This window comes from Sceloporus occidentalis, unplaced genomic scaffold (genome assembly GCF_023333645.1).
Source record: "Sceloporus occidentalis isolate IW3139 unplaced genomic scaffold, rSceOcc1.0.p SCAF_158, whole genome shotgun sequence".
NCBI lineage: Eukaryota > Metazoa > Chordata > Lepidosauria > Squamata > Phrynosomatidae > Sceloporus > Sceloporus occidentalis.
In genome coordinates this window covers 363,243-435,331 of record NW_028317138.1, presented here as the reverse complement: position 1 = coordinate 435,331, position 72,089 = coordinate 363,243, and the positions used below count along the sequence as shown (strand labels likewise).

The following is a 72,089-nucleotide window of genomic DNA, read 5'->3' as shown; positions in this document are numbered from 1 at the left end:
TGCTTTTTTTTTTTTGTAAGATTTTAATTGGCTTGAGCTAATATTCCTTTTGTATAAACTCCTTCCTAAATTGAAATTGACTATCTTGTTTGCTTTTGATATTGCATTTGTGTATAAGGTATTTTATAACCAAAATCTCGGCGCTCGTCTTTTGAATTTTTTTTTATGTAATTTATGCACGGAAGTAAATCAAAATAGGCAAAATCTTAGATCTTCAAAGGCGCTACTAAGTACAAATCAAGGCTAAAAGAGGCATTTGACACCAGGACGTGGGAAAATTCTACCCTAATTGAATTGAGTTGCTGGTACGAGCGTCTGAAATCTGTCTCCGAGTGATCATTTGGAGTGCAGACAGAGCGCTCTGCTGTGGGCTCCGAGCTCCACTCACAGGCTGTGCGATTCTTTTGCATCTGTCAGTTCGAGCGTCTAAAGTTCTAATTTTTGAGAGCCCTGCAGAGAAATGCATTTATATCTTGAAGACGGGATGTTCTGCACCTTAGCAAAGTGCTGAGTACTCCGCAGAACGCTAATTAAAATGATTCATTACCGAAATGTTTTTTAGCATCCAGTGCATTTTTCGTTACCTTGAGTACTTATTATAAGATCAATTAAGCCATAATGAGGGGAGTAACTACATACATATAAAACTTTTAAATATATTATATTGGTGTTTGGCATTTGTCAATTTACATTCCTTAGGCTTTGGTTCTCCATGCTTGTCTCTTATTTTCTTATATTTTTATAACTTTCTTAGTTTGGTTATCTGCATTTTCTTATAGAACCTTCACGGTAGAACTTTGTGGACAGAAGCATATTCCTGGTAACTATTGTGGTTTGGCTGAGTCTCAGCGGTTTTACCCCTTTGTCAGGGTGAATGGGTGAAGTCTAATGGTTTTAACCCCGATGTCAGGGTGTAGATGTGAATTTGTGGATTCTTATGTTCTTCACTCATCTTGGGGAGAATAGGCAGATTCTTATGGCCATACAGTCTGGAACTAACTCCTTTATATAAAATCTGGTCAACCTCATTAAAAAAAAAACTTCACCACCTGACAAGTCGTGCTTTTCATAAGTCCCAAATGCGTGACAAGAGATGAAATGTTACTGCTTAATAGTGACACAGAGCTAAGATCCAAAGCTGGAAAATGTTTAAATGTTAATGAAGACTCTTTCATTCCTCGAGTCACTGAGGTCCATGGGGGGGGGGGGTTATTACTTAGATGGTACATTTTGTAGGATATATATAAGTAAACTAAAACTTTTCCCCAAGTTATAGAGACACAATTGGTTGGTAGTTTGACGAATGGGTGTGTATTAACATTGTAGAAGTAGAAGTAGTGAGAATGAAGACCTTCACAACAGCAACATTGTAACACCAAAGGGCTTCGGCATAATGCCGGAAGTTAAAGGCTAATTTATTCTATAAGACTATTGTTAAAAAAAAAGACAGAGATCCTTACAGGTCCTTCATGGTACCCAAAAATTAAATACCGTATTTGCTCGATTATAAGACGACCCTGATTATAAGACGAACCCCCAAAATCTAAATATTAATTTAGGAAAAAAACAAAAAGCCTGAATATAAGACTACCCTATAGGAAAAAAAGTTTTACTAGTAAATATTAATTCATGTAAACAATTTTTTGATATTTAATAAAAGCTATGATTGAGAAAAATATATATTTTTTTATTTCCTTTTATTTGCCAACCTGCCCCCCCCCTAGTTATGCACATCTGCCCCCAGGGTTGCCACTCTGCCCCCAGAAATGCCTTATACCCCCTATGTATATGTATAGTGGCATATAGGGGGTTAAAAGGCATATCATGGGGCAGAGTGGCATATAGGGGGTTAAAAGGCATTTCTGGAGATATATATATATAACTTCTAACAGCAATCACACTCCTATCAAGCCAAGGCAGCCAGTACATGCTGGAACCTGGGGATGAAAGGAGTGTGAGTACAGCCTCCCTATGCCATGCTACCACCACCACCCCCCTTACACATCCATGCTATCACACACTCATTCACAAACATTTAAATACTCATTCATTCCATGTATCACACATACTTCACACATTAATCACAAAAACCCTCCCCCACCCCCTTACCTGAACTGCAGATCTCTCACTCCAAGACTTCTGCAGAGGCCCGGCTGTGCGAGCAACTTCTCTGGCCCCGCCCCCAGAGGAAGGAGGGGGGAGGCAGAGTTATGTGACGCTCTTCTAGCTTCCTGTTCTCCTGCCGCTGGTAGAAGAGAAGCTGCTCGCGACCAAAGCACCGGTAAGCAGCCTGGCCCCAGCGGAGGTCTGATTAGAAGACGACCTCGATTATAAGACGAGGGGTATTTTTCAGAGCATTTGCTCTGAAAAAAACCTCGTCTTATAATCGAGCAAATACGGTAAGTCAACTGCGCTGAATAACTAATGACAGTATGATAATATGGCACCACTGTCAGGTTAGTGTATGATTTTGCTTGTCATTCCTGGAATTTTAGTTTAAAAAAAAACCCTGTATATATATTTGATCCCCCTCTGAGCCAACTAATGACCTCTTTCGTGAATCTGGCTCCAGTGTCCTATTCAAAATAAATTATTCTGCCTTCCAGACTCCTAGACCTTTATCTTTATATTTCATCAGGATGACATTGGTCAAGGTTCTAGAGAAACAGAACAGTGAATATTCTTTAAAGGGGAGCAATCGCCGTCAGAGTTCTTACCATAACTAAATTCAGATTACAAAACTACCTATAGCTTGTGCCTTTCGTTCGTCGTTGAGTATAATTGTTTTAATTGTTTTGGGGGATTTACCGTTCAAGGAAGCTAGAACAGTTTCCTATTTTGAAGATTGTCCTTTCTCCTCCATTTACCGTCACAAAGGCTGTCTTGAACAAATCACCAGCCATCAGCAACTTAATAATAGGGGAGATATAACTTAACGGGGAAGAATAACGAAGCAGAACCTGAGAATGAGAAGTTACGGGCTCCCACACATAAGACATAATATATTTATTAAGTAGCTTCTCCAAACCTACTTTAGATACACCATGACCAAGTGGACCCATAACGCTTCGGCAACTCAACAGTAACCGGTAAAGAAAAAACTAAAATAAATAATATACGTCTCCAAGGACACATACAGTGGAGAATTTCAAGGTTCTGATTTGGAACATTAAACATTAATACCAAAGCAAAACCTTTACATGTTTAAAGTATGGAAAAATACGCTGGTGCCCCCCTACCCTCCTTCGGAAAAACAATGAATAAAAGTATATAAAAATACTAAATAACAATGAGGTATTGTTCTTGCTGTTGACATCTCAACAGGCAAGGAACTGTTGATAAAGAAACCTGCGTACGGATTTTGTCTGATGAACCACAATTTCATAGGAAAGGTAATTTGGAAGATAAATCTCTCCGCTACTAATACAACTTCCCTGCTAGCTTGCGAGGCTTCCGTAATTCATAGACGCCGCCAGACATTAATATTACATGGCAATTCTTTCAGGAAGAAAAATTGTAAAGAAAGCAAAAAAATGGGGCAAGGCCATCTATCGTGGTAATCGCCATAGTAATGGCATCGGGACAGGGACAGTAAGGGGATGCTGCTAATGACCCTATTCTGGGGAATTAATGATCCCTAAAGCAGTATCATTTGGCTCGATGTCAGTGGACAAAGTGCATAATGTGGCTGTTTTCACATTAGTTATAATGCACTATAATTCAAGAGTCCCAACATGTTGCTTTTGTAAAGGTTATGATAATGTGGGGGGGGGGAAACACCTGAGAATGTTATATATTTTCCTGGTGGGCGTTAGAGAAATAATAAACTCTTCAGTATGAAATAAGTATTTTTAATTAAAATTCTCCACCGGCCAATAAATCACATATTTTTAAAGCTAGCCTGCAAAAATACTCAACACCAGCCATCCTATAACTTTAATGAGAGGTCCCTGGTGTCTTCCTTGCAAATAAATGGGGGGGATGCCGTAGAAAGGGCTTGTATTGTTTTCATCGGGAGCTCTTTCCTGCCGCTGATTGGCTCCTTCAAGCACTAATCTTGCATGTTTTTCGACATGAGCATCAGAAAACCAATACTTATCTATTTATCCGATAAAAAAAAGATAATACTTTATAAAATATATAATTGTAAACAAGTGCGTGACTTAGTTGACCATACGTGGTCAACCAGTCTACTGATTCCATCGCACATTCCAACACTCTGTAACGGAACTTAACTTCTAAGCTCCTTTGCGATGGAACATTTCTATTTTCTCCCAAGAGCAGGTTGACAACTTTTACCCCACGGCCCAAATAACTGCCCCAAAAATATACTGTCCCAAGATCCCTCTTTCACATAGACAATACAATCAAGTTGAAGGCGCATTTACAAGGCAGATCCAACACAGGAGGTGCAGGAAGAGCCTGTAGAAGGAGACGGTAAAAGGTCCACTCACTTGTCCTAATGTCCCCTAACATATGATTTGACTATTTTCATGTAGACGTCCCTGTGGCTACGTGCGGCATTGTAAAACCAAGGAAATTAATATATCTGCTCATGGTATCCCAAAGTGTTCACATCACCCCGACGGGGTAGTCACAAGGCAAAGACCACAAACAAATCGCAGGGCATCAAAGGAGACCTCCTGAGGTTGAATACAATAATGAGATTGTTGCCTTTGTATCAAAAGGAATGTATTTTCATTTCCATTTGCAACATGGATATGGATGAAAGACTCTGACCTTCTGGCTAAATAGTCGTCTCTCCAAATAACAAGACGGCACCAGCTACGTTTTCATAAACTTTAGAAGGTGTTTAACGTTTTAAAAGAAAGAAGCACCTTTAGTTATACAAAATGTTTGCTGCTTGAGCTCCGCGTTAAATATTGATAAAGAGGTGAATTGAAGTATCATTTTTGACACGTCTGTAATGTATATGAAAATGCAAACCCTCTGCTTGTTACTATCTTTTATAACGTTGTCAGTGGTTGCAGAGGTCCCGCGTAGATGTTGGAGGTATCATCACACACCCCCATCATGAATCGTAGAAAACAGCATTTATCTCACTAACGAATTGTGCTTGTAATCTAAGGAACAATTCTTAGCGTTGCCAAAGAAAAACTGTAATAGGTTGAGGAAAAAAAAGGGAAATCATCCATTTATACTAAAAGATGAAGAAAAAAGTATTTTTTGTTACTGTATCGGGGGGGGATCAGATTGGGGTCTACTCAGGTGACGCAGACCCCAGCTTGGGGACAGCAATATAGACCACATTGACTATTCCGCCATGCTGTACTGGAGGGGCCGCGTCCATATTGGAGATGGGACTGTTTTGGCCCTGTTAATGGGAAGAGAAAGGGCAAAGCGTTGGTAGAACTGGCCAAGGAGTTGGTGGTGGTCAACGCCACATCCATACCTCTTCAGCCTTTATACACCAACTATCACGGCCACATCCAGAGGTGTGAATAGTGGCGCATGCATGGGCTCTAACTTCTACCCTTCAGCTCCTCCGGCTTGAGATGAGAGAGGGGGGTTGGGATAGAAGCATTTAAATACTTAAAGGGATTTTACAAACTACAGGAGGGAAGTTTATTTCAAAGAAGGAGAGACGTTAGAACAAGAGACCGTAATCTAGCTCTAGAGGGTAAGCATGGCACGCCGGTCTCGGGTACGGCCACGATGTGTGTCCCGACCTAACAGGAGCTGCTGGATGAAACAGTAATTAGATGGCTTCATTTTAGACTGCGCTGCGTGTGTCTCGCGTGGCATCAAAATCTTGTGTTCCTCTGCAATCACACGCTGCGCTCCAGAGACAGCTGGGGAACCCCGTCTCGTTTCACACGGCATGAGCCAGACACCAGCCTCACGCTAATGAGTCCCAGTAGGATGGAATTTCTGTGGAAACAGGAATTTTTTTGGTCTTGCACATTTTAATTCGATGTGTTAACTAAGAGCTGACAACTTTTTTGTAGTTCTTTAATTAAGTTTTTTTTATATATATATACTTTTACAGGATGAAAGAGCAGTAATTTACCGGTGCGGCAATACGAGAAAGAAAAAGGAAACTAAGGGAAAATGTTTAAAAGTTAGAAAAAAGTATAATATTCATCATCGTAAAGTTACCGTTTGTCCCGAACTGATAACCTTAAAGTGAAGAAATAGATTTAAAAACACATAAAAATAGCGGGAAAATATGGGGGAGGAGCTATTATTCCATATTTTCTCCAATGCCAATTTGCATACCTGGGTACTGTCTGTTTCACCCGGAGACTCTATGTCATCGCAGAGAATCTCCGCCCTTTTCTCCGCCCATTTCCCCTCCAAGTACTGTCGATTTTTCTACATTTGGAGCTAGCAATGATGTAATTGGACAGCCCACTGAGGTCATTGAACAGCCCATCAGCATCAGGGGACCACCCACTGACATCAGTAGACCCGCCCACAACACATGCGTCGCTCGAAGGTATAAAAGGATAATAAGTTAGGGATATGTTTGCTTTTCTGCGCTCCCCTAGGCCTAATCCACTTGGTATGGTCCTCTATAGTGTTAATAGGCCGCCTGGGGAGTGATCTGTCCTTTAACCTCCTCATAGAGCTGCACTACAAGGAGCCTGTTGGGCCCCTGGACCTGCCACCCTAGGTCTAGTTGGACTAGGTCAAAATAGCTTTACAGAGGAGCCGCACAGTCTTAAACAATTTCTAGTCGCTGCCCTAGGCAAGACCTCAAGCTGCTCCCAATCTGGGCACCATCCTCACTATGGAGCGCCTGTCAGCAGATCGAGTGGAGCGTCACTGGCAGCACTGTGCATGCACACAAATTCTGGGACCCCGGAGAATGAAATCGGTCCTGAACTCCGCTGCCCCGCCAAGCTCTACCTGTGTCCCTCATAGCTCGGTGGGGGGGGGTCTCAGCATGTCAAAATCAGGGCTGCACTGGGTAAAGTGGGGCAGTTGGGAGGCATGGAGATGCCATAATTACCTTTTAGGGAAAATGTTCTTATGTTGGCCCAAAAATAACCATTACGCTACAGCAGGGTTGCCCAGGTAACATCACAGAAAGGTGAGATATGGAGCAAAAAAAATAATATATATATATATATAATATTTTTAAATAGATAACTTTAGCACAAACAGCTGTTGGGGTTGGGGGTTGCTATGGCGATTGCCCCACTTTTATCTATATTGCACCAGAATTCCACTTGATATATAAAAATAACTAAAGATAAGTCTATGCTTCTTCCTCAAAACTCATCTCCTTTGTTCCAGATTTCCAGAGCCCTCGGTCACATCTTGCTTACTTATCAGCTCCTTATCCCAAATGACATTCTTACCTGTTTAATTTCCAGCACCCTGTGGACACCGAGCATTTAACAAGAACCCTGAATAGCTCTTCTAGGTTTTAATACAATGTCATAAATTCCTTCTTAATCTTCATTTCCTCGGGGTGAAAAAAAAAGAAGAACTTTGTTTATCAAAGGAAAATGCCTTCTTCCCTCCGACGGGTTGGGTAACCGTTCTTAGGATGTTTTCGGCAACTGCCTGTGTTTATATAATTACCTCCGTCTTATCATCTTCATACAGCAAGAGACACTCGCGCAATAATCCAACTGTACATTTGGATGAGCTTATTACCGCTATCTGCCGGGGGCTATATTTTCATTCACTTCACGATGTTGAGCATCGGAAACACTCGTCTGCTCAAAAAAGTATGACATTCCCAAGGTCATATTTTGCCCATGCGCGTGGTATTTTATTTGCTGCCTTTCTGCATCTTGCGCCCCCCTACGGATTTTGAATAAGGCAGGTAGGATTATTCCATAATTCCACAAAAAAATAAAATTAAAATAGTTCTCGGCGAGCTGTTGAACGAATCTGAATGGGTCATATCAACTGGAGCTTCACCAACGCATCTGGAGGACCAAGGGAGGTCATCGGAATCTTCGATCTTTTATCTTAACTCATTGGAGGCATTGGATACATTATAAATCTCTCCTGTATTAAAAAAGTTAACTTGTTTCCACCCAAACCTGTTAGAGAGAGCCAAAGTTGACTTCTTCATTAGCCATGGAGTGCATTTGAGGCCATGCAAGTTCCACTGATAGAGACACATAGAACTTTGCACTTGCAGTTGAGGTTCCTCATCCTCAGTGGGTATTTTAAGAAGGTCCCAAAGGGTATACTTAACCCAAGTCCACCAATTTACCAGCCCTTCACTTGTTCAAAGGGGTAAGTCCTCCAGGTTTCAGGAAGGTCAGGGTGACAAGAGGAGAAGAGGCTCATAGCCCACTGACAGTTGGGAATTGGTGGAGCGGAGTTCTGGCCTCCTCATTGCTTTACTTTAGTGGTTCTCGTGTCACAAGTAGATGTAAATCACCATAAAATGACATCATACCCCAGCACTCTGAACCCAACTGCACATGGGGGGGAAAAAAAAGAGAGGATGGAGAAAAAAGACCCCCACTTCTTTTACTGGATCACAAGGGATAAGGAATCCTTGAGTGGCAAGAAGGGTAAGTAAACTAGAAGTGGCTCTTGAAATATTGGCGTGGGGTGGTGGTTATTGGGGATATTGATAGACAGAGGAGAGTGATCTGGACGGTTGTGGGGAAAATGTCGATTGCGGAGGACAAGCTCTGGGAGAGGGAGTTAAAGACTCAATGAAAGGGAGAAACGGGGAGAAGGAAGTGGAGGGATATAGAGAAAAAAAGAGAGCCGCCAGGAGAATAAAGGAATATGGAGAAAACTGAGGAAACAATGTATCTATACCACAAGGAACCCAGTAGAACAAAGTGAAAGCATAACCCACCCGGGACCTAATACCTCGAAACCGTACCTGGACCCAAAAGAGGTATGAGACGAAATACGCATTGGCCCAAGACCAGGTAATGTGGAAAACCTGTGGATACAGATAGGTCTATTCACTAATAAGTTTTAAGCTAGACTATTCACTAACAAGTTTGAAGTTCTTTGTGAGAACATTCTGTTCTTTTATTTCCCTCGTAGCAGAAATCTAAATAGCGTGCCTTAATAATTGATAACTTCTGATACCACTTTTTAATGAGAACACGCAGACCTCCTGTATACTTCATTTTCGCGTGTTTTCCCGGTAATTACTATGAGTTGTTGCTACTCATACACGCAATCATTCACAGCAGAACTTTTAACTACCAGTAATTACACATGAGCAAATAAAGGCAGCTTATATAAGGAGGAAGGAATTGATGTCCCAGGAAAACATGTTATTTAGAAAAACATAAATAAGTCTTCGCTAACTAGCCTCTTAACGCGTAAATAGTCAAACTGCTTATTAATATGGAGTATATGGAACCTTCAGTTGATATTCAATGCATGGATTCTTCTGCAAATAGCATGGGATACCGATATACAAATACACTCAGGGCCGGACTAGGGACAACGAGGCGGCCCATGACAGTGGCCACCTGATAGTGTAAGCGTGACTGACTGTATGTGGATGGCCGGGCAAGTTCCTCATGTTTCCAGATAGCTGGTCCTGTTAATGGTAGTGAATTCCCAAACCAAAAATGATAAGAAGCCTTACTTTTATTGGAAGTCCAATAGAACACAGCAAGCGAGTCACAGTGGCGTAATAAGCGGTCCAACGCATTTCGATATCTAGTAGTAATTGTTTAAATGCACGAGTACGTGTAAGGTGCAGCGAAGAACCTTAAAGCCTGAAGCTCTTTTTTTTATGTTTCGCAAGATTAAAAGCTGGTAAATTGTAAAATGCGTAAGGCTTATGATCTTTTTAAGTTAGGAACAGAGGGACAACACAGATTGACTCACTTTGCGAATGAGTGGACCCAGAGACTACTTAAATATCAAGCCTTAAACTATAGCAACATGCTAGTAGTGACAACCAAATGGTCCTTATAGCAGCCAAACTGTGTTCAAGCAGGGATTTCAACTGTAAAAGAAACCATCAGTTGGGATGCTCAGAACTCATTCAAGATAAGCAGAATATGAAGGCATCTGCTCCAGAAGATGTGACCTTGAGAATCTGCCCATTCATCCAGGGTATGCAGATAAGGTTGAGCTGCTGAATGGTGACTGAAATGCGCTTTTATTTTTTGTTTTGTTTTGTTTTGTTTTTGCATTTTATTAATCTTTCAGTAATGTTTCTAATTATGTTGACCGTATGGAATGATTGAAGGAACGCTCTGAAGAATATCCCAGTGATATATTTCCAAGATCGGGAATTAAGTTATAGAAACTTTTAGAACTGTCCAATATTTGAACAGGAGAAGACCATCTGGGAGGTCCACTTAACCTTTAGGTTTAGAAGAACGAGACATTGTGACCTTAGAACCGCTGTACATGAAGGAAACCGTATTATGTCAAAAGATATCTGTTCTTTTTGGAAACATTCCAGTAGACAGCCTCAGGGTTCTGTTTCCATGGTGATGGCTTCAAACATGGTCCCTTCAATTATTTTCATAACCCGGGCTACTTTATTGGATGAACGTAGAATGGAATATTTTAATGGAAAGGTCAAAGGGGAGCTCTGGGAATTGGAATACCTGCCAGTAAACCCAAGTTAGCTAGAATAATCTCCATCATATTGGGACAAAGAGGGTCCACATAGCATATTGTAGAGATCCAACCACTATAAAAATATTATATAGGTTATTATATAGGCACTACAAGGTGGATGATCCTAGAGCACAAACATTAATGCCAAGTACTCCAACCTTCATACGTAATGGTGGTCTGGAAGTCAACCACTGGAATTTGCAGGATGGAACAGGAGGAGGAAACCTACGAGGGTAGACAAATGTATGGTTCCCTAAAGAAATTCAAAAGAGGGGCAACAATCCTTGTGGAGGTCGGCATGCTGGAGGTCCACGTAGTCATGTTTGTTGGATAATCGGCGGGAAATGAGCAGGATCGTGAAGTGTTGGCTTTGAGTTTTTTGCCAAAACAGAGACCAAAAGTCGGTAATCGGCTGGCTAGTTCCGGAAATGCCTGTAGTCACCATGGCTGGATACCCACAGGGAGCTCTTGGCACCCAAATAGAAATGTCCAAGTGTTTATTTGGCCGGGTGCCCCGACAACTGGCCTTGGTCACCATGAAAGCCCTTCCAGGATCAAGACTAAGCAATTGTTTTTTGGGCTTACAGTTGGAGCCCAACACCAAGGTTTTCTGAATAAAAAGTGTATTTTTCAGCTTTTTAAACCCTTCATATTTTGTTAAGGAATCGGCAAGAAGGCCCCCTCCGTACGACTGTTTGAATTCAGTTCCTATCCAGCCGTGATCTGTGGGCCACGGCGTGTTCACCTCGACCTTCACGGTGCTCCGCATAATAATGGCGGAAGAGAGCATTTGTGTTAAATGAAATAAGAGTTCGCAGGAAGCAGAAATGACAGCGGGAAGGGACGGTTCTGAGCTGTACGACAGATCGTGTTTTATATTCAGTTTAGGTCTTGAATCTGTTTAGGTTTATATGTTATTGATGATTGCAAATCCCGAGCGCTGGCCTTTGTTCTGCTGTTGCCTTTTAGTGGCCATTGATGTTTGAGCGGTGGAATCAGGATGAATTATCCAAAGCCACCCTCTAAGCAACTAGAAATCTATCAGTAGGTTTTCAGCTCCAATTTATTGAAAGTGACGGTATAATATTCTCTCTCGGAATGTTTGCGGGTTGTTATCCCACAGCGCCATCTCATGGAGTAGCGAGGAACTGCAACACAGAAGCACAGAATCTGCCGGCAGATCGGCCCCATTCGACCCCTGTCTAGTCTGCCCGTTTCTCCTGCTGTAAACACTCACACCTTAATCAGTCGTCGGTCTTGTCTTAGATGCAGGAGCCGTATGTCTCTCCCATGCATGTTTAAATCCCCCCCTCTGTACTAACGTCTACCACCTCTGCTGGGAGGCTGCTCCACTTATCTACTACCATCACAGTAAAGGAAATACTTTTCTATCCCATATCTTGATACCCTGTATAAATAAAATGTAACATCTAGAATGTAATTATTGTTGGCAGGGAGCCCAAAGATCTTATAAAACTATTACAATGTTTTCTCTTGTTGGAAGTGAACTCTCAGGATGTCAATAGAGGAAGGGGCAAAGACGAGCTCCCTGTGGCCATCACGGCAACGACATGCCATTAGGCCAGTGGTCTTGTCCCATAGGGAACCCGTCGAGCTGTACCGGCCAGACTCCGGCTCAGAGCTGGACTGCTGATCATGAGGTGGCCCCGGCACTTTAAGGCCAGCAGCCTCCTGATGCCGTAATTGAGGCCAATCTGCAGATCACGCTAGTTAACCCTTCACTACTCAATACAGAATATTACATAGTCTGCATATAAAAAGCCAATCAATGATTTGTTTGTAGGTGTCGGAGGAGGACAAATATATTCATTTCTTGTGCAGATGTCACCTACGCCCTTTCTTTTCTGTTTATCGAGACCCCCTCTCGCCCCCGGTTGAGTTTAACCCTCGGTCGCTTTGCATTTTGCTCTCCATAGACTAGTGAACGTGTCACGGAACGTGCCAGACACACTGAAGCGGAGGGGGCAGGCGTGATATTACCCCCCCCGGGGGATCGGGATGCTTTCTTATTGTTATGCCAAAAAATGTCACAGCTTGTCAAGAGAACGGCACAGAATCTCACATCGAGTCAAAGGCGTTACCTAAAATACCCGTGGGAGGAAACGTTAAGCACAAAATTATTATTATTTAATACGCACCCTTCAAAGGTTCAAAGGTTTGGGGTCACCGAGCTGTTTTTATGGAAAATGGAAATTTCTGGCTGTAACATAATTACAAAAGGGTTTCTAACGATCAATTAGCCTTTTAAACTTAAATTTGGAACAGCGAACCCAACGTGCCATTGGAACAATGGGTTCGCTGTTCCAAATGGGTTCGCTGTTCCACAGGAGTGATGGGAGTGATAAAGGGCCATTGGAACACAGGAGTGATGGGAGTGATAAAGGGCCACTGGAACACAGGAGTGATGGGAGTTATAAAGGGCCTCTGTGCCATTAAAAATCAGCCGTTTCCAGCTACAATAGGCATTTACAACATTAACCCGGTCTGTGCTGGATTTCTGATCCATTTCATTTTATTTTAATAGACAAAATGCTTTTCTTTCAAAAACAAGGAAACTTCTAAGTGACCCCAAACTTTTGCATGGTAGTTTAGGCAAATATTTTATATATTTTTTTTCACAATATATTTACGTTTCCCATCTATAGCAAACTTTTACGATACACGTCTATTATGTATAAAAATATAAGGTTCTGCACAACACAGTTTTAGGAAATGTGTTTTATTTTTGACGGCTTAACAATTTTTTTCCCCACTGTGGACTTTTAGTACATGGCCGCAGTTTTGTATAGTTTTATGTACCTTCGTATGTGCCAACCTGTCCATCCTCTGTACCTTATTCAGTTTTCCGCCAGCTCAACACAGCATAGAAAGCTAGTATGTGCTGGCAAATCGGCCCCATTTGACCCATCAAGACTGACATCTTTTTCCTGCTGTAATGACTCAAACCATAATCAGTCATTGGTCTCGTCTCAGATTCAGGAGCCGTATGTCTATCCCATGCGTGTTTAAATACCCTCACTGTATTAGCCTCTACCACTTCTGCTGGGAGGCTGTTCCACTTATCTGCCACCCTCTCAGTAAAGTAAAACTTCCTTATATTAGATGTAAGCCTCTGACCCTCTTTTAGATTAAAGCCTCTTATTCTATCAGCAATCTCTGTATTATGTTGTTTGCTGTCTCAGCATCCCCTGCATTCAGTTGCCCCCACTCTCTGCACTCTGTATTCTGTTCTCTGCGTGTCCACATGGTGCCGCCAGGTGTCGCTGTGGTATTGTAGCTTAGAAGAGCTCTCTCCTGTCTCTCTCCTGCCTTGGTGGTAAATATCCGAAAAACGCCCTCTAGGTGTCGCTGTTCTTCTCCCGCTTAGCTCAGCTCCCTGTTGCCTTTCTTGCCGTTTCTCGGTTGTTTGTCGCTACGCACGCACGGGAGCCCGGGAGAGTCAGAGGCCCGAGCATCAAGGCTAACGGACTAACCAGCGCAGTACACATCGTGGCCGTACCCCAGGCAGCCATGCCTACAGTAGAGGAGCTATACCAGAACTACGGAATCCTGGCCGATGCCAAGGACGACCTGAGCAAGGTACGGAGAGCCGAGTGAGCAGGCCGCGCGCCGGGTTCCCATGGGAACTCGTACGCCTGGACCTTACTACTCACCCTACAGACCCCATGTAGCCCAGCGGTACCCCAGTGTTCCTTCCCATCCCGGGACCCCACGGTTTTCCTTTCCCACGCCTTAACACCCCCCCCCCGTGTTTTTTTTCCCCATCCCCATGATCCTTTCAATGTTCCCTTTCTATCTCCGTAACCCCTCCATGTCCCATCTTCATCCCCGTGACCCCCCTAATGTGCCCTCTCCATCCCCGTGACCCCCCCAATGTATTTTTCATCTCTGCGCCCACCTATCACCCCAATGTTCTCATTCAAATGCTGTGCCTCCCCCGTGTCCCCATCTTACCCCAGGGCCCCTGTTGTTCCCTTCCCACCCCAATTGTTATTTCTATTCCACCCCTACACCCGTCCCAGTACCTCGAAACGACCCCTATGTTATCCTCTACCTGCGCAGGCAGAGTGTCCTTTACCCATCGTATCTGACCCTGCGTGATGCGTAAAATATAATCTGTTATCTGCGCTGGATGAATAGATATTACCCCGGCACCGCGTCCATATACGCAGCCCCCTAATCCACCGGTTACGTGCTTATCGCCTGTTCTGTGAGCCGTTTCATACGCCTGCCGTTCCGTGTGATTAGAATACTTAGATTTCCTTATTTCCTTAAATTCTTTAATATTCTTTGTTCTATCGACCATCGGCATGCATTCCAAAATGTTTCATTTGTATTTCCCGTAAGCTTTATTCTACGTAAATATCCTTCACTGACCGTTTTTTCCTTTATTAGCACAAAAATGCATACCAGGTTATTCTGGACGGCGTGAAGGGAGGAGCCAAGGAGAAAAGACTCGCAGCTCAGTTCATCCCCAAATTCTTCAAGCATTTCCCTGACTTGTCAGATGCCGCTCTCAATGCCCAGCTCGACCTTTGCGAAGATGAAGATGTTTCTGTAAGTAATCCCTGTGTAATTGTTTGGGGCCACTCATGGAAAACAAGGAGATTTCTGGCTGTAACATAATTACAAAAGGGTTTCTAACCATCAAGTAGCCTTTTAAACTTAAACTTGAATCAGCGAACACAACGTGCAATTGGAACACAGGAGTGATGGGAGTGATAAAGGGCCATTGGAACACAGGAGTGATGGGAGTGATAAAGGGCCATTGGAACACAGGAGTGATGGGAGTGATAAAGGGCCATTGGAACACAGGAGTGATGGGAGTGATAAAGGGCCATTGGAACACAGGAGTGATGGGAGTGATAAAGGGCCATTGGAACACAGGAGTGATGGGAGTGATAAAGGGCCATTGGAACGCAGGGGTGATGGGAGAGATAAAGGGCCATTGGAACGCAGGAGTGATGGGAGTGATAAAGGGCCATTGGAACGCAGGAGTGATCGGAGTGATAAAGGGCCATTGGAACGCAGGAGTGATGGGAGTGATAAAGGGCCATTGGAACGCAGGAGTGATGGGAGTGATAAAGGGCCATTGGAACGCAGGAGTGATGGGAGTGATAAAGGGCCATTGGAACGCAGGAGTGATGGGAGTGATAAAGGGCCATTGGAACGCAGGAGTGATGGGAGTGATAAAGGGCCATTGGAACGCAGGAGTGATGGGAGTGATAAAGGGCCATTGGATCACAGGAGTGATGGGAGTGATAAAGGGCCTATGAAGAGATTCCATTAAAAATCATACGTTTCCAGCTACAATAGTCATTTACAACATTAACCCCGTCTGTGCTGTATTTCTGATTGAGTTAATAATTTAATGGCCAAAATTTGCTTTTGTGGCAAAAACAAGGAATTTTTAAGTGACCCCCAACGTTTGAAGGATAGTGTATGTTAATGCGCTAAAAGAAATAGCCCTGTTTCTGCTGTGAGGGCATAAAAACATAGGTCTATAACATGAAGCATTGTGATGATTTCTACTTTAATGCGTTTACAGATTGTGACCCCAGATATTTGTTAGGACTGTGTGTCGCTGTTAAGTTGTTGCGCATGCACGTGTCCTCTGAGGGAGATTTTTTATCCAGCAGCGCTTCAGATTTTTTGCTCCTGTTATTTCTTTTTTCTAATCCCTGTATAGGGCAACCTGATTTTTTATTTGTATTTAGAACCTATATGTTTTACTGCCTAACGCTGATCATTTCCAGCCCTCCGGCGTATATGGAAGCGATGGAGTTGCTCTCAGCTGTTGCTGCAGCTGTTGACCTGCTGTTCCTGTCGGCTACTCAAATTGTAACGCGGTCGTTGGTCTCGTTTTTAGATTCAGGAGCCATATGTCTATCCCATGCATGTTTCAATCCCCTCAATGTATTAGCCTCTACCATTTCTGCTGGGAGGCTGTTCCACTTATCCACCACCCTCTCAGTAAAAAAAAAAAAAAAAAAAACCTTAACATCTCTCCACGTCTGTAAATGTTGAGCTGTGACATTTAATACATAACTGAAAACAATGTGCGTAAGGAGAGCAAGAAAACTTTGCTTTAAAACGTCCGTTTTGTTAAACATTCTTTGAATTCTTTTCTTCGCTAGATCCGTAGGCAAGCGATCAAGGAGCTGTCACAGTTTGCCACGGGGGAGAACCTTCCTCGCGTCGCGGATATTCTGACACAGCTGCTGCAGTCAGGTACGGTATCGATGGGCAATAAAGTGTTCCATTAGGTGCCGGCAGCACTAGCCCTTCGTATCTCGGCGCCCTTTAAGCGCTGAGAATAACGCGGTTCTTTGGTTTTGTTAGTGAATCTTTGACGTTGCCGAGGTCTGTGCTGCTGTTGTCCCACGTGGTACGGCAGTAAAACATTTTATCTTTCTACCCATCTAGATGACTCTGCGGAGTTTAACCTGGTGAACAACGCTTTGTTGAGCATCTTTAAAATGGACGCAAAAGGTAAGAGCCGTTCATCTTCACTTGATTTTGCATTTTCGATTGGCGTGTGCTGCTGGAGTACTAGTGCCCTTTTATACACTAAAGATACCCTGCGGTAACATAATTACAAAACGATTAATTAGCCTTTAAAACTTAAACCTGGATCAACGTGCCATTGGAACCCAGGAGTGATGGGAGTGATAAAGGGCCATTGGAACCCAGGAGTGATGGGAGTGATAAAGGGCCATTGGAACCCAGGAGTGATGGGAGTGATAAAGGGCCATTGGAACCCAGGAGTGATGGGAGTGATAAAGGGCCATTGGAACCCAGGAGTGATGGGAGTGATAAAGGGCCATTGGAACACAGGAGTGACGGGAGTGATAAAGGGCCATTGGAACACAGGAGTGACGGGAGTGATAAAGGGCCAAAATTTGTTTTGCCTTCAAAAATAAGTTTCTAAGTGACCCCAAACTTTTGAACGGTAGTGTACGTGGCAATCGGTTACATATTATTTATCATATAATTTTAATTGGAGAAATAATTGCTTTTTAGAAGAGATTTCAAGATCTGAACTGGGCGTCTCTGACGGCAAAAGCTCTGTCAGTTCCGATAGACTTAAAATAACCTGTTCAAGGAATTAGTATCTTTATCTTTTTGTTAATCACAGCATTCCTCGGGGTTTCAGGTTTTGTTATTCCCAAGTCCTGCAGTCTGTTGTGTAAATATATTTTTTTCTGCATGTGTAAACCATTGTGTTACGTTGTGCAGGCACCTTAGGTGGCTTGTTCAGCCAGATCCTTCAAGGAGAAGATATCGTCCGCGAGAGGGCCATTAAGTTCCTTGCCTCCAAAATGAAACATCTGCCGGAAGAAGTTATGACCAAGGAGGTGGAGGATTTCATATTGTCCGAATCTAAGAAGGTAAGAATACAAATGTATCCACAAGCAGAACACGAAGCAGAGATGGAACCGTTCTACTTCTGAATCCTTCTGTCTGGGAAGATCTTTCATCCGCTTTCTCCTTTCAGGTTCTGTACGATGTCACCGGGGAAGAGTTTGTTTTGTTCATGAAGATCCTCTCGTCCTTGAAGAACTTGCAGACACTCAGCGGCAGACAGCAGCTGGTGGATTTGGTTTCTGAGCAGGCCGGAATGCATCAAACCCTAAACCCAGCAGATCCTGACTCTGTAGACCGACTGCTCCAGTGCATGCGCCAGGCTGTGCCCTTTTTCTCGGTATAACACAGCTACTCAAATGTTTTTTTGTTTTTTTTTATGTATTTAAATAAGAAGATTACACACATGTGCATCAAGTCAACGCAATGTTCTTGTCTTTGTAGAAAAACGTCCACTCTACTAAATTCGTGACCTATTTCTGTGAGAACGTCCTTCCTGTCTTGAGCTCCATGACCAGTCCTGCAGAAGGCATAGACGTCCAGCTTGAGGTGAGCCGGCACTGTGTTCAAGGTCACGGTCTTGGAGAAGTAAAAACTGATTTCCATGGTCCAGGAACACATGAATCCACATTTTAATCTTCTTATTATCTTCCCAGGTTCTTAAATTGTTGGCGGAGATGAGCTCATTCTGCGGAGACATGGATAAACTGGAATCCAACTTGAACAAGCTTTTTGACAAACTGTTGGTAAGACTTACATTAGTATTTTACTTAAATGAAGTTACAAAATACAAATCAGATACAAGTAAAGAAGTAAAGAAACACTTAAATGATGGGGTTTCTGCCTGTAGTCCGGCAGGGCCGAGGCAACATAGGATTGAAAGACTTTCTTTTCCACCGAAATAAAGCTGTCCTACAGAGGCGTCTTAACGTTGATATTTCATCAGTAGCTTCTTGTTATAAAACGAGTTCTTATGGGTGAAGATCCCTAAAACATGCTAATTAGGGAAGACTTTTCACCTTTTCCCTCCTTTGTCGATAGGAGTACATGCCGCTTCCACCCGAAGAAGTAGAAAATGGCGAGAACGCTGCGAGTGAGGAACCCAAGCTGCAGTTCAGCTACGTGGAATGCTTACTCTTTAGTTTCCACCAACTCGGCAGAAAGCTCCCCGACTTCCTTATCGCTAAAGTGAACGCAGAGCAGCTGAAGGATTTCAAAATCAGGTTGGTTGCTCTTTTTGTCACGATGCATTTGCACCTGGAACCTTGGAATTCGCCCCGAAATCTTCCCGGAAAAGGATTTTGGTTTGTCGGGATTAGGGAGCACCGTGACATTTTACATGAACGCCCTCCATCGTTTCAGTGCGTTAAGATTAAACTCTTGGGTCTGTAACCTTTATCCGTTGGCTTTGACGGCCCCGGGAAGACTAACTCTATTCCCTTCTGCAGGTTGCAGTACTTCGCACGGGGGCTTCAGGTCTACATTCGGCAGCTGCGCCTGGCTCTTCAAGGAAAGTCCGGAGAGGCTCTCAAAACCGAAGAGGTACAATTCCAAAGTATTTCTTGTACTTCACTTAGTCTGTTTAAATAATTACATTTGTCTGAAATAAATAAAAGCTCGTCGGCACGAATCTGGCCAGAGGCTTCTGAATTCTTTCTAATTACAAAAAAAATACCGCCTAGTGGATGTTTTTGTAACTTAACCTGGCGTCTGTGTGTCCGGGACTGACCTGCATGCCATTTTCCTTATCGTAGATCCTTTTAGACCGTATCTGTAAATGGTTTTTTTTATTCTGATTTTTGCAGAACAAAATCAAGGTGGTGGCTTTAAAAATAACCAACAATATCAATGTTTTAATTAAGGTAAGTGTTACTATTTATTTTTTTTTGTTTGTTTGTTTTTTTTTTCCTTCTTTGTGATCTTTTAGTAATTTATTTATTCATTTTTTTTATTTTTTTTTTAGGATTTGTTTCACATTCCCCCATCCTACAAAAGCACAGTGACTCTGTCCTGGAAGCCAGTGCAAAAACCAGAGACCCCGTAAGTTTGATGGTATTCTCATTTGTGACACTAAGTAGATAAAGACGTCAGATACAAACTTGCAGTTTTTGGTGCGATAGAACTTCCATTAGGAGGTCCACACACCAAATGATTTACTAGCCATACATCTCTGATCTTAGTTTGTTCCTCTTGCAGACAAAAAAGAACAAGTGAAGAGACTACCTCTAGCTCACCTCCCAAAAAGCCAATACAGGGACCCAAAAGAGATGCCCGGCAGATTTACAACCCACCCAGCGGCAAATACAGCGGGGGGCTTGGAAATTTCCCGTATGGTAAGTCGGTGGCCACGTACCTACAAATTTATGCCCGCTATTAAAGTGATGTGGGATGGGCACTCTACTTGCTATGATTCTGTACTGGCCCCCGAAGCTCACTCTGGGATCACTAAACTGTTCTTTCTTCCTGCAGAACAACGAGGAGGTTTCCGCGGGGGCCGAGGTAGAGGCTGGGGTGGACGTGGCAGCCGCAGCAGAGGAAGAGTCTATTAAAGACGCCATTTAAAACCGGAGCAGAAGACCTGCCTAGATTTCCACTTGAAGGCTGGACTGATGACAATGATCTGGCAGGTTGCCTTTGGCCTACAGACTTTTAACATTAAAAGCATTCTTTCTACCTTTTATGTACGTACTCTTTTTCTATCCAGATATTCCGCGGCCCCATCAATGCTCTGCCGTTTGGATGTTGCACACCCAGGATTCTGAGCCGCTTCCAGATTCTTTATTTTGCCCCGTTGGGCTGTTTGCTGCAATTTCCCGTTAATATTTAAAACACAAGAACTGTGAATGGTACCGTACGATTGGCGACAGAGCCTGTAACATATATAGGGCCGATTTAATGTTTCGTTTTTGTGGCGATCAACTAATTATAAAGCTTTTGGGGACGTGTCTGGCAGACTTGAACGACAACTACGTTTATTTTTTAGTATGTTTTTATTGATAAATTTGATTTCTAGTTTGCTGAGCCTCTTCTGCCGGCGATCCCTTTGTATTTTCTTTGCTGTAATGTGTGTAGACTTAGATATAAGTGGCATGGCAATTTACTCCAAGCTTCTAACTCTTAAATTCAAGCAAACAAAAGTCTGATTTTGCATTTCACGCTCCTCCTTCCTTTTGGCGCCATAGACGGGAGCAATGGCGGCATTCAGACGGGAAATGGTTAAATAACTAGAATTGAGTATCTCCTTCAAACGGTTGCTTTTTGCATTTGCAAATTATTCAAGACTAGCAATTTTCTGTGCAGACTTCTGATTTTTACTACGCTATTCTTAGATTATTTTGACCATTAATAACACTTTTTTTTTTATTTTATTTTTTTTTTTGAAAGAAAACGTCTTAAATGGCAAACTGGACTCCAATTACAATTATTTGGCTATTTTAATGCTAGCGCTGATTGTAGATATTTTTAGAAAAGTATTTGCGTTTTGGGCTAGTTGTCGCCGCACGCGTCTCGCCCGGTCCAGGATGACATTTAGCTGCCAGGTTTCTGTGAACCGATGTTAATTTGAATTTAAAGTATTGCCCAGCCTCTCAGCTTTTTTTTCTTTTTTTTCCGGGAAGTCAGGCCTAGTAAATAGTGCTGGTTTTTAATTGGACCTATCTAGACTTAAGATAAGGGTAACATTTATTTTTCTGGGTTTACCTTTTGGAGTTAAAGTGGGTTGACAGAAATTCTGGCCTCTAGAACTGCAATTTTTATCCCCCATAAGTAAGTAAAAAAAAGACTGAATAATTTTCGCAACAACAAAAAGGCAGGGAGTCAAATGTTAGACATCCAGTTTTTTGATCGGACTGATGTAAAGTGTACTGGAGGGTAAGTCCGAGGTCTTTAGGGATTGTCCTTATTGTAGGGTAAGTAACTTCCCCGCTGTTGGCGACCGTGATGGGAAATGCAGTTCAATTTCAACCAGGAGCCTTGTGAGCTTCCTCGCCCTTAGACATGGCGCAGGTGTGAAGGACGTCCTTTCCAGTGCAGCATTTCCTATAAACTTTTTGTTTTGACTACAAATTGACTGCATTTGTCATTTTTAAAGGTGAGGATTAAAAAGCAGCTCATTAGCTCCTCGACACAGTTTCTGTATTCGTCTCTCGATCTTAAACCTGCAACTATTCCGCGTCTTACTAAAGCAGCATGTCCTGTGTCCTTTAGACTTGTCCGTGATGAGATCTGCCCCGCCATAGCACAGCGTTTGCCACCTTATCGCTGCCGTTAGATATCGAGGTTGGCTGAGAATGATGGGAGCTGTGGTCAGACCAGCAAGCTAATAGTTCTCTGCTGCCACATAATGATGAAACTTCTCTGAAATGTAATAATTACGGAACATCTGCATGTCTTATTTCCTTTAAGTCCATCTAAGTTCTCCCGGAGCCGCCATGCCAGGGATAAGCGCCTATGAAACTCAAGTCTGAATTCCTAAAAGTTGTGTTTTAACCGGGAAAAGCTTAGATTGAAATATCGAATATCAGCTCTGGAAGATTTAGGATAAGTTACCATTTCTTTATCTCCTTGAATAATAGCGTATTTTAGAACGTTCACCAATAAATTCAGGGAACGTTTTGCATTAATTTCTGGATGTCCGCGGTCTCCTCGCGTCCGAACTTGAGTAGTTACTGCGGTTACGGGTCGCTCGGCTATGGCAGGCTAAGTTAACCCTTTAAAGACCACTGCTTGTCTACGTCGCCATTAGTCTTGGGTATTCGTGCGTCGCGTACCCTTAATTTGCGCGTCAAGACTGCATAAATGTCTTCAAGACTCGGATCTATTATGAATGACCGCAAAGGCGATCGTTGGTCCTTGAACCTTTAAAATCTGCCAAACCGTGCGAAATATTAGAAAATGACAAAATACTTTATTCGATAGAAACCGGTAAGTATTAAACATGGGAAGTACAACAACGGCAATATTGGGTGTGCATCTTGAGAGGGTTTGAGATTCTGCTTAGAAATCATATGCAAAATTGTCCATTTTTTTTTTTTATTTTTTTTTTTACAAAAATGAATTTCTGCTTTCTGCTCTCATTGCTTTTTTTCCCCGGTATATTTATTATTTTCGGGGGGGGGGGGGTACATTTCAGTACAATACTTTCATTTTTTTTCTTTTTTGGAAGATGTTTCATGTTTTGGAGTTATTGGGCTCAGCTTAAGATGAGAATTTAGTTTTATTTGATTATATTTTAGTACTTTTCATTTGAAACTGTGCCCAGACGATCGTAGTCTTCTCCTCTGTTAATAGATGTTGAGGCATGGTTATATGGTTATTTTCCCAGAGTTTGAACTGAATTATATGTTTGTAAAAAAAAAAAAAAAATGAAAATCAGTTGTGTTCTAAAATATTTGCAATTTTCTTTCCCAATCTGTCAAATTCTTTGTTGATCTGGAATAAATTTGTTTTGTAACGTGGAGTGATTTGTTTTGCCTTCAAAAAGTCAAGATTTGGTATTTGTGGATTGGATTATTTTACAAAATAGATGCCAAATAAAAAGACCACATTTTTATTTCATATTAAAAATATAGAAAAGGCTTTAAAATATAATTTTTATTTTATTTAGATAATTGTTCCAGCTCTGATCTGGAGTAGTTTTCCTCTAACTACATGAAGGGGCTTCACATTAAAATGGCCATCTCTCCCTGGGTATTTTGTAACCTGGAATAGAAATCACTTTGAGTTGAATTATTTTATTTTTTAATAATTACCCAAAAAACTAGCCTTCAGTGCAGCTACTAACCTTATGTGGATTTGCATTTGTAAACTATTATAATAAATATTGACAATTCTATTCTGGCACGCTATGGATCAAATTTAGCCTTATAATTATAATAATAAGAAGAAAAGATATACTTTCTTGCACTGGGTGCAATACATCAGAAGACTTTGTGGCATTAACATGTTCCTTGATGGCATTCTCTGCGTCGTACCGCTGCCCGGCTGTGTCTGCCTCTACCAAGATGGCGGAATCTCTTCCGCTTCCGGCTGTGTTGGCGGAAGTATCGTCATCGGGAAAGATGGCGGAGAGCAGGAACGGGTCGTATAGCCCCTCAGAGACTGGGTCCCCGGCCGGTTCATTACGGATTATTAGAGCATGGAGCGGCCTGATTGGGGTCCTCTCCCTGCTCAGCAGCGCCCGGCCCTCCGAGGCCACCACACACTGGGTAGTGACGGAGGACGGCAAGATCCAGCAGCAGGTAGGCAAGGGTTAATCCAGGAGGGGAGGCGGAAGAGGACTGGACGGTGTGGAGAGTTAGGAAGGAAATAGAGAGGTGTGGAGGGGGGGAGCAGAGATGTGGGAAAGAGGGGCGCGATAATGGAGAGGTGTGAGGGAAGGGCAGGGTGAAAGGGAGGAGGTAGGAGATGAAGGGTTAAATGGGGGCGGGGGAGAGGTGGGGTAACAGGGAAGTAAGTGGAGGCAGAAATGGACATGGCGAAGAATAAGAATAATATCTGACATGAAATTCTGTTTCTGAGTAATAGGAAGGGGGGAAGAGGGCAGATAAGGAAGGAGAGACGGTGATAGGTGAGGGGGGTAGGAAAAGAGAGCCAGTGTGGGCTGAGAGTGATGAGAGCCGGAGGCATAGGGACAGAGAGACCTCATGCGGGAGGGACTGGAGAGGGTCAGAAAGGGATCAGGCTCCTAGATCCGGTGGGAGTGAGAGCGGTCAGCGTGGGGTCCTTGACCGGTACGGACCACCAGCACTTTACCCCAGATGTTCGCTAACAAACTACCCAGTAGAACATAGAAAGTGACGACTGATAAAAAAACATTTGGCGTCCCGTATGCCCAACCTCTGAATTAATCCCAGCCTTATTTTACATGTAGCTTAGCCTTATGCCTATCCCATGCTTGCTTAAACACCTTCACTCTATTTACATCTACCACTTCTGGAAGGCTATTCCCCACATCCACTACGCTTTCAGTAAAGTAATGTTTCCTGATGTTACTTTTAAACCTTTGCCCCTCTGGCTTCAGACTATTTCTTCTTGTTGTGCTTTTAGTTCTTCTTTTAAATGAACTCTCTTCCTTTGTCGTGTAATCCTTTAGGTATTTAAGTGTTTCTATCATACCCCCCGTCTGTCTCGTCTTTCTTCCAGGCTGTATATATATATATATATATGTATGTATATATGTTACGATCCTTAAACCTTTCCCGGTAAATTCCATCCTGTAATCTGTGATCCTTCTCTGAACTTTCTCCACCGTGTCTATATCCTTCTGGAGATCCGCTCTCCGGTGCTGGACACAACACTCCCAAGTGAGCGCGAGCTCTTCCGTCTATCTACTGCTAATACCTCTCCCTGTACAGCCCGGCGTTCTGCCGGCATCTCCTGGGCTCTGTAAAAATAGTCCCTTTCCTCGCACGTTGAGGTCAGGACAGTATCAGATATTCTATACTTTGGGTTTTTATGCCCCAGATGCATTACTTTGCGTTTATCCACGTTAAACGCCGGTTGCCGCAGCTCTGACCATTTTTCCGGTTTACTTAAATCATTTGCCGTTTGGCTGATCCCTCCAGGAACATCAACCCTTTTGCTGTCATCAGCAAAAAAGACGCGCTTTACCGTCAAGACTTTCTGCGATATCACTAATAAAAATATTAAAGAGAACGGGGAATGCCTTCCCAAATCCGGATTCATTCAGATGGCCGGTTTACTGTAGCGTTCTGGAACGGCTGTGTTGGTTTGCGTTGCCGTTAGATGCGGTGGGAGTCGGTAGAATATTCCGTGGGTGTGAGGAGTTATGACCTGAGTTGCTTGATGTATAACTTTGTCTGTCCTGGTTCCGGGTCCTGAAGCCATACCCTGTGACGTCACACGCTGCCCTGTATTCTCACCAGGAAGCCATTCATCAACAATCACAACTGGTGCAAAGTCCGCGTCGTGCTCTTTTCTGTTGTGCGGTCATAACCCCCGTAAATGTGTTGTGAATTCAACGTGCTTTCATGTTCTGTCTTCTGGAAATGAGAATGTCTGCTCTCAGCCTTCTTCGCCATTCTCATCCCTCTCCTCCCCTCTCCTCCATTCTCATCCCTCTCCTCCATTCTCATCCCTCTCCTCCATTCTCATCCCTCTCCTCAGCCTCTCCACTCCTGACCTACAAAACACTGCTGCATCGGGATGGCCAATGACTGCAAATGCAGCTCTCCTGTGTGAAGTACCAGCAGAGTATGGGTTATAGACCTCGCCTGTCTGACGTACCAGCAGGGTATGGAGCATAGATCCCACCTGTGTGAAGTACCAGCAGGGTATGGAGCATAGACCTCACCTGTCTGATGTACCAGCAGGGTATGGAGCATAGACCTCACCTGTCTGATGTACCAGCAGGGTATGGAGCATAGACCTCACCTGTCTGATGTACCAGCAGGGTATGGAGCATAGACCTCACCTGTCTGATGTACCAGCAGGGTATGGAGCATAGACCTCACCTGTCTGATGTACCAGCAGGGTATGGAGCATAGACCTCACCTGTCTGATGTACCAGCAGGGTATGGAGCATAGACCTCACCTGTCTGATGTACCAGCAGGGTATGGAGCATAGACCTCACCTGTCTGATGTACCAGCAGGGTATGGAGCTTTTTTGTCTAAGATTGACAAAATTGGGAGATAATGCTTTCTGTAGCCCTTTCATTCCACGTTGCTCATTTGCACACAAGACTAATAATGGTGCTCTATCCATCAATGGGCACAATTCCTCTCCGTAACCTTCTGTGCCTTTTCCTTATCGATCCATCTCACAGAGCGAGGTTACCGCTGACCTCGGAGCCGTCTGTAACGGTGCTTCCATGCCGCTCCGCCTGTTAATAATTACTGCCTGATTGCTCAACTCCAGAGAGCGCTTGGCACTTCGTAAATAAATGCTAATTTCCCTGTGCAGCCTCGTCACAACCAAATCATGAGGATCTCAGCCTATTTTTAAGGTCCTCCCAAGCGGGTTATTTTATGCTCCCTGCTTTCGGGGATATGTGTAGCGATTATTGTTGTCACTAATGCAAACCCTGTAGGGTTAAGGAGTGAAGCTAACCTTTTATGTATGCTATAGTGAAATTAAAGGGTCTTAATTTAATTTTTTGGGGGGGGGTCTGCTTTATTATTCCTCTGAGTAAATGACCTCTTCCCTTGTTGTTGACGTCCCGGCTGCCGACAGACTTGATGTCTCCAAAATGATTACCCTGCCACAAAAAAGTCCAAGATGGAGATAGTTTTAATACATGAGTTAGGCTCCAAAGTATAACAGCAACCATTCCTTTAATGCTCGACACAAAATATTTCCACGGGACTTCATAGAGGGAGTCGGGAGCAGAGTTTGTGTACCTGTCTAGCGTTTCGCTCTTCACCCTGAAAAGGGTATCTCTAGAACGCCAGAATTATGATGTGGCTCCTCCAGGCGGAGGTAAATAAACATTTCTACCCCGTGTGACTTTTATTTTGCTCATCAGGTGGACTCTCCGATGAACCTGAAGCACCCTCACGATCTGGTGATCTTGATGAGACAAGAGACTACAGTTGGATACCTCAAAGAATTGGAGGTAACATTTTGAATGCTGCTCTATAACCCTAAATGTCCCAGATACGAAGCAGCCTGTCCGGCTGAGAGTACTGTGTGTTGCAATATCAGGTCTCACTGTTGTGTATTCCTTGGCTGCTGCAGAAACACCTGGTTGCACAGAAGATCCATATTGAGGAGAATGAAGACCGGGACACGGGTCTGGAGCAGAGACACTACAAAGACGATCCAGACTGTATAAAAGCCAAAGTGCCTTTGGGCGATCTGGATTTATACGACGGCACATACATATCCCTAGAAAGCAAGAATATCAGGTACGATATACAGTATCCCGACACCAACTTTCCTTATCACATTGTTACTGGTCGTTCAGGGCAACCAAGATCCTAATCTTTTTTTTTTAAATAAGGCAAAATATTAATGTGATCTTTGTGTGTTTCGTTGCAGCCCTGAAGATTATGTGGATTTACACAGTCCCTTACCTCCCGACTTAATTCAGCCAGACTGCACAAATATCATCGAGCTTCCGTTCAGTATCCATGCCTTTCAGCACCTCCGGGTAACGCACTCCTAGAATGCTTAAAGTGGACCTCAAACTTTCTCTCAGCCAACATTTTACAGTTTTATATAATGTTCCTATATAATGGCTTTTACAGATTACAGTCATATAAATGTGTGTGTGTGTGTGTGTGTGTGTGTGTGTGTATATAATTAGACTTGTGCTTTTGGATTCAAACAAATTTTAACTTTAAAGAAATTTGCTAATTTTGTCAATTCGGACAACGAGGAGGGATCCCTGAGGAAACAAACCAAAATGAAACGGCTCCAAATTTTCGTTTGCGTTTCATTCTTTCATTCTCACTTGTTTTCTTACACTCTGTCTCACACGCTCATTCACTCAGTTCTCCTCCACTTGCTCCTCTTTCTCTGCGAATCCGTCGTCGTTATTCTGGCCTCTCACAGTACTTCTGCAAAATAGCAGAGCCACAGAGATGGCCTCTCCACCATTCCTCCAATGGGAGGATGTGCTCCGGGAGAAGTCGTCTCAAAACCAGAAACGAAACCAAAACTTTGTCCAAATCGTTTTTGGTTCTGGTGCACAAGTCTAATATATATATATATATATATATATATATATATATATATATATATATATATATATATATATATATATATATATATAATATATTAGAAAGGCATGTGTTCACCGCCTCTAAACTTCCTATTCTTAAGATCCATTTAACTTCTGTCCATTAAGTTATCTCTTTGTTAAGTTAAGATTGCCGTTGATTGGTTCAGGCAGCCAATGCTGGTTTGGCCAGATCTTCTCATGTAAATATGTGCATTTCAAATATCTCCAAAAAGCCCAGTTGATTAAGTTATGCTAAAAGTTGTGACCATTTTTAGGGGGGCCCTAGCTCACACCATATGTTATACCAATCTTTCCGGTCTTTTTACTCTTTACTTTCAAACGGTGATGTCAGATTCCTGGCCAAAACCTGGTCAGAATTCAAATCATTCCTTTTGTGTAACCTCCTGCATCTTGGGCTTTGTTTAGGGCATCCAGGAGCGGCTAAACCTCTCAGCTCCTTTATTGCCTAAAGAAGACCCTATCTTCAATTCGCTGCCTCGACAACTAGGAAGGACCGTCGAAGACATAGGCCATAGAATTCAAGATGGCCTTCTTAAGGTAGCCCACAATGCTTTTAGACATACAGAACCTAAAATGTAACTTACTCCATAATGTGATTCGTGTGGCTCATGATTCCTCGTGCCGTGACTGATGTCACATAACTACGAACTATTTACCATACAATACTGTCTGATTATGTCACACAGGCTTTAGTACACAATTATCTCTTTAAACTTGGATCAGCGAACACAATGTGCCGTGGGAGCTACAATAATCATTTACAGCATTAACCCCTTCTGCGCTGGATTTCTGATCCATTTCATGTTATTTCACGGACAAAATTTGCTTTTCTGCCCAAAACAAGGAAATTCCTTAGTGACCCCAAACTTTTAAACAGTTGTGTATACTTTGCATGAATTTGCAGTCTTTTTATGGTCATTTTAATGGACTTAATGCTAAAACAGTTGCCCCAGTTTTCATATTTTTTATAAATGTCTGCAAATATATTTAAAAAATGTATTGTTTTCTCCCCTGTTGTTGCAGAATACCACTTCCTGGGTCCTGTATAACATGGCGTCTTTCTACTGGAGGATAAAGAATGAGCCGTACCATGTGGTGGAATGTGCCATGAGGGCACTTCACTTCTCCACCCGGTAAGAACAGCTTGCTACTTGTCTAGGCAACTTTTTTTTAATGGTTCTTTCGGCCAAAGAACCCATTTTTCACGCAGAGAGGGTGATAGGTAAGCCTTCCAGCAGAAGACGTAGAGGTTAGTCGAGTTGAAGGGCTTTAAGCATGCATGGGGCAGCCAAAAGGTTATCCTGAACATAAGAGAAGACCAAGGACAAGGTGAGGTTTGAAGGGTTACAGCAGCTAGGGAAGACTAGTTTGGCCAAGTGACTTTACCTGTCCTCAAGTTCTAGACAAGATCTGAACGCGTTTCCGCCAGCGGGATTTATGTTGCACGTGAACCTTTCTCATTTTTTTTGCTCCTCGCAGGCAGAACAAAGACATTGCCCTGTTAAACCTGGCCAATGTTTTGCACAGAGCACATTTCTCAGCAGACGCTGCTATTCTGGTCCACGCGGCGCTTGACGTGTCCACTGACTTTCTGACCGGCCACTACACGCTGGGGAACATATACGCCGTGAGTAGATAAAGCGAAGCTCTTACCGGTCAAAATCGTGATATGCCCGTTTGCGGGGGGGGGTATAACTTTCGTACAAACTGTTGTTGTTTTTGTAGATGCTGGGAGAGTACAATCATTCCGTGCTCTGCTACGATCGGGCTTTACAAGCGAAGCCCGGCCTCGAGCAGGCCGTTAAGAGAAAGCACGCCGTGTTATGTCAGCAGAGACTGGAACAGAAACTCGAGGCGCAGCACAGGTAAGAACATAGCCTGCGATGAGAAGGTACTGGGGGTTTAAAGAGGCAGATATTGGCTATATTATACATATTTCTAACCATGTGGCGCCTGCTGGTATACTTTATAATTTAATAGGTATGCAGTGGAAATACATATATGTGTAATATACATTAAAATAATGGAAGCAGTAGGTACGCAAAGATTAGAACAAGAGATCCCTGTCCGGTCGAGCTCTCTATCATGATTTATAATTTATATTTTAATTCCAAAAAAGTAGCGATATCCAATCAGATCTGTTGTGAGCGCCCCTGTGTCCCCACCTTCTGGTACCCTTATATAGAGTCAGGCACCTGGTGCCCTGAATTGAAGCAGGTTGCCAGCTTAGTCTTCCCAGGATGGGCCTAAATACCGAGTCTTTGGATGTTTATCTCCTGTTTGTGTATTCGAAGATCGCTCCAGAGAACTCTGAATGAGCTGAAAGAGTACCAGAAGCAGCATGACCATTACCTCCGACAGCAAGAAGTCCTGGAGAAGCACAAGCTGATCCAGGAAGAGCAAATCCTGCGCAACATCATCCACGAGACACAAATGGCCAAAGAGTCGCAACTGGGTAACACAGATGATAACACAGCTCATACGTCGCGTACAGGTTTACTCTTTGTAACAGGGGCTCTCCTACAGCACATTGTGGGGTATTTATAGTGTTTTGGGGCAACATATACCAAACACACTCAAACACAGCCAAAAAAACTATAATGTGTCATAAAGGGTCATGTTTACGTTACAGGTCCGCTTTCCGTACAGTTCTGTTCTATATCGTTCTAGAATCATTTTACTTTGAGTTTCCGCTCTGTCGCTGGATCACCTGTTGATATTTTTTTGCACGGATAGGAAACCATCAGATATGTCGTATGAGTAACCAGAAGCAGCGCCTGCACTGTCCGTGGGACCTGCCGGTGCGCTATCACAGAGGGGACATCTTCGAGAATGTGGAGCAAGTCTTGGTAAGTGGAACCAAAGCTATATTTAAAGTGAACCCCTTATGGAGGGTAGTGTTTGAATATTTGGTGCACATGGGGGATATTTGTGGTCAGAGTTTGCTTCATCTGAAAGGTTTGAGGTGTATTAGATCTTGCAAAAAAAAAAAATTCTTAATGGCTTTTCAGGATTCTTACGGGAGAAAGGAACGCATTTCCTACGCTTTCTGCCCCATATAGGAAGCCGTTATTCCAGACATATTGCTCAGTAACATTTCCTGAGGAACCCGGCCTGGCCTGCGCTACATTATATATATCTTTGTATATCAGTAGGGATTCACCATGATGCTTTCAGAGGGGAATACAGAGGAAGACCTCTTATGTCCCGACGTTGTCACCGATCATAGAGAGCCTTAAGAGAGCTGTTCTATTGTGGGCCGATCTAAACAGTCGCATTAACCGGTCGCTTACATTAGTCGAATAAGGGAAGAAAAAAATATAAAAAGGGTTCAAAGGCTTATGTTTAGATAATTTTTTAAAAAAACCTGCAATCCTTGTGCTGATCTGATTCTCGGTCTGGATTTTCAGCTTAGTCTCCCTTCTGTCTTTCTAGTTCGGTGAAGACACCTCTTCTGCCCACATGATGTCCGTGAATCTGGAACTGCAGGCCAATCAGAGCAGCCTTCAGCAGCGCACCCCGGTGCCGCGTTCCACGTACAAAGTGTGGGACATGGACCCCAGCGCTGTCTCTGTAAGCAAAACCCTAATGTTCATAGTCTTCGCACAAGCCTGACGTCCATATGTTATATGTTTATAGGCATGATAATATGATTGATTGTTAGACTACGTATCCCGTCATCCACTTGTAATATGGTACGTTCTTAATCATCAGGAAGACCTGAACAAGCTGTGGCCCAAAAAGGAAGACTGTGCCAATACGTTCCCAGCAGTCCCTTCGCCTGAAGATCTTCCAACCTATCACCTACCTCGTGAACAACCCTCCGTGAGGTGAGTCTGCTTGTTACACCATAACTCCAGCCTTTCCCCGCGAAGCCACTCCATCATTTATACCCAACGTGTGTCCCACTTGTGCTCTGCTCTCCGTAGGGGTCGTGTAGTTTTGTAAAGGCAAGATGGATACCTTTTGTTAATCTGCCTTTACTTTGGGCTTCCCAGATAAAATCATGGGATAGTTTCTGCGTAGATAAACACGTTGCGTGCTTCGTTAGTATAACGTTCCTTCCTCCGTCCCGTAGAGTCACGCCACACATCTCGAAGCAGATCGATGCCGCTGGTGACATTCAGAGGCCGGACTGTGCGTCGGCCGGCGATGTGCGCAAAAACGAGACTCCGCACCAGCTTCTGGTGGAGCTGGAGACCCGACTGGAGCTGCAGCAGATCAAGCCGGACAAGTACGCAAAGCAGGTGAATACAGCCGCTTCCCTACCATGCTTATTATGGGTTTATACAATAGCAACGCTCGCTGATGGGACAGTTTTGGAACATCCTAATTTGTGTTTGACTATATATTACTCGTACATATACACATTCTGTTCATATTATTATTTTGTATTGAAGAAATTGTTTTGTTTTGTTTTTTTTACATGTGTTAATTATACCCGTTAAAAGTGCCATCGAAAATGCGTACCAGCTGCAGCTTCCCTTTGGTGTCTCAACCAGCAAATATAAATGCATACAAACAATATTCCAAATACGAATAAAGTTGACACACAAATAAAATATTGTGCCCTATGTTTTTATTAAAAAAAACCCATGAGATTCATATTCTGTACAGAGCACTGAACTCTTTACCCGCATCTATCTGAATATCATTTTTTTTTTTTATAAAAACATACCGCACTTTGTGTTTTTCTGTTTGACTAGATTTAGAATATTTTTTAATACTTAAGATGCCATTTTTCTACTATTTATGTCACACCAAAGTTGTATTAAGCACACAACCCGCTTTGTATGTAGTAATAGATATGCCTTTTTTTTTTCTTACAATGTTGGAAATGGTTTTATTTTCGTCTTAGATTTTGCTGTCCCAGTTCAATAACCTCAGTGTTTCAGAAGACGAAGTTGGAGCCTCTCTCTGTCACTCCCTTACCCAGGTGAGTATTTGTTAGACATTCATTTGTCATAAATATCTAAACTTCTGAAATCTTCTTAAACAGGTTTATTTGGTAGAACAAAGTAGGATACATACAGTAGTGATGGGAGAAAGAGACCTTGCCCTTGTAATCATGAGTTTTTATATCCCTTTACATTCACAGTTAGGGTATAATTCTTACTATATATATATATATATATATATATATATATATATATATATATATATATATATATATATATATATATATATATATATATATATATATATATATATATATATATATATATATATATATATATATATATATATATATATATATATATATATATATATATATATATGGGCAATATGTGAATTTTAGGAATCCTATCGGACCTGTCATAGGGTACGCCGGCATTCCACAGAAGACCCTCTAATAGCTATATCACATGTTCGAGAGCACTTGTTCCTAGCATTAAAGCTGCCTAATTGTGGTCTATGTATAGGAATGAATAAAGGCATGCGGATGATTTCTTGGTGAGAATGTATACAAATGTAAAATTTACACCGAGCCACAGTAAATAAAGTACTGTATAATATTAATAACCAATTGCATAAACTATTCTTTATTTTGCATGCTATGCTGTGTCTGTGCATCCTCTTTATTCACACCTTGTGTTCGTCTATAATGTAGAATTCCAAATTCTTCTTTAAACCTAATCTTATTCCAGCCGTCCGGTCCACTGTGGTCCGTTCTAAACGAAGCTGCTCTGTTCTGGCGCGCAGTGGGAAACTCTACCCAGGCGCTCGTGTGTCTGCGCAGAGCATTGAACCTCTCGCCGCTCCAGAACCAACACATTCCTCTGGTCAACTTGGCCAACTTACTGATGCACCGCGGGCTCCACGCTGAGGCCAGTAAGCTGCTGCTACAGGCAGGGTCTATAGATCAAAAAGAGGTAGGTGTTTCTCTTACCCTTCCGGGCCGGCTTTAACTAACTATCCGTGCGGTTTATTAAGTTCCTTTTATTTACATTGCAGGGGACAGGTCAATAAATTACTTCTTTAGGGGAACACTTTAAAAATATTGTTGTCCTAAGAAATAAAAGGTATAGAGTTCTTATTGGTTTATTCAGAAAGCAATTATGCAACTTAGATGCCCAATTTTTTTCTTGGATTTTTTTTTTTTTTTTCTTACATTTGTAGCATCAGCAGCTTCGGGGATCGCCCATCTCCTTTTGATCTGTATTTTAATTGGTTGCATTTTTTTTTCCGCAGCCGATAACACTACTGAGCCTAGGAAACAGCTACTTATCTCTCAAGAACCTGACGGGGGCTCTTCACGTCTTCCGCGCAGCACTGGACCTCAAAACACCGTGCCCCGAATGCGAGGGCAGTTTACAGATGATCCGCTGCTTGCAGCTGTACCCATTCCTGTACAACGTCAGCTCGGCTACGTGCAGCGGTAAGATTCCGGCATTTCTTTGTCCTCACCGGAACCTCATGGACTCCCTACTGATTATATTATTTTATAGAACTTGTTTATTTCCAATACTTCTCCTTTAGCATATGTACTGTTTGGCCTCTGGTTTCTATGGGTTGATCAAGTCAACCAAATGGATCGCTCCAGATCCTGCGGAAAAATAACGGCTTGATATAGTCTTGATTCATGGCGGTAATGGTTTGATGACTGGTAGCTTTAATCAGGGGTGTCCACACAACACTTTCTAGCACTTCTAGACATCTTAATACTCTCATTGCTCTTACAAATGGTTCTCTTAGCTTCTTTAATGTATCCTCTGAGCATCAAGTTGATTTTTTTTGCTACTATTCGATCCATGTAGAGATGCTGATTTTGGGGTATTAGGGGGTGATGCCAAAAAAGACGCAGTAGTGACCAATAATGGGGTGTAACTCAAAAGCCGAAAACGCTGTGTGCTGCAAGCTATTTTTTTCGGAACTCATATACTTTTTACCATGGATGTGTTTTTTTTTATTATTATTATTATTTATTATTATGGGTAATTAAAAAGTTTTTGTTGAATGTAAAGGTACCATCACCTGGTGGCCTGTATGAAAGGGGGTGTCATGGATATCCAGTGACCCAGTAATGAATAAATTAACATGGATACCCAGACTGGTTTTTGGTCCCAAAGTGACAATTGTAATTATGGGGGGGTATCCCCCCCCCAAAAAAAAAACAAAACATTTTTAAGCCAATATCTCGAGAGAAACCTGATGAGCTCCTAAAATACGGCGCAATATCCCGTATATATCGCCCACCGTGCCCCCACACACACACACACTCTTCTTCGCTCTCTCTGTCTCTCTGTCGCAGTGCTCTCTGCTGGCAACCGAGCTACCCGAGGACGTCATTATTATTCGGGGCACGGCCTGCCTCTCTATATGTAGCAGCGGAGCGTCGTGTGCGCGGCATCTCTAATGAGATTTCCTGGTCTCTCTCGTCTGCGAGCGGGTTGGGAGAGTTAAATTTAGAATCCGTCGTCCGTGTTGGAGCCCAAACAGCGGAGTCGCCGGCGCGCTCTCGCGTCACGAGCTGAGCCGCAGCCAGAGACGGGGAGGGCTGCGAAAGAAATCACCCAGGGGAGAAGCAAAGTCATTTCATATACAATAGGCAGAGCCCCATTAATTATTGAGAAAGCTATTTTTAGACCAGCGCCCCTCTCACTCTCTCTCTCACTCTCACTCTCACTCTCACTCTCACTCTCACTCTCTCTCTCACAAAGCCTTGGCACAGAGCAGAAAAAAATAAAATCGGCGGTTGTAATCGCCAATAAATCTATTAATCGAATTATTATAATGTCACAAAAAAATGCTTACATAGAGGTATCGGCGTCTGATGCGCTAAGAATCGGCAGCCCGGGCATCTTATGTTGTGCCCAGAATTTACTGCCCCCGAATATATCTTACGCGTAAATTTGGTTTTAGAGGAACACGGTATAGAACAAACACTGCAAATACCTACAGAAATCTCCAAAAGATAAGCTAATGCTAACAATAAGGGACATCATCAATGTTGCATTGGTCAGATTATACTGGATATTCACTACCTTTCAAAAGTTTGGGGTCACTGAGCTGTTTTCATGGAAAACAAGGAGATTTCTCGCTGTAACATAATTACAAAAAGGGTTTTCTGTCGATCAATTAGCCTTTTAAACTTCAACTTGGATCAGCGAACACAACGTGCCATTGGAACACAGGAGTGATGGGAGTGATAAAGGGCCATTGGAACACAGGAGTGATGGGAGTGATAAAGGCCCTTTCCAGCTACAATAGTCATTTACAGCATTAACCCCATCTGTGCTGGATTTCTGATCCATTTCATGTTATTTTAAAGGACAAAAAAGTGACCCCAAACTTTTGAATAGGAGTGTATGCATTTATGTGTGTGTGTGTGTGTATATATATTATATTTCAAATATAATATAATAATGAGAGAAATTTTATGTGGGTTCCGGTGAATGATCTCGTAGGGGGGGGGCAGCGTCATGGATTTTAAAGCCATTGTTCCTCCTGTGCTAAACAGTTCTGGGTATTCTGGTGCCTGTCTCCATCTGATCACTCATTTAATGAATCTGCCCCCATCTCCAGTGCTCAGCACCGCTTACACCCGCCGTTCACGTAAGGACCGAGTGATGATCGGCGCGGCCGGCGATGCGTAGCTCAGGCTTGATTGGGACGGCTCCTGCGATAACGCGGGGATGTTGTGATACCGTCGGATCTGTTAGATGATGAAAGAAAGCAGAGTGTGTCAGCAAAGCGCATCACTGCTTTCAGAATTACGCTTGATGGGAAACAACAGACTAATTTTAGCCGGCAAAACACGGGAAGGAATCGCACGTCAGCGGCTCGCGGATTACACGTTGTGGATGCTTTTTTTTTTCTTCTTCTTCTTCTTCTTGGTATTTCAATTTAGCGCAAAACCTATTTCTTTTAAGAATGCGGTGTAGGTGTTTTATAAATTGGGCTTCTCGAGTAAATTAAGATAAAAAAAAAAATAAGGAATGGAGCGTTTCTGTCCTTTTTACATCGGAGATCTGCCATGTGAGAAACTATCGTATTAATAAAAGAAACGCAATTCACGGACTTGGAAATGATTATTATTTATTGTTTTATATAGCGCCATCATATTCCGTAGTGCTGTACAATGGGTGGACAGGACATAACAAGTAGAGTGTAACATAACAATTTGACTTATAGAAACTGCAGGTGAGGCGGGCCCTGGTCGAAGGAGCTTACGATCTAGAAATATTTTCTACTCACAGGAATAGTGAACGCTACGTGAGTCCTGTGAGTTCTATGTGATATATACATTATTGTCTTGTGTTTTCAGGGCACTGCCACGCCGGCGGTAAAGATGGACCCCACGAGGCAGAAAGTTTCCGCAGTTACACGCGGACCTCAAATGACCAAGAGGACAACGGATCGCAGGGAAGCGGAGGGGAGCAGGATTCCTCTGTACAACTCGAAAGTAAGTGTCACTGAGCTTACTGAGCTCTTCTAATAAATACACTCAGACTCGTCTATATATAGGACGCCTTTACAATACCAGGTAGATTCTAGATATGGCAGCGGCCCATTGTAAGGGGGCAGAAGCTGTCTACCCTGTAATGAAGGGTTTCGATTTCACGTAATGCTAAGGGCAGTTGTTTTAACCCCTGGGCTGCCCGCTACTGCGTGGACAGGCAGGGGTTAACAGGTTCGCGGATACAGAGAGGACACTTTCACTCAATGGATGGATTCATGCATATAGTTTATTAACCAAATCAAAATACATCATACGCCTAATAATAAGAAACAAAAGAGCAATTAAATAAATTATGCTTACGTCGGGGCTAATGCCAGGCACCGATCCCCGACCGAGGCTCCTCATCGCTGCAAAAGTCCCAATATTTATATCATTTAGCAATATATATACAATTTATATATATATAAAATACGGTATATATTTATCTGTGTACATAATCAAAAACCTATTAACGAACTAAAATCGGATCCTCTTACTGTTCTCCGTATTCCGTCAACAACTCAGCGTTCTGAGCTCATGGACTGTTAGCTTTGTTTAACGACACTAGAACTTTCTACAATATATCGCTTTTTGGTTAAAGCTCCTCTTATACTTTTATACCGAGAATAACTGAAAACACCATATTAACCCTTTTCTCAACAATTTACCCTTACACCCCCATGCCTTCATTAACCCTTTTGCGTTACAATCCTCTTTCGTGCACTGACAGTCTAGACCCATTTTCCCGACTGCCGTTGACCCTTGGCTGTACCGTCAAAGATGTAAATACATTACGTCTTACGAAGCCATCACTAATAGAAGCTTTTATCGTAATATTGCATGTTTTGGTTAGTAATGATAAGCTTAGATTATTCCATAAATTTTGCTGTTTTTTTCTCTCCTTTTTTATTTTTTATTTGTCCCCGGTGTTTTAGTAAGTAGCTTTCTCTCTATCTCCTTTCCCAGATGTCATCTTGGTGGAAGCAAACACATCAGAGGTGAAGGAGCCGGCAGGGGAAGCTCCGATGTCCGAAGAAATGTTGGCTCTGGTCGACGAGTTTGAGAACTCCTGGCCCCTGGAAGCCTTCGAGGGAGCTCTGGAGCTGAAGGGCCGACGGATGGACCTTCAGGGAATCAGGGTTCTAAAGAAGGGCAACCCAGATGGACAGTCCGGCTCCTGCTTTGGTGATTGTGACGATGATGACGAGGAGGCCGAATGGGTAACATTTTATTCTTTCAACTATGTTTTTATAGACCTATTAGGTTAGATGGTGGAAAGTTGACTATTGTCCAGCTTGTAATTGTGTGGAACTTGGAGCATCCTTCATACCTGGGAAAGTAGCAACAGGCAGTAGAAATCATTGGAGTCTCGTTGAAGACTTGGTAGAGCGGAGTCCATGTTTACAGATCCGTTATCCTTTTACAATCTGTAATGCGTTGGCTGTTTTTATTTGTACCGCAGATCACTTTCCAAGTAAAACGTTTGAAGAAACCAAAAGCTGACGGTTCTCACCCGTCGGACCACACAGACTCGGCTGGAGAGGAATATCTCGACGGAGAAAGCGATGACTTCCAAGCAGGGCTAGAAATTAGTGGCCCAAAAATACCAGCCCCCGACCCTCAAGGTAGACATGCAAACGGGTAGTCTGTCTAATATAAATGTGTTATGTATCTGTTTACAGAATCGAGAGGCTACAGAATTGTCGAAGATTTAACTAACTAGAACTAATATTTTTGGAGCCTTCATTCATCACCAGGCTTCTGAGGCTTGTCCAGCGTTGAGGTTTCTATGGACCCTTCCCTTGTCAGATTCTTGATTTTCCCTTAAACTACACAGTTAAATTACTACATTCCTTCAGCTGCAGAATCATATTTTTAATATAAATATAAAATTAATATAATATTTTTAAAGATACTTTAATGCTAATGCCGCATGATCCTTATTGTTTTACCATTGGCTTGTATTGTTCTCTGTTGGCGTTTTTATTTAATGCATTTTGGGTTATTTTATTTTCCAGGAAGAAGGCCCGATTACCGTAGCCTTGGATGGCCAAGCCCTGAAGAATGTTTGAAGCTCCGTCGAGTGGAGTTGTCCACAGTGGCCAGCACTTGGCTCGCGGTATCTGCTAAAAACATAGAGTGAGTGCAGCGTCAGAACCCTGATTATCTCTCAATTGCAAGTTCCGATGAACGCTTATGTCTTATACGTATAGGGTAACCAAATGCCCTCAAAACAAGAAAGTGCACCATGAGATGCCTCAAATACTCAATATGATACCAAAGTCTATTTCCATTTGTGATTGTGAGTATCCACTTATTAATAGTACTGCGTTCCTGTTTTCAGCATCACAGAACATGTGGATTTCGCCACTCCGCTGCAGGAGCCGGGAGTAGAACCCCTCTGCAATGCCAACTTCCCTGCCAGCATGCACACGATGGACCATCTGCATGGCATTGCCAACCGTGCCGCGATACACTACACCGGAGAGAGCCAACTCAAAGAGGTAGGTGCTCCAGAGCTCGCATACCCACAGGCTGCTGTCCTTTCAACCTGTGCTATGGCACATGGCACGTCTTATTATTATTATCTTTTATTTATATAGCACCAACAATTTATGCCACACTTAATACAATACATATATTCAAGGGGTCTGACAAGAAGAGAATTGACAGACTACGACAGACCGATACATTAGGTGGAGAGAGCCCGGCTCGCAAGAGCTTACAATCTCGAGTGTCTTCTGCTTTTGTAGGTTTTACAGAATCTCGGAAAAGACAAGTACCCCCCGCAGTCACTGGAGCAAGTGGGGACTCGAATAATGAAAGTCCTAGAAAAGGTGAGAACTAATGGTGTCTGATATTAAATATATAAATATATATATATTATATAACATATATATATATATATATATATATATATATATATATATATATAACATCCATATATGGCGTGAAGGGCTTCTCGGGGTCCGTAAATGAAAAGCAGTATATATTAGAGCCTTTAAATGAAAATTTTGAAAGCTGGTGAAATTTATGCATGAAACATAAACCTTGGTGCTATAAGACGTACCGCGAACATAGAAGCATGCAAGGTATTGCTCATTCAGTTTGATGTGTCATTTACATATTTAGCAGATCTCTTGCAATTTTTTTTTTATTGGATTTGGATGAAATTCTATTTTAATAGCCGCTCTCAGTGACAGTTTCTGCGTGTAAATCTGACAGTCAGTGTGTGAGTTCTCGATTTTATTTACCCGTTTATTTTTCTCCCTCACTAGAACCAGACATCGTGGGTTTTATCTAGTATGGCTGCCTTGTACTGGAGGGTTAAGGGACAGGGGAAGAAAGCCATTGACTGCTTACGCCATGCTCTACATTATGCCCCTCACCATATGAAGGTATTTAGCCATTTCCTGGACTATTGCTCTCTATTCTAGATATAGTCCAACCAGCTGCTCCTCGGGGGCGGAGTTTTAATGTGGTTTATGCTTAGTTCTCTCTAGTTAAAGGCCTCTTTCAACGCTTGCTTCCGTTCTGATTGTGTCATTTCTGAATTCCCAGGATGTGCCTCTCATCAGTTTGGCCAACATCTTCCACAATGCCAAACTCTGGAATGATGCCATCATAGTTGCCACGATGGCAGTAGAGATCGCTCCTCATTTTGTGGTGAATCACTTCACCTTGGCCAATGTTTACGTAGCAATGGTAAGAGTGTATTGCGTTCCTGTTCAGTCCTTCTCTCTTATCTGCCATTATACAGATGGTCCCCGGGGGGGGGGGGGGGGGGTTAACACTGTACCCTAACATACCTGTTGGGGTACAAGCATTACTTAACCCTTCTCACTCCAGCCAGTGTTCATGTTACTCATATAGCAGTCCGTGTGCGCTTTGATCTCACATGTCTCTTTTTTCCCCATTTAGGAAGAGTATGAAAAAGCCATGAGATGGTACGAGTCCACTCTTAAGCTGCAGCCGGAATTTGCCCCGGCAAAGGACAGGATCCGTGCCATCCAATGCCATCTACTGTTAAAAAAGGGGAGACGCGCCCCTTAGCGCCACCCGCAGCGTATAGCACATTGAGCTTTTTTACCTCATTCAACTCAACTATTTAAAGTCTGCAGACCAACGGGATGTGGATGAGTAAAGAAGGGTGTAATTGTTTTTACTCGTACCTGATAAAGGAATATGTGGGTTTCTGATTAAATATTAACAAAGTAAACTCCTGTTATATGGAAAGTGAGATCTGGGGCGGGAGGTGGCGGGGCGATCTTTAATAAATATCCATGCTGCCATTAACGTACGTGCAGTGTTTTCATTTTCCCGCGAAGCACTCTGCACCATTATGCCATCGTGATGCACCACGGACCGTCGTAACACCAGAAAGGACGCGTTCCTCTTGTTTTCATGGATTTCATACGCGTTTTAGTAGCGAGGTACAAGACACCTACCGGTTAGATACCTCACATCAAGAGATAATGTTAAGCGTCTGATTTATAGTTTAGATGCATACAAGATAACACCTTCCGCCTGGTAATTTCGCGCCTGGCGTGTCACTTCCAAGCAGGGCGCGAGATAAGAATTCCACCGTCTCGTGTCCAGTTGGATAGATCGCCGCGGGGTCTGTGACTATTCGGGGGGCAATATTTCAAGCACTGGTAAGTTTGATTCTGTCCGTTAGCGGTGCATTAATGCTCAGCACGGCTTGTCACCGATGTGATTGACCTCATCATGGTCTCCAATGCCAAAGGGAACTGCTTGGAGTTGGGTCAGGTTTCGCGTGAGTTAAATTTAGTGACTACTCTAAGTGATCCTAGGTGCGCCACAGGGACTATCTCATCTCTGCTGCTTCCTGGCTGATGTGGTCCCCGGTATATAAAACCGCAGGTCTTGTGTCATGACCAGGGTTCTCCTTCTATTTTAAGTTAAGATGAGAAGACGTAGCAGGCAACGTTAGCAGAATAAAGGCTGAAATATCCGGAAAAGTTAAAATTGAAGACTCTGCAGCGATAAGAGAATCTTATTTATCATTCTGATTGTTTAAAGGTACAGTGCACTTTAATACAGTATATCTGATTATTTTTTGTAAATGCATAAAGGGATTTTTACCCCCAACTTTTGCACCTCCTGCTCAGCCACGTGTGTGGATGGGATACTCAACACCAGCCATCTCCTTTGTTGGCTCGCTCAAGAGTGTCAAGAAGTCAGTTGAGACCCCCCCACACACACACACCCAGAGACATGAAATCCATGGTGGCCAAAATAGGATAGTGAAGGAAATATTACCCTATAGCTTTTAAGCTTGCAGCATGTTAAGTGTTCCTCTGAACAATTCAACCGGGTAACAAGCCTCTACCCCCAAACCTTTCTTACATCGGCCAAAAAATTCAATAACGAAACGTGATATACATTAAACTGTCTTGGAAAGGCTATTTACATGCCCCATTTTGGGGTGAAAATGGACAAAATGGTATAGTGTCCCTTTTACGATGCACACGCACCAAAAAAAATATGGTTACCCTAAAATTAGCCCCTTTATTCTTGCATAAGGGGGTCCACTGTGGGTACCTTAACACCGTATTGCTTGGGTCAGACAGCAGAGGTCCCTACATTTTACTTGTTAACTGTAATGATGATTGGGGTTTGGTATGAATTCGATCTCTAGTCTTTGTAGAGGGATCGCGATTTACTTCGCTTAATATATATGTAGAGGATTTCCCAGGTGTAGTTCCAGGCGACAAACAGGAGGAGGCAGTATAACACTACCTATCAGGGCAGATTTTGTTGTATTTGCACTGGTGGGAATCCCCTCCATGTTGTTAAATATAGAATTTATATCCCAACACAGTCCTCCATGTCTTTTTACCAAAATTTACTTTTTTCGCAACGGCGCTAAAACAAGTTTTATACAGATGTAATAAAATTCATGGTCCGGTGAATGATTTTGCAGAACACAGAAAAAAATGCAGATATCCAAATAATTCTATTATCTAGAATGTTATGTATATTGGGATGTAAATGTTATGTCACGTGATGTAAGCAGCATAACAGAATGACGTCAAGCCCCTGGGCAGTTTTCAGGCTTTGGTGATCACCGGTTTAGGTTGTAGAAAAGATAATAAAATATATTTAGAAAATATAATTCTAAACAAAATCCCCCAAAAACTCCACCTATCATAGATAAAAGACAAGGTTTTTGTTCATTGTGATATTGTTACCATGCATGTAATGGCTGCAGGTTCAAGAGGAGGTCCACCAGTGGATTCCATTGACACAGCAACCTTTTCAGAACACAAAGAGTCTTAGTGCAACTGGATGGATCCTCGAGCAGCTCCAAACCCAACGAAAGTGGTCATCCAACTAAATGCGGGGGCATGATTTGTAAAGACCACCAAAGTTTGTCGACGACCAGACTGAGACACCAAATCTTTCTTCTTCGGTCATAGTCTGTATTGACCATTTGTCTCCTGCCAATTCATTGATACCAAGGTTCCATATTCTATGTTTATAGTCACAGAAGGGGGTTCTATCTATGATGGCCTCAATTTAACTAATGGATTCTGGAGGCAAACTGGAAGTGCTGTAAGATATTTACCTATCTGCGTTAAGTTAGGACTTCGATATCACCTGCAAACATCATTTTTAAATTATTACAATTATTATACTATATCTGTGGAATATGAGATGCTCCCTGAAACCTTAATTTGCAGATTGTGTTCACCACACACACGAGACAATGTCTGTTACTGGCATCAAACTTACACCTGAAAAGTCTTGGATCTATATGTTTGGTGAGGGTTGCTTTTCCATAGAGCACAAAGGGCATCTACCCAGATTCAAGCCCCCCTTGGGGCAATAGTTGTCATTTTCTCCCACTCTATCACAAGAAGATGAAACGTTTTACTAGTTTCTTAGCCATAAACAAGGCCAAGTTGTTGTCGCACAAATACAGGCCCAGACTGTCCATCTGGCACCCCTGGCAACTTAGTGGATTGCTGGCCGACAGCGCCCCGTACACAGGAGAAGCGCCGTTATTCCGGGTGGACACCCAAATCCTCTGGGTCGCGATAGCAGGGTCCTGAAATGCCCCACTGCCCGCCCATTTCCCCTTTAAATGGGGGTGTTTCCTGTGACATCAGCGGGACCGCCTATGATGTCAGCAGGACCACCCACTGACATCAGCAGGTAGCCCTGGCCACATCCCGCAAGGGTAGGAGCCCAAAAGTTCCCAGGTATACCCATATTCACCCGCATCCAGTAGGGATCGAGTCCTGCCATTTGCGGCCCCTGGCGTATTCCGCCATCAGGCGCACTTACGTCATCAGGTGGCCATCGGTCTTAAAGCGCCAGGCTTGCCCCTCCATCACCAATTTTCCCCCTACGTCCCCTTTGCATTAACGGCGGTCCATCCTTACTAAAACGTGCACAGCCGACATAAAACACGCACTCCTTTGTTTAAAGCCCTAGACGATATGTTCTATCTCCGGCTGTTACATGAAAAATGGCGATCTCGTTGGAACTGTCAATAACCTAAAAACCTAAAAAAGTAGGAAACGTCGACAATCTAAGATTAATCTCTTTAACTTCAAAATATTTGTTTTACTCCCAACCTCTTATCTTGCTGCTGAGAAATGCATCATTAAAAACATCAACATGGGATCATTTGTTACCAAAGTCTACGCCGGTTCCCCTTCGATACATTTCTGCGTTAATAATAATAATAATAATAACCCCGTGCCTTGAGCTCCAAGAAATACACATCCGTCTCTCCCTACATCATTCAATATGTGTAGTTAGGAAGCTTAAGGGGACCAAAATATTTACCTACGGGTCGGTGTTTGTCATTTGTTTGGATCCTAGAGATATTATTGACTCAGACATATAAGTGTATTCGCCCATGCGCGCACACCTCTCTCGGAAATTGTGTTATTGTGATTGTGTACCCGGAGAGGTGTTGCCATTGTTTGAATGGGTGTCCAGAATAGAGTTTCGTGTGTTTACCTTTCCACGGTCTTGTCCTAATGGTGACAATGAGCGCCAGATACATACCTATTTTTATATCTCCCGTGACTTAAAAATAACCCAAGCTCTGGAGATGCTTGGAAACTGGCCGGATCAGAACATTTTGGGGTAAAAATCTGTTTTTTTTAATTATTATTATTATTTTTAGGGAAAAATGAGCAGTACCTGATAGAGTTTAATCAGATAAGAATAGAATGTGATGTATTAATTCAATTTTTTTTAGCTACAATCCCAAAATACAGTTAATTTAAACGTGTAAGACTTGGTCAACATGAGTGCAACATTGTGTAAAATAACCGAAGGTCTAGACATTCTTGGAAACTGGCTTAGACAGAAAATTTGGGGTGAAAATCAAGTTTAAAAAAATAAATAAATAAATAAATAATGGGGAAAAACGTCCGTACGTAATTTTTAAACTTTAAACAGAAAAGACTAAAATATGGCGCACCAAGTTCACTGTTCCAGAAAACCATGTTATAAGCGGAAAGGGTATATCGGGAGTGCATGCGCGTAGGAGAGCCTGATCCCAAAACGGTTTCACAGGTAATGATAGCTTTTAGCGATCGGAGTTCCTCGCCTAAACTACTTTCTTGTGTTGGTTAGAAGGGGTGCAACTGGCCCTTGAATCCAGACCCTAAGTCTTTCTTCAAGCCATTGGAACACCTGTCCATGATGGACATGGTACCTGGGGTCACTCAATTCCAAATATCATATAAAATGATTCCACACAATAGGAGTTGGGATTTCCCCCCTTGGCTTTTTCCTTCCCAATATCTCCTGGCTAAGCGAATGGCACCTGATGAGCACAGAAGGCCAGGGCTGCTGGCCATGGTGCTGAACACACTTAATTCAGCGACTTACACTATATAGACAAAAGTATTGGGACACCTGACCAACGACATGGTTGGTTGAGTTCGGGGTGGAAGAACTTGACCGGCCGCACGAAGTCCTGACCTCAACCCCATCGAACACCTTTGGGATGAGCTGGAACAGAGATCGCGAGCCGGTCGTCTCGTCCAACATCAGTGCCGGACCTCACAAACACTCTACTGGATGAACGGGGAAACTTTCCAAAAAACTTCCAAGAGTGGAAGCCGTTATAGCTGCAGGGGGGGGGGGGGCAACTACATATTAATGTCAATGTATTTAGAATGTGATGTCATAAATCCCTGTTGGTGTAATGGTCAGGTGTCCCAATACTTTTGTCCATATAGTGTATCTAAAATAAGATTCCAAAATGGAACCATTACAGCCATTTGATGTTCATGATGACAAAATTTCCCGGAGGAAGCAGAGTGGGTCAGACCGCTTAGAGCAGAGCCCGGGGGGGGGGGGGGGGGGTTGTAAGTTCTTCTCTGACTTTAGGTCTTTAGTTTCCATTGTTAACCCCAGCAATATGTTTCATCTACCTAAGGTATATAAATGTAAAGTAACGCACTTGGGCAAACCAGTAACGTTCTTGTAGACCATGATGCATCTTAGTTGGGTTCCTTGTTTCCAACAACCCAAATAATTAACTTACATCGCCGTGAAATATGATGGCGCTATATAAATCCATAAATAATAATTGGGCTCGATGACATGCGATGCATTTATTTTTCCTTTTTCATTCCATTCTCCACCTCTCAGGCATCTGAGAAGCCACGGATTTAGCAACTAACTCATGACTACAATTCCCAGGAGCCAGTGTCTGCTAAATGATTTTATGTGGACGATGGGAGTAGTTGTCCACATACATTGGGTGACTCTTGCGTCGATCACCTTCTCAATGCTGCTTCCGGGTTGATTGTTGTGTCTCAGGCGTCGCCTCCGGTCATGATGTCATTTCAGGACAACTTCTCTATTGTGTCATCTCTCTTCCATCTTGGTGACCTCTTAGGCCGGAGGGAAAGCCCCAATATTCCAAATGACTCCAGAAGGGTGAAATAAATTGACAGGGGGTGCCTAGTTCATATCCGAAGTCTTATTAACCCTTTGGGGGTATAATGTATTATTATACATTATATTACGCGCCAACTTGGGAAGTAAATTGCCAAACCTACAGCTTAACCCGTTCGATGATGGGAAAAATTAGACTGCTCTTCATTTATCATGTCCTTAATTTTATATGGAATTTACCCCCCCCCCTCTTCGTTGCCTAGTTCGACCCCATCCGTCCATTCTGCAAACATACAGCATCTTTCCGTCTAAAAATAAAAACATATTAAAAAAATGAAGCTTGGAATGGATATATTTAGTACGACGGATCACGTGTGGCTGAATAACCACGTTATTTGAACATAAATAGCCTATCTTAACCACCACCCCGCTCCAGTCTCTTACAGTCTGATGTAAAATGAAATCGGGAATTCTTCCAAACTTTCCTAAAATAGATTAGTTAACAGAAATAAAATCAGGACCCCAATGGAGGTCACAACGATCTGCGTCCGAAAACCCCACAGCGACATTGATGGAGCCTCCATTTCTTCATTAATGAAGGTGAAGAACCAATATTGTTAATGGAGCTCTGCTTTGTTTGGGGGGGTTTTTTGTCAATGAAGCCGGAATCGAAGGCTTTGAAGGTAGATTATGATGGGGGGGGGATACACATGAATCAAGGTCTTGATGCAAAAAATCCCCGCAAAACTCATGATGACATTTTCCTTTTAACCCCTTGATTGCCAGAGAGACTCCACTTTGGACTCCACTAGGGTTAACGTGCGATGGCGGTAAGGTCAGTGGATCGCTGTTGTGCGATAGTCTGCAAAACGGACTTAAAGAATGAAGAGTTTTGAGATAAGGACTGGCATTACCTTAAATGACCCCGTACAATACTCCAGTAGCCTTTACTAATACAACCTTTTCATTAAAATCCATACAGAACTGCCCCCCCCCTTAAAACATCAAATGATCAATATCTACTTCCAGTCTCCCCGACTCCCTCCCAATGTATCACAAAGCCCCCCAAAAAAACTGCAACAAAAATATCCGCATTCAACTAAAGCAGAGGCTATTTTTAGAAGAGGAGAGAAGGAGGGGAGGGGGGGAGTGGGAAAAATGGAATCGGGAGGGAGAAGTGGGGGTTTCAGAGGTGGTACAAACAGGCGGAAGGATGGGGTAGCTGAGGGTGCTGGGATTTGTGTTTGTTTTTGTAGCCCAGCTATTTTTAAACATTGCAATGTTTGTCTGTCTGGCTGCATAGAAAGGCAGATCTACGCAGACTCCGGTCCGCTGCGATCCGGCCCAGAGCTTCCCTCTGCCCGCTGAATTAATTTGATACTATTTTTGAAAGTCAGTGTTTCTAAGGGAGACCTAATGACGCAATGACGTCAATGCAGGTCAATAGCACACTGATGGAGGAGAGAGAGAGAGAGAGGCTGAGCCAGAGAAAAGGGAGAGAGAGAGAGAATGAGAGCTAGGGGAAAAAGAAAAAGTACAGACTGATAAAGAGAAATAGAGAGAGAGAGAGATGGAGAGACAGAGCAAATAAAAATAACAGAGGAGACAATGGGCCAGGGAAAAGAGAGGAAGAGAAAGGAAGAGACAGACTAAGTCTGTAGAGAGAGCAGAAAGAGAACTAGTAGAGCTCATTGTTAAGCTTGTGAGTGAAATGGGTTTCTGTTCCTGAGCTACATGACACAGAATGTGTTCCTGACCTGGAGGTCAAGAGTTTGACTCAGATGTAAACTGGAGGACATAGTTCGGGTCTGAGACAGAGGTCACAGCTTCAGTCAGAGTGTGAGAAGGATGACGAGGGTCAGGATTTGACTAAGATGACATAGAAAGAGTGGATGTGTGACATCACTCATCTCCTTGATGCATGTAATACCTCTGCCTCTGGGTCATGAACTCCGTTTTGCTGGACCTCTTCCCCTTGGTTCAATCTCTCTCTCTGTGTCTCTTTTCCTGCAAACTATAAACTGAGCAACCCCAAATACCCCAGTGCAGTGTATTTAAAACTCTCCATAGGGGCACCTTACACTCCATGGTGTGTCCTCACATACCCCGGCACAGCCCCATGTCTCATGCTGCACTCCCACCCCTAGCACACACACTGTCATCATTTATTTGGGGGGATTTGGGGACCATGGACAGTGAACAGTGACATGTGTGTGTGTGAAGGGAGGATTTGCTGTCCTTTTTTCTGAATTACCCCACCTCTTTAATTTTATCCACCAGCCTCCACTTTGCAAAAGCCCCATCTCATAATGCCCCCTTTGACTTTTCCCCTCTTGCACTCACATGCTCTTCTCTCATCCCCTTTGCCAGGTGTTCCCTATTTTGCGCTCATTTGCTCTCCTTTTTTCACTTTTGTACCCCATCACCCTCTGTTTACCTCTAACTCGCCGTACAACCCATACAACTCCTTTCTCTTGGCTCACTCTCTGTTTCCTTTCTCTCTAATCCAATGTTATTTTCCCCATTCTGTTTCATGTCTTTCTCTGTCCCTCTGCTCTATTTCCCTCTCCCCTCTCTCTGTTTCTCTCCCTTTCCATACTCTCTTTCACCCTCCCCACACTCTCTCTCACTCTGCTCCCTCTCTCCCTCTCCACTCTCTCTGTCTCTCTCCCTTTCCAATCTCTATTTCACCCTCCCCACACTCTCTCTCCCTCTTCTCTCGCACTGCTCTCTCTCTCATTCTCCACTTTCTTTCTCCGTCTCTCTCTCTCCTTCTTCACATCATCTCTCTCCCTCGCCCCTTTCTCTCTATCTGCTCTCTCCCTCTCTCCTCTCCCCCTCCTTCCTAGTCTACCAGACAACAGACACAGCGAGTTCCCAGTCCCCTGATTACGAGCAGGTTGCATTTCAACCTTTACTTTTGTTCCCCAGAATTTGTTGCACTCCTCTGCTGGTCCTCTTCTGGTCCTCAGCTGGACCTCATTCTCCATGTGGAGCAGATGCCCCCCCCATCCCCTCTCCTCTCTTTTAAAGCCCCTCTTCACCATCCCACCCTGGCACCAGAAATCACAGGGCACCAGACAAGGACGAACTGTGACAAAGTGCAGCAAAGGTAGGTGCCCCACTCAGTGGTAATTCAGGGTCTTAGTTGCTTCTCTAACTTCCTATGCATGCACATAGACCTCTTGTTGCATGAAAATCGTTTTTATTTTGCTACAGAACACTCTGTGTACTTTGTATCCCCTGGCTGCATGTGTGTTTAATCTGTGTGTGATTTACTGTAAAGGGTTAATGCATATTCCCCCACCCCCCCAACCCATATCCATTACCTGAAATGCCCTTCCTAGTGCACCATTCACAGAGGTAGCCAACCCTTGGCACAGGAACTACTGTGCACTGCAAATCCAAGAGTCCCAATGGAAAATAACTGAGGATTATAGGAATTTAAGTCAACGACATGCATGCATCTATCCATCCCAGCTGTTGCCTGTGCCTGATACTTTGTCTGTCCTTCTTGGTTGGGATAGTACATTTAAACCTGATTTTAAGTTCTTCTGTTGTAGCCAAATGAAATCAGGGCTTCCCTGAAAGGGGACTCACAGTCCATTTACAGGGGGGTCCATGAGGCTAGGGTCTGCAGGAGCCCCCAATTATATGAATGGCCATTATGAGCCTGATTCTGCCATCTGCAGTGTTTACAGATACATGTTTTCTCCCTTTAATTCAAAGTATGTTAAAGAACTTTAGTGAATCCCATTCTGTTTTCTTTTCTAACAGTCCCAATGAAAATCCATAAGTGATTTATCAACAGGTGTCCTGTATATTTCCCTTTAAGGGGTAGTTTCCAGACAGAAAAATGGCTGCTAGCGTTCCAAGTGCACTTATACCATCTGTGCATTAGAGGGCAATGTCTTACCAAACACAACTGACATCATGATTTACAAGCCACTACCAAGGCCTGCTATTTAAATGTCCAGAATTAAGGTGATCCCCCAAATCCAGAAACAGTCACAAGAAAGGTATCCAAGAATTCCATCATCAAGATCAAAAAGGTTTCTTCTGAAACACTAACATTAGAAGTCTTCTTACTTTCTTAATTTAATCCATTAAAGCGGTTATGTTAACCCACCTTTGTGGGGTCGTTAATGACTAATGGGGGTATCTTCTTGATGATTTTGATTTTTGACACTTTTAATCATTTGTTTTGTTCGGCAGGTGGTATTACTTAAAACCAATAATCATACGAAAGGCGCCTTTAACCCACCAAGTCCTTTTGGCTATTGGTTTGGGCCAATCTCATAAAAGGCCAAATTGGCTTTAGAGCAGGTTTGCTCAGGAAATACAACAATTCATATTATGGCAAAACTGGATCCAACTCAGAAAGGTCACGCTAACTGGAGAGTCCTTCTGTTATTGAGACCTAGTATGTCCAAAGAGGCATCCATTGGCAGCTAAGGCCAACAAATGAAGACAGGGAGAACCTTCTACTTGCCTTTGAGTTTCCTCCAGGCTTAGCTGCAGACATCCAAATCCTCCTTGGTATCAATAAAGAGCAATCTCACCAATGCAGTGGAGTTCTTATAATAATGAACTCCGATATATGCAGACAATATGTAGTTAAGTTGTGGCTGACACCATTATGTACCAAATTAGACGTGACAGCTGATACATTGTTACCAAACTCCATTGGCCGTTGCAGTTCTGATAAATTAGGCTTTTCGATGTTGCCAAAAATCACACCACCTTATTGTGGCGAACGGACACACGACATGTGTATGATTAAAGACCCTCGAAATATAGAAATCTAAAATAAATTATCTATTGATACATTTGTCACTTGAGTAATGAAGCCATGCTCACCATGTAGAATATATGAGGTCCTACTTATCAGGGTAGATTGTTTTCTGATTTTTATTTGGAAACATTCTATTGATTTTCTGTTTAAAGTGTTTCCTTTAATACATTTAATTTCATTTTATTTCCAACAAATACCAGTGATTAGCCTCACAGAACCTCCTATCGGAGAAATCTGACAGTCGACATGCTGTTTTCTTTTCTCTTTTTCTCTAGGTCTCCTGATCCAGAACATTAATGGCCCCACTAATTCAGGTAAGATGGATCCATTGCCGAATGTCATTTACTTTTGGGTTTTAGAACTCCATCCTCTGTGTCCCTCCTTATTCCATCTAACATTTCTTGGTCTGGTCACCAACATGAGCAGCCATGCCAGGATTTTCCACCAGGTGTCTTTATAAAGTACAACTATTTAACCCGTCGATCGATGGATTCACATTTCCATAAATTACACAAGTTTTTCAATATAGACCACTTTATATTCTTTTATTTTCTTTGCCATCATCTTTTCTATTTATTCAAAGCGCCTTGTTGTCCAAAAAGAATATGACGGTCTTTTTTTGGCAAATCGTTTGATTCCTCAATATTTTAATTCACTTCACAACCGTTTCTGATAAAGTTGGGTATTTAAATTGGGCAGATTGGACCAAGAATATTTTTGAAGGAAAAACGCAGAGTAGCTATTATTTCAATACCCATTTCCATGGAAGAAGAAACATAAAGTTTGCCGGCAGATCGGCCCCATCCGGCCCCCGTCTAGTCGCCCGCTTCTCCTGCTGTAAAGACTCAAAGCTTAATCAGTCGTTGGTCTTGTCTTAGATTCAGGAATCATATGCCTATCCCATGCATGTTTAAATTGCCTTGCTCTACCACTTCTGATGGCAGGTTGTTCCATTTATCCACCACCCACTCGGTAAAGTAATAACACATCAATGTTTTCTATTGGTACGTGATGTTGGAGGTATTTTGTTTTAAATGTTGTGTTTAGTCTAAGACTAAAATCCTGAGATTTCCCAAATCTATGGCCCTTTTCTGTCTGAAATACACATTTAACCCTTGTATTACACTAGATGCATCTTTATATTGCAGTAAACATGTTCCTACAGTTAAAGGTCCTCATGGAAAACCTAAAAGTACACATTTTCAGGATCTGCTCACATGAACCCAAATGGTTGAATCAGTAATTTTGAGATTTTCCAGGATAAGGATAAGTCACCAACCCCCAGCCTGGTTATTTCATGAAGGCTCGTGTTGTATGTTGTATACGTATAAAGTACATGTAAAGTACACGTCAGTTGCATTTACCCAGAATTCTATATACCTTATAGACTATAGAACATTTAATGAAATGGAATATAATGATATCTTAAATCCTAGCAGGAATGGGACATTCACATCACAGCTGGAATCAGAAAAAAGTAAATAATAATAATAATAATATAAACAATAAAAATAATAGTAATAATAATATTAAAAATAATTTATTGTTGTGTTCAGTGAGGTTATACATTTCACCAAGTAACAGAACCATTAAGTATACATTGACCAATTTTGATTCAGTCATCATTTTTCAGATGTTGGCAGAACTTCAGGTGGGAGGTAGAACCTTTAATATCACTCTTTTAATAGTTATTGAAGAGCCTAAGAATGGTTGACAAGATCCAATGCATGCAAAAACTATTCTGAAGTGGCAACAGTTTAATTGTAATTCCTATAAATTGTGGAGATCCATTTGGAAGCATTGGGTATTCTTTCAGCACCACAGACAGCTCTTCCTTGGCCGCGTATCTCTGCATGTTTGTGTATCATATTGGTGATATCTGGCAGAAGACCCAACGCACAAACACACACACACACAAAAACATATTGATCCCCGCTAGTCCATCTGTAGAGTTGTTATGGGACAGATATCCGGCTTTCTTCCGTAGAATGTTAGTAAAATAATACAAATTTCATGATAAACCTCTGGCAGCTCCTGACCTCAGCCTCCTGCTGGAACACTCAGGTGAGTTAATTCAAAGTGAAATGTTCAAACACATCACCAAAATGCACACAGGCATTAACATTCATTCATCTTGTTGCCATTAAGTGTATGACTTATCAACCAGCAACTACATTCAACAACGCCGTCTGCGCTGATTATAGTGAAAATCATTAATATATTAATTTTTACCAATGTGTGGGCAGCGCTGGGGCAGGTAAGGGAAAGCAGAGACACGTTACACTACATGTAAAATATGCTGATATCGTCTTTTCATTGAACACCATAAGTCATTACTAGGTCGTTGAATAACTTGGCGAAGAATAACTGGTTTCAGGCATCAACAGAATTCATTTTAGGGTGAACTCTGTTTAAAGTCAAATATCCAGTTATTCAACACACTGTGTTCAAGCAGGGAGACCGAGATAACCTATCAGTTTTTGAAGACCATGTTTGAACAACCACAAGAGCCAGCAGAGTGGATCATCTAGTGGAGGGGGGGGGGAGGATGTCTCTAGTGTGGTTCCACCAGGCTTTGGAATACAATGTATCACATACTAGCCACTTTTGTTGCATGTATCAACAATTAAGAAAGAGCAATAATCACCCTCAGTCATCGTCCTCCCATCAGAGAACCAGGAGATGGGGTCATGGGTAACACTGGGCAAGCATGAACCAACTGTCAAGGTCTGGCATGCATTAGAGAACATAGAAGCCATCATGTTTATTCCTTATCGTAAGACCAGCCAGGCCCTTCTCACTCCAGTTTTGGCTCTGGCCATTGTAGCCAAGAACAACCCTGGTTTAACACTGGCTTGGCTTTACTTCAGAAATTACTGACCTACCAACTCAGGGGCCTTATAGCACCAGACTCCTATGTGGCCCATAGCAGGACCTAGATGATAATATACCTTACCGTGATTATTCCTCTCTATGTGATTCCTCCAAATCTATTGGAAATAGATTTTATCCTTCTTTTATTCTTGTTTTAACCAAATAGCTGGTAATTTGGAGCAGACACAGTACCTGGCATGGGCATTGAAACTGAAATGTTATTTTTTTTGTGTGGTCCTTATTGAATTTTACACCATGAACGACAGCTGCAGAGAAAACAATATCGGAATTAATTTTGATTTTCAGACACCAGTTGATAATTATTAGCTAAACTAATAAATATATTATGTTCTAGAGGGGCTATGGTTTCCATGATACTGTTGGTGTATAAATAAAGGATATATGTTCTTGGATATATATAAATATATATATATATGTTATAAGCATTTCATTCACATAGATGAATCTGATATAATTAAGAATATGATTAAAAAGATCCAAGCTCTCAAGGAAATGTTGTGTCAGGGCAACATCATTTTATGCCATCTGTTTGTTTATTCTGTGTATTTGTTGTGTATTAATTAAAATTGTCACAATGCACAATTTCCACTATCTATGTGTGCCTTCATGGCGGAAAATTCATCTGTGGCACATGATAGTGAATTAATTCTTTCCCTATGGTTTTTTTTGAAATAAGAGAGTAACACACATCCTTTAAAAGCAACAGGTGGGAATGTGGATTGTTATGTGTTTTTGTGTGTATTTTATTATTTTGTGTGTGTGTGTTTATGTGGAATAAAAATAAGATGCCTACCCATTTGTGTATCAGCAAGAGAATATGTATGTTTGCTAAAAATGATAGAGACAGGGAGGGGGATCCTCACAGTCTGGGAGTATGTGCTGTGTTGATTCCGTGGGAGTCTGAGTGGATTGCGTGGGCTCAGAATGCAGGAAGGTAGAGACATATATTCTATTATTTGCGTCACCCTGGGAGACCAGTGTGTTTCTCCTGATAAATCTAGAAGATGGATCCATGTCTTCTCCAAGAGCCCCTTGAAAAATACTGCAGAGGGCATACAGATCCCCCCATATCTGGATGCATAGAAATATATATAAATATATATATATAAATATATATATTCATATAAAAAGCCATTATTGCTTTTATATCTGCTCTGTAAGATATAGAATCAAATATCTCCCTCTATATATAATATAACAGGCACATTCTGAGAATCAGAGCCATTTTGAGCTAAATCTCTAAGCCTTCCCCCTCTTGCCAGCAGCCAGATCCTCTGAAGAGGGGACTCTGAATGTGACGTCAATAGCTGGGAACTGACGTAGCTTCCAGGGGAAAATCAGGTTGGATGCAGGCACACTGCAGTGTGTACTGATTACCCCCCTCCCTACCCCTCAACCCCCCCCACCCCTCACCCTGCATCCCTTGAGTAGTGGATTACTGGGACATCCCTCCCAAAATGCCTTGTCTCACCCACCAGAAGCAATGTTCCCTTTATAGAAATCTCTGAACCCAAAAATACAAATAAAATAAAATGAAACTGCAGAGAGAGAGAGGGAATATCAGGACAGCTGATCTGTGCTCATTGCAGCCCTGGAAAATCCAAGAGAAGACGTATAGGGTGGTATTCGGGTTATAAAAATATTAAATAAAAGCAGGCATGGCAACAGGGGTGAAAAAAAGAGGGTAAAAAAAAACAGAGAAGGAGGGGGATTCTCTGCTCTGTCTGGGATTATTATCCATATTTTCAGTAAATGCAACATTGTAACTGAATGTTTACAAAACAGAACGTTCGGAAGGAATAACGCTGCCCGGTGACAGAGCTGTGTGTGTGTGATGGGAGTGTGTGTGATGATAAGAGTGTGTGTGATAGGAGTGTGTGTGTGTGTGTGTGTATTTTTTTTTCTTTTTTTTTTCTGGTCTAAAAATAGCATTCAGGGTTTGATTGTGCTCCAGAAATAGACGAAGAGTTTCACTGATATAAAAAGACAGCGCAGTCAGAAGACACCTGATCCTCATCTTAGACATTTTCTTGTTTTTTTTCCTTAGAATTATTTCCTGAAAAAATAATTGTTGGATTTTTTCCCTCTTTTCCTTTCCTTTTTTCTCACTCATTCTCTCTCTTTCTCTCTCTCTCGTCGTCAGTCTGTTTTTTCTTCCTCCTCTCTCTCTATACACAGGATTTTCCAGACACGGTAAGTGATTGAAATGCATTTGCTGTAAAAACCATGTCCTTTCTGTTGTTGCAATCGATTTTTTTTCTTATGTATTTACATTTTATTTAATACTTGGGTGGGGTGCGTGGAAGCGGGGTTTATGTCTGTCACCTTTCCACAGCTGTGATGTAGTTTGGGGGATGCAATTTTTTGATGCATGTATAGAATGGATTAGAGGGAATTCTTTGGAATAAGGGATCACCTCATACTACAGATCTGAATCAATAGAGTATCCACGTCTCTCCCACTCTCTTCAGCCTGTTGATGCTGTGGGGTCATCAGATATTTATATTTTTTGTGGAATTTCAGTATTTTTCAGATTTCTTTTTAATTAGTACATCTTTTTTTTCTCCCGAAGTAACTGGAGTAGGGAGCTGTCCAGTCTCAAGAGTGCTGGAAAACTTACCCCACTCGAGTCCTGTAGTCACTTTGTATTAATTACTGTGGGGTTCTCCCCATAAACATAGCTCAAGCCCCCACCAAAAAATAATGATAATAAGAAAAAAAGATCAAGAGCTTTCCATTTTATATTCCTCTGTACAGAAACTTCTCTTCCCACCCTGTATTCGAATGACTTAGTAATGGATGGTTTGTGACCCCCCCAAAAAAGTGTCCTTTTGGTTGTTTTTTATAAATCTCTTCTCTTCCTGTATATATGTGTATATACATTTTTCTAAATTTAATTCTCTTACATGTTTTTTATATAATGATTACACATTATTTTTCTCCAGTTGGGTAGGATGGATGCTTTTTTATAGAAAGCATGTTATTTGATCATTTAGATACGGGATGAGATGTTTGGTTCTACCTGACACTTTTTGGAGAGACTAGGTCACACAGTCCTACTATATTTTTAAAGGGAGAATAGATGGGGGGAGAGACATCATGACACAGACCTGAAAGTTGGGCTCCATGGCTTCTGTTTTCCACATGTTATCAGATGAAACACCGCCTTATGGGATTAACTCCTTCATCGCCTGCAGTTAGGCTCAGATGCAGAAGACTGATGAGTTTTGGAACAACTGTGATCTAGGGTAAATGCAGCTCCTTAGGTGGCTTGAAGGGGTTAAACGCAGCCCCATTCGAGAGGAAGGCAAAGGTCCAAATCATCACCTTGGCTGGGTAGATGTGATATAGCTAAGGAAAAGGGAGCCAGATGGAAGGGAGAGGGAGAGACGGAATGAAGGGGAGGGGGTAGAATTAAAGAAGGAGAGAGAGGGGTGGAAGATGGAGGAGTGGAGGGGTAGTTAAATGCAAAAGAATATTCCACGAGAAAAGCAAATAATCCTATATCCATCTCCCAGGAAGGGATAAAAAGCACAGAGGGTGATAACGTCTGGTGGTTGGGAATTTACAGCAAGCAAAACACCCACTGATGTCACTGTGCACATTACTGAAATTCCACGCTGCGTGGTCGTATTTACAAACGGATCACATTTTAAACCAGCAACAACACGTGCGGTGAATTACTATTCGTGACTAGCTGTGCGCTGCGTACAGACGGGCTATTTATAAAAATGCGATTTAATAATATCGCTCGCAGAAATAGCCAGCGCTGCAACTACCCCCCCCCCCCCACTCGCTCTCCAACACCCCTTTCTTCCCTGGATACAGGAGGGTGGGGGAAAAAACATAAAGACCCCTTAAGAGGAGCATCTCCTTCAGCAACCAAGGGGTTAAGAGACCCTTCTATTCTCACAGACACCTTGGAGAGAGACACGAGTTACCCCACCCGGGATCCTGTTTAATAATTGAATGGTGGTGGAGGTAATTTGGGTGGAAACAGCACGGATTTCCAAGTCGTGACTGTGGAAGGGAATAACGTGCGCTGTCTGCGTCACAGCCACAGTCACAGTTCACTCAAAGTGAGCTTGAATCGTGACTCCCACGACACGTCCCCTCCGTGAAAAGAACACCCAATGAGAGGCAGTAAATGGAAAGGGGGGGTGAGGGATCTGGAATAATGGGGTATCTCTGAGAGCAGGTGGCAGTAGTGGGGAGCTGTGGGCATCCGGACTGGGATCCCAAAAATTCTTCCTTGGTTTCCTTTTTTTCCCCTCCTGTTGAAGAAGTTGAAGAAAGAACAGTTGAGGAAGGGAATGGGTTAAAGACTATAGGAGATCGTGACCCTCCCACTCAGTATAGTAACTTATATAACATACCTGGAGCAACTGGGAATGTGGAATTCCGATTTTTTTTTCATGGAACCCAAACAGAAGAAGACTGGAAGTGGCCCCTAAGAGCCAAGTAAGTGATTTAACCCTTTCTCTCTTTACTTCTTGTCCCAGCACTTGCTAAAAAGTCTTAGTCACTGATATTAATCCCCCAGATTGTTACTTTGTTCCTAATGTTTTGAAATATTTTTTTATATAAATAAGAGAAAGTAATTACTGGGATGCACACTTGACCTAGCTTCGTTAGTAGGGCTTTCCTCATACGACTGTCAGCAGTTCTGCCCAGTGCAAAGGGATGTAAGATACTAAATTGCACATCAGTCTGTTTTGTACTGGAGAGTTGGTGGTGGGGGTGGGGGTAGTAGGGTTGTATCAGTCAAGGGTAAATATCGAAAGTCACTTACTTGTAGTCAGTGGTGATTTAAGCCAAGGAACTCCAAATACAGATGTTCTACAGAGGGATGAGTGTGTGTGCAGGGTCTGGAAAACACTGAGAGTCTGATAAATCTGAAAGATTCCATTGATCTTTCCTAATTCATTATTATAAAAACACTTCGTTTCATTAACCCTATAATCGCATATATTTAAACACATTCTATATTCGGCTTTATGAACACATGAACTGATACCAAAGTCTAAAAAGAATAGACTGACCCCCCAAAAGATCAGGGAGGCAGTCCTGCCCCGTATATGATTGTGAGAAGCCCACCTCCCTTGTCAATACATCTCCTCCTGAGGGTCTGTTCAATAATAATAATTATTATTATCAGACATGGAAATGCTTCTTATTTTTCCTCATCATCCTCTCTCTCTCTCTCTCCCTGTCTATCTGTCTCTGTCCGTCAGTCTGTCTCTCTCTATCTCACTCTCTTTCTCTCTCCCTCTCTCTCTCTCTCTCTCTCTCTCTCTCTCTCTCTCTCTCTCTCTCTTTCTGTCTCTCTCTCTGTCTCTCCCTCTCTGTCTCTACCCCTTTCGAAAACAAAATGGGATGTGAGGATGCTCCTTATTGGTCGATGACGATTTTAGCCCCGACCAATGGGCTTGCTGGCTGGTCTGTATTTATTTAGTGCTCAGGGGGAGAGTCGCCTCTTTACGCAGCGCCCGAGTCCGTGCGGGTGTCTGTGCGCGCCGTGTATGGAGCGGCGGGCGCTGCTGTGTGTGTGAGCCGGCTGAGCTGGAGCTCTGCCGCCCGGCGCTTTCCAGGGAGCTGTCCGCGGCCGCTGGTGCTGAACTGCCCGGCGCTGTCTATAGAGCGGGGATGCTGGAGCTCCGCTGCCCGGCGCTGTCTATAGACCCAGGGAGCTGTCCGCGGCCGCTGGTGCCGAACTGCCCAGCTCGCTGCATGATCATAGAGGGGACCCCGGCTCGGATGTGGGGGTCAGGGTGGGCACCGTCCGTGGAGAAGCTGCTGGAAGAGGATCCCGATCAAGTCCTTCGCGAATCTTTTTGCGGTCTGGGCTTGCTGTATGTGAATACCTAGCCGGGAAGCCCTTACCCCAAAAAGCATTTGCGGAGGGCGCACTCAACGGCGGCACAAGCAGCAAGAAGCATCAGCGATCTGCTGTTCGGCAACGTCTGATTCTCACCATCACCACCTTTACCCCCTCCAGCTTCCCCTTCCTACCCCCTCCAGCATCGGGCTGCACACTCATACTAACCCCGACCCCCACCCCTACAGCATGTAAGGGTAACATTTCAAGACCCCCAGCTGGGGGCTCCTGGATGTCATTCCTGAAACTGAAAGAAACAAAAATCGTAATCACGAATTCTCAGTATGAAAGCAGACTTCTGCACCCCCAGGATACCCCTAAAAGTTGCACCCACTGCCTTTTCATGTGTATGCACCCCCCATGGAAAACCCAAGAAGTCCCAAAGGCAGCTCTAGAACCTCTAAGTAGATACCAACTCCAAGTCCTCAGAACTTTTTCTGGGAAGGGTAGGGGTTGGAAATGACGGATGCTTGGGGTGTGTGTGTGAGAGGGAAGGGGGTAAATAAACCATTACCCCTCACCCTTTGTGTACTGATACCCTTAACCCCAAAATCAAATAAAGTTTATCCTAAAGTTGACGGCACTCTCTTTCTTCTCTCTCTCTCTTTCTGTGTGCTCTGAATGGGAGGCAGTCTCTCTATCTCCAGCCTTTGCTATCGCTAGGATATTCATTCACACATCGAGCAGAAGAAATGCTTGGAGGTGGGAAGGTGGCAACTCATTCTGCTACCCCTTCCCAGAATTTGGGAGCTTAGAACCTCCATAGGTTAAAATGTAAATGAAAGGGGACCTAGATAGTGCTGAAAATACCCCAGTAATAGATACAGAGCATGAGATGCCACTTAAATAGTGCATACAAAGACCTACCAGGGGATCCCTCTCTCTTTAGTGCCCTATCTGTTGGCATTTACCCCCTAACCCTTTTCTAGAGGAGAAATGTTCAAAATCACCCTAGATTTCATCCCTGCTTTCTTTATGTTACAACACGTGGGGGGTAATTTTCATTCTTCCTCTCACACAAAGAATTAGTTGCCCCCTCTAAAGACATTAGGAGAAGATATATTCATTATTGGCTGTCACTGTAAGAGATGATGGGCTGTTCAGAATAGCTAAAAAGTATCTAGACATATTCAAGGAATAAAGAATAAATGAAAAAAAGAGACAGGTCTGAAGCTTTTTCCTTTAGCATAAAAAAGGGCTGCCCACCCCCAACTTGTGCCATAGGGGGGTAGATTGTTAGCACTTGCACTGAAAGATCACAATGTCCATGGCTCAATCAGAACTACACCAGCTAAGAGTTAATGGGTTGCCAAAGATAAATATAATTTGGGGTAAATTGTAACATATTTTAAAAGGGGAAAAGACCCCCAGATTAATGCATAATAAAACTGAGTGGAAGCAAAAGTTCGTCCTCATTTGTTTTGGACTGAACAGACAGCGCATGTAATCCTCCAGAAAATGGCTCTAAAATAAAAAAAAGGGTCACAATTCCCCTAAATCCAGTGCTCCAATAGACAGCCTTATATTATATTAACCCTTTAATCAGAACCACCTTAATATAGGGAGATATCGGCCCAATTTGAGCTGCCCTTTGATCATTATAGAATCTCTGATTCTGTAGGGTTCTTGATCCCAACCCTGCACACGTTTTTGGGTCTAATTTTGATCTTTTGTTTTACCCCATGTTTTCTTAAATTTGGAGAATGTAGATGAAATAGTTTATCTCGTGTTTGTGAATTTTAAGGGTGGGAAAGAGAGAAGGAATTTGGTTAACACTCCTTAAAATGACTAAGCTTCTTTTTTGCTTGATGATGAAATATTCAGAGGGGGCTCTACAGGGGTGAAGATGGACCCTGAATACTTTTTAGGGGGGTGACATAGGGTTTTTTTTGGGGGGGGAGACCACCATAAATGAAGGGATTCCCCTCTAATGCTGAAAGGTTAGAGTCTTATACAAAACGTATACATTGTTACATTGCTGTGTTTGGTTAAATGTATATATCTGAGCCAGTTTAATGTATACAATCATGTTACAATGAATTGTGAATGGCTGTTAAGTAACTGTTTGGGTTAAAATTGTTGCCTTTTGAGAACATTGTTCCCTTAACGTTCCATTCAATGGCTAAATACGACATATGAGAGGATTCCCCCAGCGCCCAAGACATCTAGAAATGTAATAGAAATCTCTTATGTCTGATATGCAGATGAACCCCTTGGATTATATGGTTAAATACCCCTTTATGAAGGGTATTAGGGTATCCCCTTTAAAGAATGAATTTGGGTGGGCACTGGCTCCCAGATCTTCTTATTACAGAGAATTTTCAATTAAGGGACAAGAAAGACAGGGACGATCTAGTAGTTGAAATGTGTAAATCTTAGTTTTAACCCTTTCCTGCTAGCATGTTATTGTGATATTTGGGGGTTATAGCCTTTCTCTGCATAAACTGTATCATTAAGCCCTCTTTTGTCCCATGTTGTGGTTAGATGCAGCATAGTAGGGATCAGGGTTTTGTTGTTTTTTAAAAAAGGGACAAAATACAGATTATTTATATTAAAAAAGGGTAAGGAGGATTATGTTAAATGTCCCCAATGTCCCATACGTCCGATTAATTTTATACAGAAGGCCTTGTCTGTGATGATGTTGCAGGGCATGCTTTAGACATCAGATTTAGGCTTTTCCGGGCACACCTGTATTTTACGTTTCTGTGTGTGCCACTTGGCTACATGAAGGGTTACCCTATTATAATATGATCCGTGTCATTGATATTTTAGGGTGGAAGTGTCCCTGTTACGTCTCCCAGGGTCTGCCAGTGAAGAGGACACCGATATGGAGTATCCTCCAGGTAAAAAGAGCTTTAATGACCCCAATCCCAAATTTCGTAGTACTCCTGGTTCTGGAAATATTATTTGGAATACGTGGTGGGAGTCCTGTTGAGATAAGCACACTAGTTCACTCGAGTATTAACCCATGAGCGACCCATTGCACGACAAATAATTTGAATATCAATCCCTATCCTGACAGGCCTATGTATATGGACAGAGGGTGGGATGAAAGCTCTAGAGCTCTTTTCTAGAATGAGTCTAGATTTGTGAATGCTTCCTGATCCCACACCCTTTATCATCTGTATGTTAAGATTTCTTAGGGTTCTGTTCATTGTTACATATTGTAACATACCTCATGGAATGACTCCATAGCTTGCTAATGGGCCGACAGCAAGGGCAGGGGGGGGTCCAATATGTTAAATATCATTTAAAACCAATAAGGAAACTTTCCAAAAAATAAATATAATAGACTTGGTTCTAAAAACTGTACAAATACTAAAAATAAAGCAGGTGGCCTTTTGTAAGCATGTATCTGGTGTTAATGACAATGCCAATACCGCTGTTAGTCTAAGAATGACGACAGAGCAGGCATCTCTTGAGCTTTAGTGACGTTATTGCAGGTTGGGAAGAAGGAGCTCAGACCTCTTTAGCAATAGGTCATTACGTAGATGGGTTTAGGGGGGTTTAGGGGGGTCTTACATCAGCACAGCTACAGGGAAGGGGAGAGGACTCTATGTTGGTTATGATGATGTCATAATCAGATAGGTGACCTAAGACCGGTGGACGCTTGACTTCATGGCTCTATTATTCATTATAAAGCATGTTTCAAGCTGTTACTTGAGCAAGGACTGCTAGGGCTGGTGCTGTATAGATATCAGAACAGTATATATACTATGTAATCTATACATTTTAAAGGCCGGTGCACTCTGAGGGCCTTGTATAGGATTAACAGACTGGTCCTGAACATACTTCATCATATTTATGATGTAACACACCGATACTGAATTGTCGCACAAGAGGTTAGGGTGTTTTGTGATTATTTTGCAGATTTTTTTATTTAGTTAGGGTTAATAGTGCAGTTTGGAGATTGTGACTTTTAACCTTTTAGGGGATATCTGTGATTACGGGGTTAAACTCATTCACCAGTGACTTTGCTAAGTCCTTGGATCCAGGGAAATAATGACGGACGTTCAGGGAATGACCAATGGTTCTCCGTGGCCCAGACGTACTAGGATTTTTGTTGACCCTTATCGTCGTTATTAGAGCCCTTTGGATTTGGCCTGGTAGGGTTACCACTTGGTGCCCCTAGGCATCTGTCTAGTTCCTCTCTTATTAAAAGTCAGTCTTAGGAACGTCCCATTATTTGGATATAAATAGGTTCTAATCATTAAATACCCTAAAAGTATTAATTCTCTGAATTTGTAAATACAGCAAGAATGGGGGAGAAAATTAAAAAATATCAAAAAATGTGCATGTATACGGCTGTTTTATTTAGAAATATATGTTTTTACAAGTTGGTAATTTTATACATAAATGAAAAAAAGAGTGGGAATAGGTAAACGGGCACATTTCTGCTCTTACCTCTAGAACTAATATGTTAGGATACGCACAGTACAGATGGATAGGAAAACGGGCAGCCAGAAGGAAAAATGCTCAGTTTAACCCTTTGGGAGTCAGATGTAGCAAATAAGTTAGAATATGCTTTGGCTTTTTGTTTATTTTTTGGGTCTGAGTGCGCAAGATAATCTCTCGGCAGCATTAAGAGGTTATTATGTAAAAATAAAGGGTCAGAAGCTTAGAAGTAATGTAAGGAAGATTTACTTTACTAAGAGATAAATGGAGCAGCCTCCCAGCAGAAGTGGTAGAGGGTAATACAGTGAGGGGATTTAAACATGCATCGGATAGACATACGGATCCTGAATCTAAGACGAGACCAACGACTGATTAAGATTTGAGTCTTTACAGCAGGAGAAACTGGCAATTTCTGTATCTCCATGTTCCTAAAATCTTGTAATTTCATGTCCATAAATAATATGGAATATTGAGTTTTTAAATACCTATGGGCCCCACTTCAAAAATCTGCATGCGCGTGTTGAATAGGAGGGCATTTTTTTAAAAACTAAAATATACCATTTTATTAAATATAATGTACAGTAATGTATATTTTTGGCATAGTGTACCCTACTGCGGGGGTATTTAGGGAGCATGCCTGTTAGTGTCAGGGTATTTTGACAGATGGTTTCTAGAAAGGGTCTTTAACCCTTAAAGTGTCAAAAGTGATGAGTAATGCATTACACCCAATTTTACTTATTACGGGTTAAAATAGCTCTGTTCCATTAATTTTGTTCTTACTGGCTGCACCGAACGTACCTTTCCTAGCAAAAGAATTAGCCAAAAATCTATTTAATTTTCCAGTAAATAATCCATATTAGAATTAATATTATATTTTTTAACCCACCCATTTCTCGGCCTAAGACCGGGACTTGCGGTTTGCAAAGCGAATTTTGCGTCAAACTTAACATGATGTAAACATTTAAGTATCGTATCGGAAAACAGGGCAGTGTGCTTTAATTTGTAGCTCGCCAAACCCAGCATCAAAAGTGTTAACACCCAGCTTAAAAGTCCAGAAGCCACCAATGGTTAATGTATCAACGTGAAATATTTATACAAAGTAACGGAGTGTCTGGAGTTAGATCAGGACGGGACCTTTGGACTTCAGTTTTACTAAAAGTTTCTTAAAATCTCAAGTTAATTTTAACCCCTTAAGGACAGTGGGCGGTCCCTAAACCCATTGAAAACAATGCATTTTGAGCCCGTACATGTACGGGCGTTGTCATTAAGGGGTTAATTAATGTAATTATTGATCAAACAAACTCTTTTTATGATATTAAATAAGGGGCAATATTTGCTCCATGGGGTTATACCTATTATTAATATTCATATTATTATAGCGATCAATAACATTAGTTTTATTAGTATAAATATTGTGTAGTGCCAACATATAAACAGCACTGTACAATTGGCATATAGTTTACCAATAATTGGCAATCTATTGGCACAATAGAAGAATTTTTGAGCCTCAGAGCTGACAATCTAAATGTATATAACTGACTAATATATATATATATATATATACATATCTTTTTTTTTCTTCTTTTTATATTAAAATTCTATATTGTAGTCCATGGGAGAATTCATAATATATATAAAACTAATATATTTTTCATAACTAAGAAGATCAATTTTCCATGAGATTATATATTGAGAAGGAATAATGTTGATGAATAGTAGAGCTTTAACAACCATCTAGTACCCGATGCAAGAGCCTATGGGGCAAGGTCACAAGGCCGGTGACCCCTCTGACGTCTATACATCTCGGTATATTTTAATGCTACTTCTACGACCAAGAGGGACATGAAACAGATCTTTTTCCTTATCCCCGTAGCGTATACCCATCACCTAAAAATACTTCAATACAAGAAGGACGTTAAAATTGTTTATACATTGTATTAACATTTTTTGTTAATGGGTTGCCCTTTACTAATATTTATTTTTAGTATCACATTTACAGTTACGTTACATGTCCCTCGGGCTCTTGGGTTTAAAAAAAGTAATTATCATTATTTACCCATTCATTATTTTATTTTTTTTTAACTTTATTATCTATTTTTTTTTCCTTTTTCATTGGCACGAATATATTGTATGGATCGTGACGTAATAAAGGGTGAGTTTGTTTCATGCCAATATACTCATTTAAAGATTAAATACAAAATATCCAAACAGGGGATTCTTCTGACGACACATTGAGAAAACTTAAACAAAAAAACCCCATAAAATTTAGTTTATACGCATTTCCCCCTGTTCTTGTCCCTTTCAGGCGCTCCAAGGGTTAAACATTTGTGAGACATTACATTACGTTAATAACTCAGATATTCAGGTTTCAGACACAGATGAACATTAAAAAAAAACATCAAGGGTTATATCTTCTTTATAAAATAGCCCCTGTGTTCTATAGGTAAATAAAATGAAGTCTCATTAACGTATAATATAATATATTGATATATTGATATAATATATTGATATAGTATATAAAAATATATGATCGTTATAGCCTTCCTAAATTCAAAAGTCCTACTGTTATATGCCATGGATCTTAGAAGTTTAGGACGTCCATCCTGCTATTCATTTATTATCTTCCGTCAACTCAATAAATAACATCACAAATCATTACCACCCTAAAAATTTATTTTCAATAATCACATTTAACAAATAAATTCCATTAAAGTCAAGCTATAAGGTTGTCTCACATATATGAGCTTAGCCTGGACTTTTCTTTGTATGTTTGGACAAGTCCTCTGGTCATTGATCAGCTCCGAGCGAAGGTCTCAAGGATCTTCTTGCTGGACTCGAGAGCTTTTTCTTACATGCCTTGAGTGATTTTGAAGGCAAACTCAAAAAGGTCCAACTAGACTCCATCTTGTTACACCATTCACCAGATGTCTCCCATCTTCGTTGTCTTCAGGATCTCAAGTCAGGGTAGAACCTCAGCACTGCTAATATATATGTATATAATGTTTGAGTTGAACAACCCAAGGAAAGCAATGTATGGATTCTCGGTGGGAGAAGATGAGGTCTGAGACTTGCAAAAGACCCCAACATGTTGAGAAGGAACCTGGTGGACATTCGACCAAATATCTTGAGATGATGCAACTCAATGAAGCTAATTAGTTGTGGGACAAGACGGTTGCAAAAGACCCCAGGAAGTTTCTCCACTAAGAAGGACCCAGGCGGACGTTTGACCGACAACTAAATATCTTAAGATGGTCTCTGTCAACCATAGAGTCTAGGCCTTCAGCTGCGGTCTGAGAACATTTTAGGAAGCACCCACAAAAATGGCTCTCTAACATTTAGGATTCACTTGGCTCAATTAACCATTAAGTGAAAAGACTTCATAGCTCGTGAAACATTGAACATCAAACACAAAAGGCAGAACTGCATCGTGAGATAGTTCCTCCAAATATTTACGGTGATTTCGGCCATCTTGTAGGACACCGGAATTAGATAAATACCCAGTACTAGAGGAAATGAGTAGACCTCATATTGGCAGGCTGTTGTATAATTACCAGATTGGGGAGGAAAATGGGCATGAGTTGGTAAACCGTATTAAGTCATTAGGAAATATAACTTCTGTGCTCTTTGTCTACTGTTGACCGGCCACGTTGGGTTTGGAACTCTGCCACCCAAATACATTCTTCATCAATTCTATGCATACACTTACGTCTAATACTTGTATAATGCCACAAGTGTTCAGATAATGTCAAGATTAGCCCGAAAAACTTACAGAACTTGCCACGTGGCTGCTGGACAGTAATGGTTATAGGTTAGTGTAATAAGGAAATATGAGTTATTTTGCATTATATAGTCAAAGAAAATCTATATGATTATATGTAGAATATGAATAATCTACATACTCGACCCTTGGCTTCCATAACAATGGGTATAATATTATATTACATATCAGTTATTTGTTGAGCAAACAGGTTTGGATAACTTGGGACGGAGGATAATTCAGTTTGGGATTAGATGACTCATAATATCAAGACGTATGTCCTTTGGTCATGAATAAATACCAACGACTCGGCCAAAAAACATGGATAATGAATTATAGAACGTGTGTTCTAAATGTTTTTTAGATATTTACATAGGCCGAATTACTGATAGTAATAATTAATTTGGGTTTGTTTCGACCCAAGTAGATTATTGTAGCTCATGATGTCATAGGTTTGCGTCGGATCTAAGATAATTCTAACACTTTTAGGCCATTGCACCTCCAATTGGCTTTCTACTTTGTTTTATTACTAATACACATATTGCTGACTCAACAGTTGTTTGATGACATGGTTTTTGACATTGACACCAAGGCCGTGAGGTCCCATAATGGTTTTTTGGTTAATGATGTCAATGTAGGGGTATCAATGTCCCCTCGGCCAACACAACATGCCCTATGAGGGTCACTTTATAGACTGGAACTCTGATTCTGTTTATTCTCTGCATATATATTCTCATGAAAATAATCTAAAAGAAGCAAATTATTAACCCAGGGTTCCTCGTGTTTCATACACTTTGGTTATTGCTTTAGATGGAGGTATTTTGGCTGCGAGGGCATTTGGCAAAAATTGGCTTTACCTACATTACTGCAAGAGGGGCTTTTGTTGACTTTGTCTGGATGAACAAAAATATAATGGGGCAAACCTGATAGACACTTCTTTTTCAGAAATCAGAGGATATGAGAAAATAAATATGTGTAATTATATAGAAAATAGAAATTAGAAATGTTTTAGTGTCCACCAATTTATATATATATATATATATAGTAAAAGTAAAACAATAATACCTCGTCCATGTGACTATGTATATATATATATATATATATATAGATATATATATATATATATATATATATATATATATAATTTTGCTGCCTAGAGTATTTATTTGTCTTTTTTTTTTTTTGTCCAAACCGTTATGTTACAATAATAATTGGGATCAAAATGTTACTGCCATACTTGCCAAGTCTTTAGTCTCAGGAATCAGATTTCTGTAACAGTAACAGACCTCAAAAGTAGATAAAATACTGATAGCCATCATCATCATCGGCCCAGACGTTATATATTTTTGTCATAATAAAGCACACTCCATATTTATTGATATTTAAAAAAAAAAAAATATTTAAAGAAAGCCAAAAAAAAGTTAATAAATGTTTTTTTCCAGACTATATCGGGGCTGATATAAACGTAGGAATAAACACTGGATGATGGATAATGGAATTAACCCTTTAATTGTTCGTAGATAAAAAAATAAAAATAAAAATCTGCTATATTTTTTTCCCCAAAGATGTTACTTTTAAAATAATTCCATTTATTGCTTGCTTTGTTTTAACGTTCAGGAAAATGTTATTTATTTTATACTTTCTATATAATATATTTTTCTTTCTGTACTACAGTAAAAATTTACCTTCAAACATCTAGGTATTTAATTTATGGATTATATGACCCCAAGAAAATTAGCCAAACCAAACTTACTTCAAAGGGGTCATTTTCATATTTTTGGGGAATATATTATTAAACTTTTTAGACAAACCTTTTTATTTTTTTTAATGTAACAATAAAGTATAACCTATAGAATATAAGCCAGAGGTATAAATTCTGGCAATGGAACCAAAAAACAAAGATTAGCCCAATAAACAATATGATTAAAAACTGGAAGGATTGGGTAAAAACATTCCATAATTTGAATTTTGAGACTTTTATATGTTATGTCCCCCAATAATAAGTATTCTACCTACAAGTAAGTTAATGACATTAGAATAATGTGATCTGAATGTATCTATTATTTATTTGGGATGAACCAGGAAGCAATATATATGAATTACAGATCTAAAATATATGGTGGATTTAACCCTTTAATTCTAGATCATCCCAAATGGTAATATTTTAACTTTTTATTCTTATCCTATAAACATGTGCATAAATATGATATTAATGAGTTAATTTATTGTCTGTGGGAAATTAAATTATCTATCATTTTTACTTTTGTACTATATGCACTTTAACCAGTTCTTGCCCATTTAAAGGGAGAGTTAAACATTAAACATATTGTTTAGCCATATGGCACTGAAAAAGTTAAATTCAAACTTGTTCCAGGTTGTGGGTGAAATA

General features: G+C 41.8%; 2 protein-coding genes across 2 annotated transcripts; both read left to right on the top strand.

The window, feature by feature from the left end:
* Positions 1-14,079: 14,079 nt before the first annotated feature.
* Positions 14,080-20,483, top strand: LOC149280171 (apoptosis inhibitor 5-B). The gene is made up of 14 exons (XM_089500730.1): positions 14,080-14,148; positions 14,965-15,126; positions 16,707-16,800; positions 16,996-17,061; positions 17,809-17,960; positions 18,068-18,274; positions 18,379-18,483; positions 18,591-18,680; positions 18,976-19,157; positions 19,383-19,476; positions 19,740-19,796; positions 19,898-19,974; positions 20,131-20,267; positions 20,404-20,483. Exons 1-14 carry the CDS (start codon positions 14,080-14,082, stop codon positions 20,481-20,483), a joined length of 1,572 nt encoding a protein of 523 aa, XP_089356856.1.
* Positions 20,484-23,936: 3,453 nt separating this feature from the next.
* Positions 23,937-42,136, top strand: LOC149280170 (tetratricopeptide repeat protein 17-like). The gene is made up of 24 exons (XM_089500744.1): positions 23,937-24,173; positions 27,421-27,510; positions 27,633-27,802; positions 27,936-28,047; positions 29,047-29,178; positions 29,665-29,774; positions 30,121-30,268; positions 30,367-30,506; positions 30,936-31,096; positions 31,378-31,490; positions 32,077-32,214; positions 32,356-32,471; positions 32,720-32,888; positions 33,500-33,577; positions 34,290-34,514; positions 34,834-35,020; positions 39,050-39,303; positions 39,546-39,708; positions 40,102-40,222; positions 40,428-40,587; positions 40,837-40,920; positions 41,362-41,481; positions 41,645-41,788; positions 42,005-42,136. The coding sequence occupies exons 1-24, from the start codon at positions 23,937-23,939 to the stop codon at positions 42,134-42,136; spliced, it is 3,504 nt and encodes a 1,167-aa protein (XP_089356870.1).
* Positions 42,137-72,089: the final 29,953 nt, after the last annotated feature.

Bases quoted from the DNA above. Each gene is read 5' to 3' on its own strand.
- LOC149280171 (XM_089500730.1), top strand. From the start codon at position 14,080: ATGCCTACAGTAGAGGAGCTATACCAGAACTACGGAATCCTGGCCGAT. The intron at 17,062-17,808 runs GTAAGAGCCGTT...TACGTTGTGCAG, and splicing joins CTTTAAAATGGACGCAAAAG to GCACCTTAGGTGGCTTGTTC. The intron at 19,477-19,739 runs GTACAATTCCAA...TGATTTTTGCAG, and splicing joins AGGCTCTCAAAACCGAAGAG to AACAAAATCAAGGTGGTGGC.
- LOC149280170 (XM_089500744.1), top strand. From the start codon at position 23,937: ATGGCGGAATCTCTTCCGCTTCCGGCTGTGTTGGCGGAAGTATCGTCA. The intron at 24,174-27,420 runs GTAGGCAAGGGT...TTTGCTCATCAG, and splicing joins ACGGCAAGATCCAGCAGCAG to GTGGACTCTCCGATGAACCT. The intron at 34,515-34,833 runs GTAGGTGTTTCT...TTTTTTCCGCAG, and splicing joins GGTCTATAGATCAAAAAGAG to CCGATAACACTACTGAGCCT.